This window comes from Papaver somniferum, chromosome 8 (genome assembly GCF_003573695.1).
Source record: "Papaver somniferum cultivar HN1 chromosome 8, ASM357369v1, whole genome shotgun sequence".
Taxonomy (NCBI): Eukaryota; Viridiplantae; Streptophyta; class Magnoliopsida; order Ranunculales; family Papaveraceae; genus Papaver; species Papaver somniferum.
Window position 1 is genome coordinate 70,844,083 of NC_039365.1, and position 72,089 is coordinate 70,916,171.

The following is a 72,089-nucleotide window of genomic DNA, read 5'->3' on the forward strand; positions in this document are numbered from 1 at the left end:
TCCTCTTGCGTGACCAGTATCTAGCTCAACGATTTAACATACTCTCCCATCCGAGCACAAGCGAACCGCCTCTAGTTGTATTCCAACTAACACCGATATTGTTCCCACTTACCACTGCGGTTATCCAGCAGTGTGGGATTTTTAACGGCAATATTGCGGTCATCCAGCAGCAGCTTCCCGAGAGGTCACCCATCATGTGACTGCTCCCGACCGAGCACGCTTAACTGAGAAGTTTTTCCCCATAACTCAGTCAAGTGTACTCATCAGGCCTCATTGTTAGGAAAGGACAAATCACTACTTATATTCCATTCGGTCAACCACTGCAGATTATCGGTGTATTACAATCATGATCTTCTTGTCATTTGATTACCTTAAATAATTAACTTGAATTTGTAACTCTTCCTTCTTTAATGCTATCAGTTTTGTACTTTCATGGGTTTATGATAACTGATGAAATAAAATATAAAAACGAAAAGAAAGAAGAAAGAAATGTGGGACTTCATTCATTAGATCAACTCCTTATATTCCACTGTATAACGGATAACACCCTCCGATAGGTTGGGGGATCGATCCCCACTAGGGAGGGTTGGATCCCATATATTCTCTTGTCTCTGAGTGAGATGAGAATCATGTTATTTGGATGGCAGTTAGATCAGCAGTGAGGTTGGTCTATCTTACTGGGTTTGCTCAGAGGAGTTGACCCAGCTGTGCTGAGTCAAAAGAAGAAGAAAAAGTGTTATGGTGAAAAAAATTACATCTTCCAAGTTCAGTGCTGCCTTATTATTTAGAATTGATCACGGAAGAGCAAGTTTAATGGTGGAAATTAAATATGCAGTATTAAGTATGATGAGAATTGGTGTTGAGCGCTAAGAGAAATCATACTCAATTTTTATCTCACAAGATCAACGATCACAAAAAGACAATCAAGTTTAGAACAAAATCAATCATAAAATTAAGTATAATTCCTCTCGTTTTAGGTTAGATTCCGAGCAGTCTTCCATGAATCCCGTAGCGTGAAAAACTTGATTTGTTGAATTCGAAAGTCGGGAACCATCAATTGGTCTAACAGTTTTCAATCTTCCTCCCTTAGGGGAGGGTGGAGATCGAACCCCTGTAATTAATATAACTTTCTTAGGCTGATGTACCTAGGCGTAGTTTGAGGGACCATTGTTCTATCTTATTATTAGGGAAACTCTTATGGTATGCATGTATAAACATCCACATCTCAAGGATAATTCCTATAAATAGGGAGTATCAGAGACTTGTAGATATTTTTTCTACTATGGAAAATCTAGATAGATATCCACAAATCTAAACCACGTTATTTTATTTTTATTTTTATTCTTAAAAAGGATAAAAAAAGCTTTTCATTCGTTCAGGGAACAACTGGATTTGTTTTCAACTTAAAAAATAAAAAATTAAAATATTTGTTACATCCGGTCATTGAGTTACCGAAAAAATAAAAATAAATCCGAACATTGGATGACCTTATATCTTATCCAACCATTCGATGTCCGGATGGATACTCCACACTGTACTCTTCAACTACAGGACCTTATTGATTTGTGGAGTATTTTTCTTTACATAGTAGCATTGCCCATATCTTATGGACCATCACAAACTTGTGGATGAAATTTTTCTCCATAGGAGTTGCCCTTAAAACGTAAACAAAATTTAAAGCTATTATTTATTTTATTTTTCCGACGGCATGGTACAATGGTCCCTGTAGTACTCCTAAATCCCACTTATTCAGGAATTTCAAGCTATTACAAGGGTTAGAACTCCAACCTCCAGAATAGGAGGGAGCATGAAAACCATCGTACCGCTTGATGATTCTCGCAAGCTATTGATTTTATTTTATTTTTGCAAAAGAGTAATATATATAAATTGAACATATGGTACATCATTAACTATTTTTACAGATAGAACAGCCGGTGGAACTTGCCACCACTCTCCAGTATTACTAGATAGACGGGCAGATTTAGTTAAGCAGTCTGCCGCTTTATTACACACTCTAGGAATATACACACAAGACCAGTGTTATAGTCTCTTGATATCTGATATAACAATAGAGATGATGAAACTATAACAGGTAGTATCAAGTAACTCAATACCACTGTACTGCCTTTCCTTTTTCTATTTTCATATTAAGCTTTGGTACAGGATAATAAAGTAGACGATCACCTAATAGCAAACCCTAACGCGTTACATCCCTACACGTGGTTATAATCCCCACAGTACAAACTAACAGACTTACCAAACGTAAAGCAGAATTAACTGAAACGTAATTACTGCTAATGAACGTCTAGTTACTCTAATAATAAAGATAAATACACCCCAACAGAGGTTATCAGCACCACGGGACCATGAAAATACTCCCCCTTCAGCATACCCTTGTCCTCAAGGATGATATTTTGGAAAATGGGCGCGTAACACGAGTCAGGTCCTCCCATGTTGCATAAGCTGGTGTGGTCTGTGACCACTGGATAAGAAGCTGTTGAACTGCCTGGCCCTGACGAAAAACTTGGCGTGAGTCCAAAGTGGCTAATGGTTTAAGAATAATCTCTCCAACTGAGTCAACCAATAGTAGGGAAGGAGAAGTTTTAGCAGCAACACCTATCTTCTTTTTCAGTTGCGATACATGAAAAACTGGGTGAATCTTGGAGCTAGAAGGAACCTCCAGTTTGTAAGAAACTTGACCAACCCTCTGCAAGATTGGAAAGGGACCATAATATCTTGCATACAACTTGAAATTCTTGCGCAAGGCTATGGAGGAATGTCTGTATGGATAAAGCTTCAAATATACTAAATCACCAACTTCAAATGATCTGTCAGTCCGCTTCTTGTCAGCAAACCATTTCATGCGTTCTTGTGACTTATGCAAGGTGTCTTTCAAAATGTCAAGAACAACATCTATTTTTTGTATATATTCTCTACTGAGGCTACAGAAGTAGTTTTTATAGTAGTAAAAGATAAGTGAGGGGGGACATACCCATAAAGAGCTTGAAATGGTGACATTTTAAGGCTAGTGTGGTAGTTGGTATTGTACCACCATTCATCAAGAGATATTCAATTGAACCAATTCTTGGGCTTGTGACCTGTCATGCATCTGAGATAGCTTTCCAGGCAAGCATTAACTCTCTCTGACTGGCCATCTATTTGAGGGTGGTAAGCAGTGCATATGCGGAGGTGGGTACCCAAAGTTCTGAAGAGTTCTTGCCAAAATTTGCTGGTAAAGACTTTGTCTCAGTCAGAGATAATTGAATATGTTATTTAGGAACTCCTGAGCCACTGTGATTACTGTAAATGGGTGAGTGAGGCCTATAAAGTGACTGTACTTAGTAAATCTGTCAACTACCACAATGATGACATCTTTATTATTTGATTTTGGAAGGCCTTCAATGAAATCCATTGTAATGTGTTTCCAAGCTTGATCAGGCATTGGTAGGGGTTGGAGGAGGCCAGGAGAAGAAGTATGCCCAATTTTGTTCCTTTGACAAGTATCACATTGACTGACCATCAATAAATTATCTTTTTTCAACCCTTTCCAATAAAAATAGGTTTTTTCCCTAATGTAACTAGCACGAATGCCACTATGTCAGAGTGCCCTCCAATAGCAAAAGAGTGAAATGGACTGTGGAATATTTCGCCTCAGATTTGTAGTAGTGCCCACATAAATTCTGCCTTTAAATCTAAGAATTTCTTCTATATAAGTAAAATGGGGAACTGCAGAATCAGTCACCAAGAATGTGGAATGAGTTTAGAAGATACTTCATCACTTGTATAACTTTGAATGATGTCTTGAGACCAAGTAGGAGCAGATACTGCTATGGCATTGCAGGTGATAGTAGAAGGAGGAGCGTGAATTCTAGAAAGAGCATCTGCAATTTATTTTCCTGTCCTCTCTTGTAATTTAAAATGCGGGGGTCAAACAACCACACCCAACAATTCGTTTGGCAATCTGAGAGGACTTACTCCAATACACTTTATAGAGAATCAACTAGACAGTCAGACTCAATCTAGAATAAAGTATATCAAATAGTTTAATATCTCTAACTCTTAATTCAATCCGCAATCAACAAATAGAAATCTGCGAGCCCGATTGAATATAAGAGGAATTACTTGAACGGTACCAAAGACCAATGTTCAAGTGTCAATCAATGTAAATCAACAACCCAAGGTTGGATATTCTAATTGATTGATCTTAACACACAACCTGTGATATTTCAATTATATAACAAAATATAATGTGGAAAAGAAATAACACAAACACCAGAATTTTATTAACGAGGAAACCCTGGACCTAGTCCAGATTGAACACCATGCTGCATTAAGCCGCTGCAGACACTAGCCTACTACCAATTAACTTCGTACTGGACTGTAGTTGAACCCTAATCAATCTCACACTAATTCAAGGTACAGTTGCGCTCCTTACGTCTCTGATCCTAGCAGGATACTACGCACTTGATTCCCTTAGCTGATCTCACCCACAACTAAGAGTTGCTATGACCCAAAGTCGAACACTTGATAAACAAATCTGTGTCACACAGAAAAGTCTATAGGATTGAATAAATATGTCTCCCACAGAAATACCCAATAGTTTTTGTTTCGCCTTTTGATAAATCAAGGTGAACAGGAACCAATTGATAAACCGGACTTATATTACCGAAGAACAACCTAGTATTATCAATCACCTCACAATAAACTTAATCGACTAGCGGAACAAGTTATTTTAGAATCACAAACGATGAGACGAAGGTTTTTGTGATTACTTATCTATCTTTCTTATCGGAGATATAAATCTCAAGACAATTTTATAATTGCACTCAATGACGATATAAACAGCAAGATCAGATCACGCAACTAAAAAGAGAATAGTTGGGTCTGGCTTCAAAATCCCAATGAAGTCTTCAAGTCGTTAGCCTACAGGGTCTCGAGAAGAAACCTAAGGTTAAAGGAGAATCGACTCTAGTTATGCAACTAGTAGCACACATGAGGTGTGGGGATTAGGTTTCCCAGTTGCTAGAGTTCTCCTTTATATAGTTTTCAAATCAGGGTTTGCAATCCAAGTTACCTTGGTAACAAAGCATTCGATATTCACCGTTAGATGAAAAACCTGATTCAACTAAGCTAATATCTTTCAACCGTTAGATCGAACTTAACTTGTTACACACAAATGAAATGTACCCTCATTTAGGGTTATGTAACCATACCCAAACGTGTACACCATGTTGGTTCAAAAATAGTTAACCGAGGTTAGCCATATGATTAATCTCATATCAACCTTATTCATCTTAACCATAACTAACTCAAATGAAACTAGTTAAAGAGTTGTTAAATTGCTATATTCTCATGGACTTATACAAGAACACAATTGAAGCAAAATCGGTTTGATTCACTCGAATCAATACATGAGCATTATAGCCACGGTTTGCAAAGATTGCATCCCTTATTGATAAATGTTTTAGGTTCATGTACAACCGATTTTAGAAAGTAACCTACTTAAGTATGCGTATGGGTATGCTTACTTAAGTAACCGGATTTGATTTTGTTTTATTTTCCAAACTCAGCAGAAATTCACGGACGTAAACTTTCCGCCAGTATGCGTACGGGTACGTGTACTTTAGGTAACCAGATGAGTTTGGTTTTGGTTTTCAAACTCAGCATAAGTTCACGGACGTGAACTTCCGCCAGTATGCGTACGGGTACGCATACTTACCCAGTCTCCGACAACCTTTTTGTATACACACAAGTATGCATACTTTAGGTTCCCGGTTTTGGACTTATATACTAATGTGCGAACACACTATGCTTATATCCAAAGATGGTTAAAGTATTCTAAACTCTTTATTTCAATCATTGAAACATTCTTCTACAATGACAATAGCCGTTTTCACACACTATTAGCATCAAAGAAATTTTCAAGATATTGAAGTAATCATTATCGAAACATTCCAAGTTTTACACCAAATGATTGTATCACAAAAACCATGTAAGATGTTACTCGGAAATTTTCTCATGATATAAGATGAACTTGGTCGAAGTGAAAGCTTACCAACACATATTTCGAGAAATATGTAAGCGAGATATACTCAGCTCGAAATTTCAAATGTGTATAGATAAAACTATATCGTAACACGACTTATGTCTCAATATATGAGATAGAGTAGAAATAGACTTTCCAAGTGATAGATGAGTTTAAGTCTCCATGTACCTTTTGTCGATGGAGTTCCACAAACTCTCCTTAGTAGTTCTTCGTCTTCAAGTGATAAACGTCGTGAAGTCTAAGCTCAACTACACAAACTATGTCCTAGTCCGAGACATCTATAAATAGGATAGAAATCAAGACTTATATTTATGATGACTAACATTGACAAATATGCTTGAGATAGCAACGCATGTGAGTTCGACCGAGCAGTGCTCTGACAATCTCTCTCTTTGTCAGTTTTAGCGACAAAACTATCAATACATATGCATTACAAAATAAATAAAAATTGTAGCTTCTCATCCAAATGCTTGATCTCCTTGGCATCTTCAACGCGACTCGAAATCTTCGTCACTTCCAAGTACTCCATGATCCTAAAGGTTGTAAGTTCAACATCATAGTTGTTGAAGATCCGTAGCGATAACAATGAGAAAACAAATGCTCTCAATCATTGTCTACAATGTCATAATATTATTACACAGCATCAAAGTTCAATTGTATCACAAACTTTGACAACAATACTATGGTGATATGTATCACTCCCTTTTAGTCAATACTTTATCTCGACATGAAAACCACTCCCCCTTACATAATGATCCGTAAACCATATGTATTTGTAGTATCACCGTACACATTAATTCTCCCCCCTTTTTTTTAATATAAATTGGCAAAGGTACCAAAACTAGTGGGATCCTCATGAAATTTTCATAGAGATACTTCATGACCAAAAGAGAATACCATATCAACTTATTTAGATGCCATCAAAGCCGAAGCTAAATGCATTCATCAAGGAGTTTATAAAGATACAAGATAACCCTTATAATATTCCACAGACGCACTCCCCACAAAGATTTGGCAATTAAGCAAAATTTCAAAAATAACTCTCCCCCATAAAATGTCATTCCCAAAAGAACAACAAAGGCGACCTTAGTTTCACAAGAAAAGAAGGATTTCTTTGGACATAACCAAATCACATGAAAACATGAATTTGAATCCAAAGTATTCAATTGAATTATCCACAAAAGAGTTCATGATTAATCCAATTGAAGTGCACAACTAAATTAACCACAAGAAAACCCATGATTAATTCAATTGCAATTACACAACTAAATTAACCACAAGAAAGTGATCAATTCAATTGGACATGCTCGTCATAAGAGAACTTATGGAGCAACAAATAAACTGACCACAAGAGAATGATCAATTCAATTGGTCATTCTCAAACATAAGAAAACTTATGGAGCAACACAGTATATGCACAAAAATGTGGATCGGAGATCGACTAATACTGCGGAATAGACAAGGATTCATTTTATTTTCCATCACTATTTGCAAAATGACATACAATATGTTAGATCATTGCTCGGTTGAACCCACTAGCTTTGGTATGTCAAGTTAGTTGTCAATTTTAGTTGTCAAGATGCATTCTTGATTTAGTATACTAAAGATAGTTTCGGACTAGATTAGGTCTAAGAAAAACTACTCTTAAGGATGAAGACTGAAGATTACAAGAATACATCAACAAGGACTTCATCAACAAATGTATCATTTGGATTCTTGTTCAATTCTACCTTTATAATCTATCCAAACAAATGCTCACTCTATGGAACAATACTTATGACGGTAAATGTACATTTATGTATATATACTCGAGGTTATTTGAGCCACGAATTTTGTGACAATAACCTTTATCCATGTAAAGGTTCTCATGTTATAATGAATGAGCTTACGAATTCAATGAGCCAAGAATCACTCAATTCCGAGTTATAACGATGAAGTTATGAGTGATTTATTAAAGTAACAATTATAAGTGTTGTTGTAATTGTTACAGCTCGTTAGTAGGAAACAGTCTATGGATTGCTTGTAACGGTTCACGGACTTGGGCCCAATTACGTGACTAGAAGTCTTTTTTTAGTCAAATTGGTGATGTTTCCTTATCTAGGAAAGATGGCTATTAATCCAAATATATTTGATTGCCATATTAAAGTGTTTGTGATAACTCTTAATTCTTGCCTAAGTTAAAATGTGATTTATTCACATAAATACAATATTTGCTAATTAATTAATTATTTAATTATTTTGGCAAGAGTTGTAACTTAGGAAAGACTCCCAAATTTATGAGAGACTTGAAAAAGGAAAATAGCTTTGCTTACCTTTCAAGCTATCTTTCGCTGTAAATAAAGGTTTCGTGAGTGCTACACGTTTTTTATCCCCTTTGGAAAATTTGTGTAAGCTCATAAGGTTGTTTTCCATGTCTTTTGTTTTTCGTGAACAAGAGTGAGATAAAAGTATTTGTATTGGGGATCACAAATCCAAGTGGGGTTTAATCTTCGTGATTGATTATACAACTTGTAAACTAGGTTTTTCACTTCTTGTCTATTCTAAGGTTTTCTCTTCTGATATAAAACCATTCAAGAGTTGTTGATCATAAACCCTAGGTTTTTATAGATTTCAGTTTCCGATCGTATACTAAAACTTGTTAGTCGAAATCGGAAGCTAGAAAGAAAACTTCGATTAAGTATCTCGTAAAAAATCTTAAGAAGTTTTAAACAAGATATCTATATATTTATTTTAATTGTTCTTGTTGTATAATCATTAGGTTTCTCTTCCTTTATTGAAGAGTATAATAATCCTTAATCTACAAGTTTGTTTGATATTACTTTTACCTAGTAATTGTTTTTATCAAAATAAACACAAGATTTCCAAAACCTTGATTTACATCTAAAGGGAAATCAAATCGGTGTTTTGTGCAAACAAAAGATCGAATCGTATCAATCGTGTTGTTGTATCTTCTAAAGAGAGCCTTAGGTTCTGCTAGAAGATTTACGAGAAGAATTCCTAAAGACAATCGGTGTTGTGCTAGGAGTTTTATTAGTGCTGAAGCAGGTATTACATCTAGTCCGAATAGGTAATAGGAAATTGGTGTAACAGCTTATAATCAGTGTGTGTTTATTCTAGAGTAGGTCCCGGGGTTTTTATGCATTTGCAGTTTCCTCGTTAATAAAATTTCTGGTGTCTGTGTTATTTCTTTTCCGCATTATATTGTTTATCTTTATAATTGAAATATCACAGGTTGTGTGTAAGTTCAATCAATTGGGAATCCAACCTTGGTTGTTGATTAAATTGATTGACACTTGGATATTGGTTTTTGATACCGCCCAAGTTATTTCTTATATTCAATCGGGCTCCCAAATTCCTATTTTTTTGATTGCAGATTGAATGAGAAATAGAGATATAACTCTTTGATATACTTGTTTCAAGATTGATTCTGACTGTCTAGTTGATTTTCTTGAAAGTATATTAGAGTAAGTCCTCTCAGATTGCCAAACGAATTTGTTGGGTGTGGTTGTTGTACCCCCGCATTTCCAATTGGTATTAGAGCAGGCAAACACGCTAAGACCTCATAAGTCTGTGTTTGTAGCAATCTGATTCTATGGACAGAAGTGCTATCTCTATACACGTACCACCAATCTTCGATGGCACGAACTATTTATGGTGGAAAATTGCTATGTGTGCTATTATAAAAGCGTGAGATTTTCAATCATGGGTTCGTATTGTTAATGGCTATGATCCTCCATTAGTTATAGTAGACGGTGTAACTGTTGCAAAGGATATTGGTGATTATGATAAACTTGAGATTCTTGTTGCAAAGCAAAATTCTGATGGATTAAATTCTATCATTCATGCTATTACGCCAGATCTTCAGCACCATGTTACTATATGTAATAAGTCTAAAGATGCTTGGGATATCTTAGAAACCGTATTCGAAGGGAATGTCGTAGAAAAAGAAGCAAGGCTTCAAAATCTAGCTTCTGACTGGGAAAACCTTCGCATGTCTGATGATGAAACCTTTGATGAGTTTAACCAAAGACTTTCTCAAATAGTTAACTCCTCATATTCATTAGGAAGAACTATTCCAGAGAAAGTTATTGTGTGCAAAATTCTCAGGTCTCTACCATCAAGATACGAGTCTAAGAAACATGCCATTGAAGAAGCAAATGATCTTTCTACACTCTCCAGAAATACTCTTGTTGGAAAGTTAAAGATCTTTGATAATGAACACGCATCTAGAAAAGAAGTGATTTCTCTTAAAGCTGCAAATAATTCTGAATCCTCTAAGGATAAATCTGGTTTTCCAGATACTAAGGATGTTACTCCACGACAATTTAGAAAACTCTTGAGGGACAGGAAAAAGAGTTTTTCTAAAGTTACAACATCTCGTAATGATGATGTACAATGTTATAACTGTCGTGGTTTCGGGCACTTGTCTTCAGTAGGTCCTAGATGGAGCTGTAGACAATCGGCATATGCAGCAGCTTTGCCTACTCTTGATGATAGACCTGATTATAATCACCAAGAGTACGCAGGCGAGGTTGCACTAGCTTCTGGAAAAATTCTTTCGGATACTGATTCTGACGAAGAAGTGTTCCATAAAGATCCAGTTGCTAATAATCTTCTTAAGGAATGTCATCAAAAACTCTTCAGTGAGAAAGTTAAATATGACAGACTTTGTAGTCAGAATAAAGACTTGCAAGACCAACTTGATTCTATTGGTGCAAGAGATTATCTCAACGAAATACGAAATCTTAAAGAAGAAATTGCCGAAGTTCGTTATCGGGAAATTACTCTTCAAGCAAAGCTAGATAACTTGGAGAACATTGAGATGAACTTGTTATTTGACTCAGAACGAGAAGTCTCAAAGTTCAATGTGAATCATCCAAGAATGATCTAGTTATTGCGCTCGAAAAGGTCAAAAGGTTGGAAGACGAAAACTCGATCTTAAAGAGAGTTTGTCTAGAAATAGCATCTCAGAAAAATTAACCTCGATATTGGGAGCATGTAAAATTCATCGTGATACACGGGGATTGGGCTATAAAGGAACAGACGCCCCTGGTATTAGCAAATAGGTAAAAAATTTCAGAGCTAAAGATTCTTCTAAACCAAAACCTTCCAGCGTCTTCTTTATATTCCACAAATCAGCGAGATCCCGGGAAGAAAATGAGTCTCTACTTGCCGTGTATAAAGGCTCCAAATGCTGGATAACAGTCAAGTAGATACTTATATATCTGAAGACAACTGACGTGCGCCGAAAGGTAACGTATCTTACTCAAGAACCGAGCCAGCCTCTATCCTGGTAATGTACGTCGAACTTCTCTTGTGAATTTCTTCGTCTGTTACCATCTAGTGCTTACCCCGCAATAGCATCGCTATTACGTGCTAAGCAGGGGACTTAATGTTGATGGTGGTTTTCGGTTTAGGGATAAAATTGTGAAACCCTGTATTTTAATACGTTATCGTCCTGCAAAGGAACAAAAGTCATTTGGAAGTGATGAGTGCATAAACCTTTTCACTTACATATGTATTGGGCAATTCAACATATCTATTGAAATTTATCTAGAATGGTGCATGAAGCAACAATCCCAGGCATTCTGTAAATTTTAATCTATTGTATTATTTACTAATGCATGACCCACTTAGTATTTTCCTATGCTATGTTCCCCAGCTGAACTTTCAATGTTGGCATGACATGACGACTAATGTTCACTCGCAGCAGAGTAGCACGAATCTCTCGAAGTGTCAATATTGAAATCTGCATGAAAACACTCGCGTAGGCCACCCTCTGACAAAGAGATTAGTGTGTTCACACACCTTTTAATTAAAAGTTAGCGCGATCAAATGCGTTTAAATTCCTTAAGGGAAATCCAGACTATCCATATCAGTCTTAAGAAACGATCACGGCCACATGATTTGGCCACAAAATTTAATAGGTCTAGCCTACTCCTAAAGGGACTAGGCGATCGTCATGATAGACACTGGCGGGCCTACTAGCATCCCTGCCGGTTGAAACTCCTTTAGCACATCCGCTACCTCCTTGAACGTTCACCAGAACATGGAAGATCGCACTGTCTAAAAACAGCTCAAACGAGCTAAGACCAGCAAAAGCGGTCTCAAAACCCATCGCATCCGTCCAACTTAGATAGCCTAGTTGGATGGCTTAGATCTTCCCTCGAAAGATCAAAAGGGTACTAGCATGATCACCAATGACCCAATTATATTCTTGGTCGATCGACCTGCCCGTGACAAACCAGAAACGCGTTGAATCACGTGCCCAAAGAAGGGTGATCGCGCAACCTTTAAAACCCTAAATTGAATAAGCGGTGTTATACAACTGCCGCAAATCAATCGTGTCCATCCATTTTCGCGGGCCTAGTTGGACGGTTTAGATCGCATATTGAACGATCGAAGAAGCGCTGGCGTGTTCACCGGCGACCCAGCTACACCCATGGTTGATCGACTTCCTCACGGCAAGCCAAGAGCATATAGAATTGTTCACCCAAAGTAGGGTGAACACACTGCTTTAGAAACCCTAAGCTGCGTTTAGGTACTGTCACAAATCGATCACGATCGTCCATCTTTGCCAGCCAAAGTAAGTGGCTTAGATTCAATTCCAGACGGACCAAAAGAGGTCAGCGCGCTCACCGGCGCCCCGCTTTTGCATAAGGTCGATCGGCCTGCTTGAACTAGCGCGCAACGCTTCAAATCGTTTAGCCAGAATAGGGTTGGTTGCACGGCCCCTAAATCCTAAAATTACATTAATGGAAATGAACAACTGCCGCAAATCATCTCGTCCATCCAACTTCGCTATCCTAGTTGGATGGTGTAGATTTATTTTCAGAAAACCAACAAGGTAGCATTGTGACCACCGGCCATCACTCCTCCATAGGGAGCGATCGACCAAGTGATAGCTCGCCCATAAGGACCTCAAACGATCACCCAAAGGTAGCCGGTCGTGCTATTGTTTTAAGACGCTCAATTCGTGACTGATCAATCGAGCTCTAAAACTACGATGCGTCTAGCACATCGATTATTTTCAGCTGTTTGTTTAAAAGCGATGCTTCATACACATCGATTATAAGCGATGTTTTATAAATATTGGTTTCACAAATAATTTATTATTTGACCTAAAAGCACTGTGTGCTTTCAGCGACGAGTCTCACGACTCGACCCACTTACTCGAGACATCAAACATGTCACGAATTGGGGGATGCTCACTGGGGTATTGGTCTGGCGGTTTACAGCGTGCGGCGTGCAACGCGCCCATTACGATAACGTGTCAGGGAAGAACGGACGGTTAACAACAATGAGATAGTGGGTGAAGGCGTGACCAGTTTCCCCTCATAGTGGAGGCGTGGTGATCACCACTTTTTACACAACTCCACTTCTCCATTGCCCAATCACCTCCCCTTCCTACGAGTTCAGGGTGTGCTCGTACATGACTTGTATAAATAGGATTTCAACCTATTTCGACTAGGACAGACAAGACAAGTGTTATCAACACAAGTAGCCAGAAACCATTTTCTGACACAAGTCATAAAACAGCCATACCTTCATAATTCAACATTCTGATCTCAAACACCTTCTTCACTTCCTCCTAAGATCAACCATTCTCCTCCACCTTGTAATCGAATTGAATCTGGAACGACAATTTCTTGGTTTAGGCCAGAGTCTTACAGATTGATCTCTCAAACTCAAAAATACTCTCGTGCAGTACATTTGTTTAGGGTTTGAATTCGTTTCTCATCAACACATCCAAATTTACCAAAAATAGCAGAATCAGTTTTTACCCCAAAACACCTATCAGAGATATAAATCTCAAGCCAATTTTACAATTGCACTCAATCACGATAGAAACAGCAAGATCAGATCACGCAACTACAAAGAGAATAGTTGGGTCTGGCTTCGCAATCCCAATGAAGTCTTTAAGTCGTTAACCTACAGGGTCTCGAGAAGAAACCTAAGGTTAAAGGAGAATCGACTCTATGCAACTAGTAGCACACATAAGGTGTGGGGATTAGGTTTCCCAGTTGCTAGAGTTCTCTTTTATATAGTTTTCAAATCAGGGTTTGCAATCCAAGTTACCTTTTTAACAAAGCATTCAATATTAACCGTTAGATGAAAAACCTGATTCAACCAAGATAATATCTTTCAACCGTTAGATCGAACTTAGCTTGTTACACACAAATAAAATGTACCCTCATTTAGGTTTATGTAACCGTACCTAAACATGTACACCATGTTGGTTCAAAAATAGTTAACCGAGGTTAGCCATATGATTACTCTCATATCAACCTTATTCGTCTTAACCATAACTAGTACAAATGACTCAAATGAAACTAGTTAAAGAGTTGTTCAATTGTTATATGTTCATGGACTTATACAAGAACACAATTGAAGCAAAATCGGTTTGATTCACTCGAATCAATACATGAACATTATAGCCACGGTTTGTAAATATTGCATCCCTTATTGATAAATGTTTTAGGTTCATGTACAACCGATTTTAGAAAGTAACTTACTTAAGTATGCGTGCGGGTATGCGTACTTAAGTAACCGAATTTGAGTTTGTTTTAGTTTTCAAACTCAGCAAAAATTCACGGACGTGAACTTTTCTCCAGTATGCGTACGGGTACGGATACTTCAGGTAACCGGATGAGTTTGGTTTTAAAACTCATCAGAAATTCACGGACATGAACTTCCGCCAGTATGCGTACGGGTACGCATACTTACCCAGTCTCCTACAACCTTTTTGTATACACACGAGTATGCATATTTTAGGCTCCCGGTTTTGGACTTATACATCAATGTGTGAACACACTATGCTTATATCCAAAGATGGTTACATGATTCTAAACTCTTTATTTCAATCATTGAAACATTCTTCTATAATGACAATAGCCGTTTTCACACACTATTAGCATCAAAGCAATTTTCAAGGTATTGAAATAATCATTATCGAAACATTCCAAGTCTTACACCAAATTATTGTATCACACAAACCATGTAAGATGTTACTCGACATTTTTATCATGATATAAGATGAACTTGGTCTAAGCGAAAGCTTACCAACACATATTTCGAGAAATATGTAAGCGAGATATACTCAGCTCGAAATCTCAAATGTGTATAGATAAAACTATATCATAATATGACTTATGTCTCAATATAAGAGATAGAGTAGAAATAGACTTTCCAAGTGATAGATGAGTTTAAGTCTCCACATACCTTTTGTCGATGAAGTTCCACAAGCTCTCCTTAGTAGTTCTTCGTCTTCAAGTGATAAGCGCCGTGAAGTCTAAGCTTAGCTACACAAACTATGTCCTAGTCCGAGACATCTATAAATAGGCTAGAAATCAAGACTTATAGTTTTGATCACTAACATTGACAAACATGCTTGAGATATCAACGCATGCGAGTTCGACCGAGCAGTGATCTAACAGTAATTAATGGTATAATCAAATCGCAAGAGCTTAATGAGCCACCTTTTTTGTAGTAAGGTAGTCATCTTTTGTAATATTAAGTACTTTATGCTCCGCTGATCAGTGTCGATGATGAAGTGATGGCCAGTGAGGTAATGTTTCCATTTAGTAACTGCATTGAATACAACTAGGAGCTCCTTCTCATAAGTAGACAATCCCAATGCTTTGGGTCCCAGTGGTTTGCTATAGTAAGCAATGACCCTCCCCCCTTGCATTAAAACTTCTCCAATGCCTCTAGAACAAGCATCAGTTTCAACCACAAATCGTTTTGAAAAATCAGGGAGAGCAAGTACTGGAGTAGTACACATTGCAGTCTTGAGTGTAAAAAAAGATTCCTCAGCTAAAGGTGACCATATGAAAGCATTTTTCTTGAGTAAATCAGTGAGTGGTTTATTGATAGTGTCATACCCCTTAATAAAACTTATGTAGTACCCTGTGAGTCCCAAGAAACCCCTTAGTTTTTTAAGAGTGGTTGGAATAGGCTAAGACTGCATACAAGCAATCTTCTCTAGATCAGCAGCTACCCCCTCAGCTGTGATGATGTGTCCTAAGTATTCAAGAGAAGACTGGGAAAAACAACATTTGGAGTACTTGACATAAAGCTGGTATTCTCTGAGCAATGAAAGAACAACTGAGAGATGATGCTCATGTGTTGTGAGATTGGGGATGTAAACCAGAATATAATCAAAAAACACAAGGACAAACTTTCTTAAGTATGGACCAAAAATAGAGTTTATAAGTGCCTGAAAGGTTACAGGGGCATTGGTAAGACCAAATGACATTACCTGGAACTCATAATGACCTTGATGAGTTCTAAAAGTTGTCTTATGAATATCAGAATGATGTACTCTAATTTTATGGTAGCCATCTCTCAAGTCTAATTTAGTGAATACCTTAGACCCATGAAGTTCATCTAAAAGCTCATCAATGACAGGAATATGAAACTTATCCTTTATAGTAATGGCATTGAGCTTACTGTAGTCAACACAAAAGCGCCAAGTGTTATCTTTCTTCTTCACAAGTAATATTGGAGAAGCAAAAGGACTATGACTATCTTGAATGATTCCATTCTTGAGAATTTCTTGGACAAAAGCCTACACCACTGATTTGTGAATGTATGGACATTTGTAGGGCCTGAGATTGATTGGTTGTGAATCAGGTTTGGGGGTAATTTTATGGTCCAAAACTGTTTGTGGTGGTAGTTGTGTTGGCTCCTCAAAGACATCAACAAATCTATTGAGGAGGTCTTTTACAAGGGTGGGTACTTCAGGTGGAGTAGGTGACAAGTGAATTAAAAAAAACTGACCCACTAAGGCAGGAGTGTTTTTTCTGATGAAATTCTTCATGGAATTACTGTTTATCATCATTAAAGATGGTTTGGTGGTTGTACCTTGTAGGGTAAGCTCCTGGCCATTATGCAAGAAGGAAATGGAGAGTTTTGCTAAATTGAAGGTTATATCACCTAATATTCTCAGCCAATCTTCTCCTAAAACCAAATCACAGCCTCCAAGTGGAAGTAATCTGAAGTCAACATAGAATGGTTGGTGTCGTATTGTCCACTGAAATTGTTGGCAAATCCCCGTACTGGTAGTTTTGGCACCATTAGCTACAGTTACTAACATGTGAGATGTGGGCTAGACATCACAACCCAATTGAGAAGCAAGAGGGGAATCAATGAAGCTATGAGTACTTCATGTATCCACCAATATATTGATAGCTCTCTTTTTAATGAAGTATGGAATGCGAATTGTTTTAGTATTAACATTTCCAGTGAGAGCATGGAGTGAAATCTCCATATCAGTTTCCACTAAGTTGTCTTCTAGAATTTCATGTTTAGGTGTTTGGTCCAACTCATCCGCTTCATTCTCAGTTGCCATCATGAACAATTGTTGAGACTTACACCTATGACCAGGTTGGTATTTTTCATCACAGTTGAAACAAAGTCCTTGAGATCTTCTTATACTCATCTGCTCATAAGTTAATCTTCTGATGGGTGGTATATATGGAGATTTGGGTGGTGGGTTAGAAGACTGAGGAGTGGGTGTAGATGTAGAAACACCTATGTTGGAAGGAATAGTAGGTATTATTGGTGGAACAAATTTAGTGTAAGTGGAAGTAGTTGGTGTTTCTTTAAGTGGATTGGTTTTTGAGGTTTGGGTTTGAGAGGAGAGGGTTATCTCTTGTAATCTAGACAGATAAAAAGATTGATAAAGGGTTGTAGGTTTGTGCATATGCACAGAGCTTTTCAAAACCTCTTTAAACCCACTAATAAAACTCAATACAAAGTATTCCTCAGTTAGATGAAGGTTTTTGGTAAGCATTAAATCCTTTAATTGTTCAAAATGCTCCAAGTAATCTTCAACAGATGTAACTTTAAAGAGCTTGTTAAAACAACCAACATAATTATCATTTGCTAGATATTAAAAACGATTACATATAGCTTCAACAAAAAGAGACCAACAGATAGATGATTTACCAGTAAGAAAATCGAGAAACCAGGAATCTGCTTTACCATCTAAGTGCAAAGAAGCAAATTCTGTCTTTTGTTCTTCAAGAATATAGTGAATCTGAAAGTATCTTTCACACTTTCGAACCCTACTGCGAGGATTTTCACCACTAAATCTTGGAAAATCAATTTTTGGAGCTTTAGAAAAGGTATTGAGATTTCTAGTGTGAGTTTTGTGGGTGTGACTATCGAAAGAAGGCGGTGTGTTAGAACCTTATTGTTCTGTCTGAGATCTAGAAAAAAGTGTAATAAGAGAGTCAAACTTTGCTTGATTTGCTTCAGAAATCTTAACCAAGGAAGCAAGAAAAGTATGTTGGCGCAAAGCAGCAGCAATACGTTCTTTAGCTTTACGTGTGTGTAGATCTGTGAGGTTCTTGATGAGTTGAGAAAGTTCACGGGTGGTGGAATCTACATCTTTGATAGTTGGGCCTGTCATGTTGTAGAGGAGAGAAGGATCTCTGGATGATATCAATTGTTATAGTTCTTGATATCTGAGATAATAATAGAGATGATGAAACTATAACAGGTAGTATTAAGTAACTCAGTACCACTGTACTGCCTTTCCTTTTTCTACTTTCATGTTAAGCTTTGAATGCAGGTACATGATAATAAAGCAGACGATGACCTAACAGCAAACCCTAACGCGTTACAGCCGTACACGTGGTTATAATCCCCACATTACAAACTATCGGACTTACCAAACGTAAAACATAATTACTTCTAATGAATGGCTAGTTACTCTAATAATAAAGATAAATACACCCAAACAAAGGTTATCATCACCACATGACCATGACAACCAGTTACTATGAATTTTCCAAAGTTGAACACACTTATGCAACAAGGGAGAATATTGCCAAGAAGGAAACAGTCCTTCATTGACAGATAACACCACATTTTTACAGTCAGACTCAAATATCACTTTCCTCCAGTTTTGTTGCTCTGCTCAATGCATGGCTTCTAGTAAAGCTCAAATTTCAGCTTGATGAACATTATTTACGCTTTTAAGAACTTATTTTCCTGCAATATATGATCCTATACAATTTCTAGTTAGCATTGCAATTCCAGTCAAATGAAAAGGTTTGCGAAAAGAAGCATCTATATTAATTTTTAAAGTGCTTGGTGGTGGTAGTGGTGGTGTCCAATGATGTTCATCCCCTACAGACTGACTATTATGTGATGTATGAGAAATATGAATGATATTAGCCAAATAATGCAACAGTAGATGCATAGCAGAGTTAGGATTCACTATTTCATGTTGATAGTGAACTTTACACATGTATTTCCAAATATACCGTATAGTTGCGATCATTCCATGTAAAGAAGGGTTCTTTGAACTAAAGTTGATAACAACATTTGTTGTCTAAGAAGTAATCCAGTCTTGAAGTGTGTCAAATTGTTGAAAACGATGAAGATGTTGCGGTAAACAAGCTCTCCATATTGCAACAACAAAAAGGCAAGTAAAAAACAAATGATTTGTATCTTCTGCCTGATGAGTATTACAAAGGAGACAAATATCATTAGTATCAGTTGTATGATGTAAATTAGCCTTAATAGGTAGTGCATTACGTATGACTTTCCACATAAAAAATCTGCAACTTGAATGGAATTTTTAGCTTCCAGAATTTCAACCAAAAACTGGTGGTTAAGGAAAGAGGTGTTATTGGAGACTAAATATTGCAGAAATGGCGATAAGTTGAAGCATTTGAGATATACCCGTTGAAGTTAGAGGCCATACTAACTTATTATGTGATTGCAGATTTAAGGGGATAATTAATATAGAGTGCACCTGAAAAGGAGTGAATAGCTGCCGAAGAAGTGGAACATTCCATTCAGCCATATCTGAAATGATAAGTTGAGATGCCCATTCAATATCATTATTGTTAAGATCATTCCAATAAAATAAAGATAATGTTTCACTTGGGATCCAATTGTGTTTCCATATATTAATGGTTGAGCCATCACCCACTTGCCACTTACTGAACTGCTAAACAATATGAGTACCATGCATAATGCTTTGCCAAATCCAACTAGAGTTTTTGTTATCAGGACGAGGTTCATGTTTGATATCATGATAAGGAATATATTTTGACTTTAACGATTGTACATAAAAATCATTTGGGTTATGAATGATATTCGATGCTAACTTTGCTAACATGGCAGATTTGTAATGATGTAGATGTTTCAGACCTAATCCCCCTAATATTTCAGGCAGGTTCATTTGGACCAAGAAATAAAGTGTCTATTCTGATTGTTCAAAGAAACGTTCCACCAGTAATTCCGCTGAATTTGATCCATTTGATATATAACTGTATCTAGTAATTTCAGGACTTGCATATAATACATACTCATTATACTGAGAACTAAGTTCAGTTGAGTTGTCTTACCATCTTGGTTGATTATTTTGCTACTCCATGCTTGCAGTTTCGCAGACATATGCTCCAAGATAGGCTGGCAGTTCTTTTTCCTTGAACGGTGCAGCAATAAGGGTATGCCTAAATATTTTTCACCAAGGCCCATAATTTTTATATGAAGGATATTAATAAAATGATTCTTGAGATAAGGTGAAACATTTTTACTGAAGAAAATATTTGATTTTTTTAGATTCATTACTTACCCTGAAGACTTACTAAACTGATCAAGAATGTGTTGGAGGTTCCGTAGATGAGTTGGAGAAGCTTCAAGAAATAATAAACAATCGTCGAAAAAAAGAGATGACTCACCTCAGGGCTGTTTTTCGCATCTTTAACACCTTTTAAGTTACCCTGTAGTATTTGTGATTAAATGATTCTTGATAAAGCCTCCATAATGATCAGGAAGAGATAAGGTGATAATGGATCACCTTGTCGAATTCCTCGTGAAGAAGTGAAACAAGTTGATGGCTTGCCATTGATGAGAAGAGAGATGCTTGTTGTAGTAACACATTGTTTGACTAGCTGAATCCAATCCTTATGAAAACCAAGCTGCAAAAGAATATCAAAAAGAAATGACTACTCGAGTCTAACAAAAGCTTTAGACATATCCAACTTGAGGCCAATATAAGAAGATGTTCCTTTTCTTTTTTTCTTCATTGTGTGGATGGGATCATGTGCAATGATAATATTATTTTGAATGTGTCTACCAGGTACACAAGCACATTGAGTTGGTGATATGAGATTAACAAGTAATGATTTTTCAATCTGTTGGAAATGATTTTCGAAATAATCTTATAAGTAATATTACACAAACTAATAGGTTTGTATTCATTTGGTGTTTGAGGATGTAATGTTTTAGGTATAAGAACTTGAAATGTTTGATTAATATCTCGAAGCATGAATTTAGTAGTAAAAAAATGTCGAACCATTGTAGTTACCTCAGCACCAACCATAGACCAACATTGCTGGTAAAAAGCTGCCTGAAATCCACTTGCTCCCGGCGAAGCCTGATAGACGCGTTTATGTGTCTATTTTGATCTCAATTTCATATATTGGTACCCATTTCTGTACTTATTTAGGCATTTTCTGTCTTTGCAGGTGTTTTTGGAGAAATAAGATTTTGCGGCGAAATTGGCTCGAAAAGTGGTTTTTGCGTTCGTAGGAGGACATTTGCTATTCGGACTCTCACTTTGTATAAGGGGTAACCTAATTACTAAGGGGCATCCCATTTCCAGTCAGCCGCTAATCACATCCCTACTCTGGTTATGGGGCATCCATGTTCTTCCCCATTTGAACTGAATTTGGCGGGAAGACCTGGTTATTCCGGGTCAATCGAAATGTATGAACAACTTACATCTGCCTTTTTGAACAAAACATCGTATATTAGGACGCAAATCTGCACGTTTTCTCAACAGGAGGGAGAAACTTTGTATAGGTATTTGGAAAGGTTCAATGATTTATTAGCCCAATGTCCTCATAATGGTTTAGAGAAGGTTAGGTTAGTTCAGATCCTTTATGAGGGTTTAGATTATCCCACCACAACCACAGTAGAGTCTATGTGTACTGGTGGATTTGAGAACCAAACAGTTGATGACGCGATGACATATTTGCATGAAGTCGCCGAAAAGACCCAACAATGGGAAAGTAGTAGGGGACCCCAGAAAACAATTCTTCTCGGCAGAGGAAACGTTAATAGGGTAGAAGGAGGCTATGAATCAGATGCCAAAATTGCTGCTATAGCGAAAAGGTTAGAAGCTTTAGAAGTGGGCAACACTAGTGGTAGAGTGGAGCCTTTTTGGGAAGGCCAGAATAATGAAGAGCAATCCAATGCTCTATATAATAACACTAGGTTTGATAATCGTCAGAAGTTTGACCCATATTCATAAACCTATAATCCTGGTTGGAGAAACCATCCGAACTTTTCATGGTCTAAGGGCCAGAGTCAGGGTCAGTCTAATAATTCTAATGCTCCCCCAGGTTTTGGCTACACTAGGAATACATCAAGCCCAGAAAATAAAACGACTAGCTTAGAGGAATCTATTAAGATGTTAGCAAAAACTCAGGAAATATTAGCACAGAGCCATGTTAGTTTTCAACAGGAAACCAAGCAGAATTTTCAAACTAATGTTCAGAGCCTTGCTAAGTTAGAACTTCAAGTGGGACAAATAGCTAAGACCTTAAGTGAGAGAGATAATGGTAGGTTCCCTAGTCAGACTAATCCCAATCCTAGAGGAGTTCATGAAGTAGGTATAAAACCATCGAATCAATTGAATGCTATTAGAACCCTTAGGAGTGGTAGAATAGTAGACAATCAGGTAACCATGCCCGATAGTGAACATACTGTGGTTCACCCCTCAGGACCACTAGCTAAGGAAACTAATAAAATTTCTGATGATGCCAACTCAATTCCTGAGAGGTCTGATTCTGTGCCTAGAGCCCCATTTCCTCAACTATTAGTACCAACAAAGAAGGAATCGAATTTAATGACATATTGGAGGTTTTTAAGCAAGTTACCATAAACCTTCCTTTATTAGATGCAATTAGGAAAATTCCTGCTTATGCCAAGTTCCTTAAGGATATGTGTACGCGAAAGCGAAAACTTAGCGTCCATAAGAAAGCCTTTTTAGCTAGTCACGTAAGTTCAATTATTCAAAACACTACAACTCCAAAGTACAAAGACCCAGGTTCCCCTACCATTGCTTGTACAATAGGTAAACACCGGGTAGAAAAATCTTTACTTGACTTAGGAGCCAGTGTGAACCTACTTCCGTACCATGTGTACTTACAGCTAGGACTTGGTGAAATGAAGCCTACTCAGATAACACTGCAGTTAGCTGATAGGTCTGTTAAAATTCCTCGAGGTGTTATTGAGGATGTCCTTATTGAGGTCGAAAAGTTTATCTATCCAGTGGATTTTGTGGTCCTAGATACTCAACCTGTCCCTGGCCCATAGAACCAGATACCTGTGATTTTAGGTCGCCCGTTTTTAGCTACGTCGAAGCGATCATTAACTGTCGAAATGGTGTGATGAATTAATCTTTTGGTAATACGACTATAGAGATGAACATTTTTAATGTCAGTAAGCTACCTTATCAGCTAGATGACACATGTGTTGAAGAGGTGAACATGATAGAAGCCTTAGTTCAGAAGTCATTACCAAACATTTTATTTGAAGACCCATTAGAAAGTTGTGTATCCCATTTTGGTTTAGATTTTGATGACAATAGCACTATTGAACAAGGGAATGCTCTATTAGATTCTACCCCTGTATTAGACACTGATAGATGGGAAGATAGGTTCGAACCGCTACCAGTTTCTGAGACTACCCTAATTCCTTCTTTAGAAGAGCCCCCAAAGTTGGACCTTAAACCACTACCCGATACTCTACAGTATGTGTTTTTAGGCCCATCTGAGAATTTACCTGTGATTGTAGCTTCCGATTTGGATAGTGATCGGGAAAGTAGGCTAGTAAAAGTACTTCAAGACAATAAGGAAGCTTTAGGGTGGACTATAGCAGACATTAAGGGTATAAGTCCTACTGTGTGTATGCATCAGATTCATTTAGAGGAAGACTCCAAACCTTCTAGAGAGATGCAACGTCGACTGAACCCTAACATGAAAGTGGTAGTTCGAAAAGAGGTGCTTAAGTTGTTAGATGCAGGTATTATTTACCCAATTTCAGACAGTAAGTGGGTCAGCCCTGTTCAGGTTGTCCCCAAGAAATCAGGTATCAGTGTAGTCCAGAATGATAATAATGAATTAATCCCAACCCGAGTGACCACGGGATGGCGTGTGTGTATTGACTATAGGAAATTGAACAAGGTCACAAGGAAGGATCACTTTCCTCTTCCTTTTATCGACCAAATGCTAGAGCGATTAGCTGGACATAGTCACTATTGCTTCTTAGATGGCTACTCCGGTTATAATCAGATCGTTATTGCCCCAGAAGACCAAGAGAAAACCACTTTTACCTGTCCCTTTGGTACCTTTGCGTATAGACGCATGCCTTTCGGGTTATGTAATGCCCCTGCGACTTTTCAGCGTTGTATGATGAGCATATTTTCTGATATGGTAGAACGGTTTTTAGAGGTCTTTATGGATGATTTTTCAGTATTTGGTTCATCTTTTGATGAGTGCTTGCATCATTTGACATTAGTGTTGACAAGGTGTAAGGAAAAGAATTTAGTGCTTAATTGGAAAAAATGTCATTTCATGGATGAATCAGGAATTGTCTTAGGGAACATCGTTTCTTCAAAGGGTATAGAGGTAGACAAAGCCAAAATTGACCTTATTAAGACTCTACAGGTCCCAAAAACCGTAAAAGATATTAGGTCATTCTTAGGGCATGCAGGTTTTTACCATCGATTCATTAAGGATTTTAGCTTGATTTCTAGACCTGTTTGCAATTTGCTTGCAAAAGATGTTAAGTTTGTCTTTGATGATGCTTGCTTAAAGGATTTTGATAATCTTAAAACTTTACTCACTACTGCCCCGACAGTCCAGGCACCTAACTGGAACCTACCCTTTGAAATTATGTGTGATGCTTCAGATTATGCTATAGGCGTTGTGCTAGGTCAGCGAGAAAACAAATTACTCCATGTGATTTACTATGCTAGCAAAACTCTGAATGATGCCCAGATGAACTATACAACTACCGAGAAGGAATTTCTAGCCATCGTGTTTGCCTTGGATAAGTTTAGATCCTATTTATTAGGTTCTAAGATCGTAATCTATACTGATCATGCTGCTTTGAAATACCTTTTGTCTAAGAAGGATACCAAACTAGATTGATTAGATGGATCCTTTTGTTACAAGAATTTTGTCCAGACATTAGAGACAAAAAGGGTGCAGAGAATGTAGTAGCAGACCACTTGTCTAGGCTAGTTGTTAGTTCCCCTAATAATTCCCTCCCTGTAAGGGATAGTTTTCCTGATGAACAATTGTTCTCTGTTTCTCAATCACCTTGGTATGCAAATATAGTGAATTATCTTGCTACTGGTCGAATGCCTCAACATTGGGGTAAGAAAGACCGTTCTAGGTTTTTAGCCGAGGTTAAGCATTTCTTTTGGGACGATCCTTATCTGTTTAAGTATTGTCCGGACCAGATTATTAGGAGGTGTGTATCTGAGAGTGACCAGTCTAGTATTATCTCCTTTTGTCATGAACATGCATGTGAGGGTCATTTTAGTGCTAAGAAGACTGCTGCTAAGATTTTGCAGTGTGGATTTTACTGGCCTTCGTTGTTTAAAGATTCCCATAATCATTGTGTTTCTTGTGAGCGTTTCCAGAAGTTAGGAACCATTTCCTGTAGAAATATGATGCCTTTGAACCCTATTTTAGTGATTGAGGTCTTTGATGTGTGGGGCATTGATTTTATGGGTCCATTTCTTATTTCATTTGGCTATCTTTACATGCTTGTCGCTGTAGACTACGTGTCTAAGTGGGTTGAGGCGGTTCCTTGTAAAACGAATGACCATAGGGTCGTAGTCCAGTTTTTGAAAGAGAATATACTTACACGTTTTGATACGCCGCGGGCTATAATTAGTGATGGAGGTTCACACTTTTGTAATAAACCGTTTGCTCTTTTAATGAAACAATACGGTATTACCCATAAAGTAGCAACCCCATATCACCCTCAGACTAGTGGTCAGGTAGAGGTTTCCAATATGGAAATTAAACGTATTCTAGAGAAAACAGTTAATCCAGATAGGAAAGACTGGTCGTCGAGGATTACTGATGCCTTATGGGCTTACCGTACTGCGTTTAAGACACCCATTGGAATGTCACCTTATCGTTTAGTGTTTGGCAAGGCATGTCACCTGCCTGTTGAGTTAGAGCATCGAGCCTATTGGGCTATTAAGAACTTAAACTTTTCACTTGACAAGGCAGGAGCTCAAAGAAAGCTCCAGCTCAATGAGTTGGACGAAATTCGTAGAGATGCATACGATAGTGCTAAGGAGTATAAGAACAAAATGAAACTTGTGCATGATAGGAATATTTTATGAAAGTCATTTTCTCCAGGTCAAAAAGTTCTTCTATATGACACTCGGTTGCATCTATTCCCCGGGAAGTTGCGCTCTCGATGGACCGGTCCTTTTGTGGTCCGTACTGTTTTTTCTCATGGCGCTGTTGAGATTGAGACACCAGATGGTAGTAGTTCTTTGAAGGTTAACGGTCAGCGATTGAAGCCCTTTTTAGAGCCTTTTCCTACAGGTGATGTTGAGGAGGTCCCTCTGGAGGACCCTATTTACCTTGATTGACCATCGAGGCGATTTTGTATGTTAATTAGCTTCTGAAATTTTTGATCGAATTCAACTTCAGATCTACTTTTTTTTCTCTGCTACTGCTCCATGACTCAAGTATTCGATTTCAATTTTTTGCTTCTAGGTCAACGATGAAGAACAAGGGGTAGAAAAAGGGGAAGATGAAGAAAAATATTTTGGAAGTGACGAAAGAAAAGAAGAAGATTCAAGAATCAATTTTTTATTTTCTGCTGGAACTTTAGAAACAACTCCAAAATCCACGAAGGCTAAGTCAATTTTAGGTTTTTGTTTGAGTATTAGTGTAGATTCTATTAAAATCACGTTTTTATTTTGAGATTCATCAAAAAAAATCTATGATCCAACGATTTGATTTGGTTTCTTTTGTTTCCTTAAAATCACTATTTTTGTCTTTTTTGGAAACTTTGTGTGATCCTACATTACATATTATTATGTATTGCTGGATTATACACAAAATATTTCTTATACGTACAAAAGCGTAAACTAGTTTTGTACCTAGTACATACTGATATGTTATGTACATTTAATCAATATGTATTTTCTATCAGTACATATTTTTCTTTGATACATATCAATATGTGTTGTGGGATCATAAATTTTTTCCTCCATTACATATTTTCCTTAGTACATGTGAATATGTGTTCTTGAATCAATACATTTTTTCCTTTAATACCTATTTTTCTTCAATATATACCAACATGTATTATGGGATCATACAATTTTTCCTTCAGTACATATCATTATATACTGTGGGATTAAACATCTTTCCTCCAATACATATTCTCCTTTAGTACATACCAATATGTACTGTGGGATCATATAACTTTTCTTTAGTACATATTTTCCTTAATACATATCAATATGTATTTCTTGGATCAATATGTATCGTGGGTATCATCTACTCTATTTTCTTCGGTATGTATTTTCCTTCAGTCCATATCAATATGTATTTGTCGGATCAATATGTATTGTGGGATCATCTTCTCTATTTTCTTCATTACATATTTTCCTTCGGTACATGCCAATATGTATCGTGGGATCATATGCCATATATATAGTTTTGGGTAACAAACATAAATCTTCATCATCATCATCTTCTTCTTATTCTTCTTCATCACTGGATCTATAACGCAATTTTTGATCTATTGTTGTTGATGATTATTGATTAGTATGATTTTCTAGTTTGATTTTCGATTCAGATGATGATTTTTCTTTCTTTCAGATTTCTTTGATGATCTTGATTCCCTTTCTGTTGATGAATTTTTCGGTAATCAGATTTGCTTAATTTGTTACGTTTTCTTTTCTTTTCTTTTGTAGATGATTTTCTTGTTTTGATTTTTGATCGGTTTGCTATTTCAGTTTTTCTGGGTTCGATTTGTAGAGGACGTGGGGGGACGTCGGCTAGATTTCACACGTGTATAATGATAAACAATGAAGTAATTTTGTCTGTTTAAAACTTTGTTTGACCTCCCAATAAATGATATTTCCCGCTGGACTACGGGTTAACCCGGATCGGATTTTGTGGACCAAACAAAAAATTTCTCTGAGAACTTTGTTGTTTAGTCCATTAAACCTGACCCGGGTTAATGGCTAGTCCAGCGGGAGAATTTATGTACTCGCTAGTCCAAAAAAGGTTTGAAAATAGTAAAATTACTCTGCTAACCCTAACAACACATGTTACTACATATCAATATTGCTGTGCATTGATAGTACATATGTAGTATCAATATGTCATGTATTGATACTGTTATGTATTGATACTACATATCAATAATGATACTACATATGTTACTACATATTAATATGTTATGTATTGATACTACATATGTTACTACATATTGATATGTTATGTATTGATACCACATATCATATTGTTATGTTACTACATAGTAACATGTTATGTAATGATACTACATATTAGTTATGTATTGATAATGTTAAGTGTTAAGTATCAATATTGATATGATACTACATATCAGTTGTATTGATACTAATTAGATCTGGAAAGGTGTTTTAGGCATTTAAAAACACACTTTATAATCTCCATAAGGTTTTCGGACCAGCGAGTAAATAATCTGGTCCACAAACATATTTTTGGACCAGCGAGTAATTTTTTCCTTGGATTGGACTACACAGCAACCGGGTCAGAAAATAGTGCATTAACTAGTAATTCCTAGAATTTCTCTTATGGTGGGTTTGGATGCAGAAATTACGTTTTCCAGGGATTTGTAATCCCATGGAATTATGAATTACGGGATTTGTCTAAATTCCATGCGTGTTTGGTAACCAAATAAAAAATCCCGGGAATATGGTAAATCCCCCATTTGAAATTCCCTGTCATGTTTGGCATCACTTTCAAAATCCTAGGATTATCATAATACTCTCATCTGGAATCCTTTGAGTTGTTTGGTTAATTTTTCCATGGAAAGGGAAAAAAAAACCACAAACTGACGAATACAGAAGGTACAATAGTTATGAGTATAGCGTGATTAAGGAAATGTGCAGTAGATTGTAATGGTATCCATAAATCAAGAAATCAAAATATTAATCCATAAATTCAAAATAAATTGTATCGTAAGTAGCTAACGATTAACCAAGTACGACTTATTCTCTATGCAACCTTTTCGTCATACCATTACTAATAAAAACGACAATCACTAGAAATCGCTTGCCTGAACATTCAAATTCATTCGTAGCCATAGTTTCCGGTCCTCAAAACTCAAAGTCAAGAAGACCTTCCTCCTTTCAATGTCCAGTAGCAACCAGTTGATAACATATAATCCGATATGGGTTTCCAAATTAAGTTCTTCCAATGCCTTATGGCATTCTTCCCATCATGAATTATCCATTTCATTTCTCTTGTCTATCCCCCATTAATGGTGAAAAATTCGCACGAGTAGGCTTTACCCATTCTTTACCAAGCTTTAATATTGCAAGCAGTACATTGTGGAAGTGTCTATGTACTGTTTCAGTTGACCTTATAACATCGAACCCACTGTGTCTCATTTTTGTGTCGTGGCCTATGATAAGAAGGAATATAGCCACTTGCTCTGGTATGCCAACCCATCGACTACTTTCCAACCCCGCCCCTTCTAAAATTTGACATATTATATGGAATGTGTATCTACTAACTCTAAGCATATCCCTACATTTGTTGTCGCTCTCTCTGAAAAATCTTTCTATAACAAGTTGTCTCTCAAATTCCCGATTCCTAGATGGTTTCTTCTCTAAATACAACATGGATAGCATGAATAATCCAACTTGGCAAGAAACTATAGCAAAAATACAACACAACCATGCAACTACATCCCAATCAGTAGAAAACGACATCTTCCTAGATTTATCAACAAACATATTGTATCGGATAATCAAGAGTACTTTATCAAAATCAAACAAGACTATTTGTTATAGAAAAAAAACAACAATAATAATCATCATCAAACATGAGCAATAACGATGTGGGCACACACAACATGCCTACTGTGAACAAGTAAATACCATTTAAAACCGTTTAAAAAAAACAATACAACTTGATAAAATGTATAGTTGCAGGATCTCAGTCTAATTAGACTATGTGGATCAAAGAAAACGATATATGCCAGTTGATTAGATATAGCACTAAGCAGCCAGAAAAAGCTAAAGTCCCCGTAACTTAACCACCACCGAATTAACATGCATGGGTTTGGAGACACAGATTTAACTTGTATTAACAAAAGGATAAGAACAGATATCAGTAAATAAAATAGATCAAAATGGTTGTGTGGTGTAGAGAGGAAAAAAATGGAACATCAATAATCGATCAACATAATAAACAAAAAGAAGATAGATGTATATTAGAAATCAAATAAAGACAGATGTATTAAAAATCAAAATAGATTAGGGTTTAAGGATTTTACCTTTGCGGATTCAACGAGGAAAGGATAAACTGGCGGGTGGGTGGCGGGAGGGTAAACAGAAATGTAAAGGGGAAACCAACCGAGCAAGGGATTTTATATGGGATTTTAAAGTTTGATTTATGTGGGCCCATAAATCCCTCGTTAAGTTTTCCAGTAAATCTTAAGGATGGGATCAGACTCAAATCGGAGGATTTGTTGGAAAAGTGTTTTCCATGGAAAACATGAATCCAGAAAATTTTGACAACCAAATATACCGAGGGAAACTAAATTCCACCGATTCTTTTGGCCCCATAAATCCTACCTCTAAAATTCTATATCCAAACACACCATTACTGAATTGCTAGTTGTGAAGGGTATTTTCAATATCACCCGCAGAATCATGCCAAATACCAAATGAATCGAACTGCTATTGATTTAGTTTACGTACTTTTTCTCCATTTGGAATGGCTTGCATTCTAATGCTATTTATGGCCTGGGCAGATCCGCAATGGCAGTTTGGAAATTTAAATAGCAAATGAGTGGCATTATAGTTAACCAAAATAAACTGACGTTTCTTGAGAGAGAGAGAGAGTGTTGACGAAACCGAACGATACAAGTCTCTCGAATTGAAGAAGAGAGAGAAATACAGTTAGGGGAAGAGAGGATTTTTTCATCGAAACACAGAATAAAAACCCTAGTGATTTCATCTTCTTCTTGATTTCTGTTTGTAGAAGAAATCAAGTTCCACTGTAATCTTGATTGATCTTATCTTAACAACAATTCAGTAAAATGGTGGATTATAGTGATAAACTAGCTTGTTTTCAAGCAGTAACAGGTCTTGATGATACAGATTTATGTACAGAAATTCTTGCCGCTCATGGATGGGATCTCGAACTTGCTATCTCAGCATTTACTGGTGGCGCTTCTAATTCATCTGATTCAATTACAAACCCTAACTTGTTATCATCATCTCCTCCGGATAACAACAACGTCGTTCAAAGAGATACTTTAATTTCTGATATATGGCAAGGTATTCCAGAAACTGAAGCAGTTGCGCAACCTCTTACTGGTGGTGTCGGTGGTGGTGCTCCTGGTGTGGCGTGGAAGATTATAACGTTGCCGATTTCAATCATATCTGGTAGTTTAGGATTGATTTCTGGTGCCATTGGGATTGGCTTTTGGGTTGCTGGTGGTGTGATTTCTCACTCTTTGAACATGTTAGGATGGCGTAATAATGGCGAAGCATCTTCTTCAACTCCTTTGGTTTCAGTATCTCCTGCAGCTACAGAGGCATTAGATTTTATTGCTAATTTCGAGAGGGATTTTGGGAATATTCGACCTAATTTTGTTGCAGAAGGGTTTATGGACGCGTTACAGAGATCTCGTCATGAATATAAGTTGTTGTTTGTGTATCTTCATTCACCTGATCATCCTGATACACCATTGTTCTGTGAGAGAAGTTTGTGTTCAGATATGTTATCAGCTTTCATTAATGAGAATTTTGTGTCTTGGGGTGGAAGTATTAGGGCCAGCGAGGGTTTTAAGATGAGTAATAGTTTGAAAGCTTCCAGATTCCCTTTCTGTGCTGTTGTTATGGCTGCTACTAATCAGAGAATCGGGCTGCTTCAGCAGGTAAGAAGGTTATGTTTTGGCTCCGTAATACCATCTGATAATCTGATACATGATCACGTCATTTAGTCTGAAACCTTGATACATGATCACGTCATTTAGTCTGAAACCTTGATACATGATCACGTCATATAGTCTGAAACTTCACATTGACTCGAAACAACTTTAGTTACCTTTTAGTTTGTGGAGCATGTAACAAGTAAGGTTGATACTACTTTAGAGGTAGAGCTTTCTAATTTGGATGTTATTTGTGCTTGAATGGTGGTGTTGTACTCAAGATGTAGTCTGTAAGATGCATTGTAAGAGGGGTACATATTTGGTATTATACTTTTTAGTTGGGAGTTGGTAATTTGATTTTGGCTGATATGGATGTGGGCATTCAGTAGAATTCATTAGGTTGGTTTCTTGCCTCATCTGCTAAGTTGGCTCTTTGGCAGTATGCCGATATTATGCCTTTACCTATTTGAAGTAACAAAACTTAGATTTATAAGGGACAAGTGGACCTTTCAACGGATTATACCTTTTCTCCCATGTGGTGGTAATATTTTTTTATTTACTCAGTGTTTGCATAATTTTATGAACTTCTCACATTTGTTTCTGTTCCTCTTTCAAGAATTTTTGTTATCAAGATATTCTCGTTTTATTTGTTTGTCGATTGAAAATTGTTTTTGTTTTTGGTACTTTATATGTATTTTGTAGTCATCTAACTTACTATCTGCAGGTTGAGGGACCAAGAACTCCTGAAGAAATGCTCACTATTCTTCAGAGAGTCATTGAAGAGAGTGCACCTGTTCTTGTCACAGCCAGGATTGATGCAGAAGAAAGGAGGAACAACATAAGACTGAGGGAGGAGCAAGATGCCGCTTATCGAGCAGCACTAGAGGCCGATCAGGTGAATACCCTAGTAATTAGTTTTACCCTGCTTCTTTGAACTACTGGATTCTGTTCCTTTGCTGTTCAGATTATTTGAATATTGTTGTTTTTGTCTACGAGTTTAGGCTAGAGAACGCCAGAGGCAAGAAGAGCAAGGGAGATTGGAAAATGAAGCTGCTGAAGCTCAGAGGAAACTCAAGGAGGAAGAAAAGGCTCGAGAAAGAGCTGCTCAGGAAGCTGCCGAGAAGGAAGCTGCACTTGCTAGAAGGCGTCAAGAGAAAGCTGTGTCTCTTGGCACAGAGCCTGAAAAAGGGCCGACTGTTACACAGGTGATGACCCAAAACTTTAACCTGTATTAAGTGTTTGATTCATGGATCAGTTTTTCTCAAGGAATTACTGGTAGATATGTGGTTTTTCTGTAGCAGTATCCTTTCATTTTGTTTGGTCGTTCAAATTGTTTATTCTCACGAACATGGATATGAGCATCTCCTCTTCCTTTAGATTCATGTTCTGCAGGTGTTAGTTTTTGAAGCTAGCGATCTTTATAATGGAGTGTGTGTATGCTGTGCATTGTATGTTTGACATTTCTTTTTTCCAAACAAATAAACTTGTATGCTTGCCAAAAACGTATTTAGTTGCATTTAGGAATATGGTTTGGCTCCTCAGAGGATGATTAAATTCACTGCATGCTTGCGCTGATACACTACTCCATGGCTTCTCTGATCTAGTTTGGCATAGCTTTACTGTCTTTTTCCGCCCAGACATCATTAGGGCAAGTGAAGCATAGATGATTATAATTTTTTTTTTATGTTTTTATCTATTTTGACTCTTGTAGCTATGAGTTTTGGATTTGTGTTCCTCGTGATACTCTGAAACGAGTATTTGGCCAATCATTTTGATAGGTGGTCCTGGTGTCATTTTTGGTGTCGGGACGACCTGAGGACATGAGTGATCGTTAGCATTTACATCCCCCCTGTTAATAGCACTAGTTCTGACCTGATAAAATGATTCAGGGTTTTCTCATATGTTAACTTATTTTGTGCCAAACTATTTACTGAACTTTGTTTGCTTCTCTTGGTATTTAAGTATTTCCATAAATTTGTGGGTCGTGGCTATATTCCATGAAATAATCCCTCCTCCAGTCATTTTGGTTGAGTATACCAAGCCATGGTTTTGCGGTGCTTACACTAGCAATTTACAAGGTATAAACAACCGGTTACACAAGTCATTAAAAACAATTCAACTGTCTTCAAATAAATATGCATGTAATGCAAGAGGACTCCATACAATTCACAACAAAAACCATTTGTACATTTAAAACAGTATCCTTTCATTTTGTTTGGCCGTTCAAATTCTTTATTCTCACGAACATGGATATGAGCATCTCCTCTTCCTTTAGATTCATCTTCTGCAGGTGTTAGTTTTTGAAGCTAGCGATCTTTATAATGGAGTGTGTGTATGCTGTGCATTGTATGTTTGACATTTCTTTTTTCCAAACAAATAAACTTGTATGCTTGCCAAAAACGTATTTAGTTGCATTTAGGAATATGGTTTGGCTCCTCATAGGATGATTAAATTCACTGCGTGCTTGCGCTGATACACTGCTCCATGGCTTCTCTGATCTAGTTTGGCGTAGCTTTACTGTCGTTTTCCACCCAGACATCATTAGGGCAAGTGAAGTATAGCTGATTATAATTTTTTTTATGTTTTTATCTATTTTGACTCTTGTAGCTATGAGTTTTGGATTTGTGTTCCTCGTGATACTCTGAAACAAGTATTTGGCCAATCATTTTGATAGGTGGTCCTGGTGTCATTTTTGGTGTCGGGACGACCCGAGGACATGAGTGATCGTTAGCATTTACATCCCCCCTGTTAATAGCACTAGTTCTGACCTGATAAAATGATTCAGGGTTTTCTCATATGTTAACTTATTTTGTGCCAAACTATTTACTACTTTGTTTGCTTCTCTTGGTATTTAAGTATTTCCATAAATTTGTGGGTCGTGGCTATATTCCATGAAATAATCCCTCCTCCAGCCATTTTGATTGAGTATACCAAGCCATGGTTTTGCGGTGCTTACACTAGCAAGAACGTGGCAGGTTTTATTGTAAATTGGGCTGTTTTAAATGTACAAATGGTTTTTGTTGTGAATTGTATGGAGTCCTTTTGCATTACATGCATATTTATTTGAAGACAGTTGAATTGTTTTTAATGACTTGTGTAACTGGTTGTTTATACCTTGTAAATTACAATTATTCTTTTTATATATGCTTATGACTTTCATGAGTTCATTTGCGTCACTTAAGTTCGAATCTAACACATGTATCTCCTTCATCTCCTTGTTTTGTCCATTAGGTACTTGTTCGGTTCCCAACTGGAGAACGTAAGGAGAGGAGATTCCACAGTTCAGCTACAATCCAAACATTGTATGACTATGTGGATTCGTTAGGCTACTTAAATGCTGAGAAATATAGTCTAGTTTCCAACTTTCCTCGTGTTGTCTATGGTCCAGACAAAATCGCTTTATCTTTGAAAGAAGTTGGATTGCATCCTCAGGCGAGCCTTTTTGTGGAGGTAGTAGAATCATGAAAGAAAACGATGCATGTCTCGACTCAGTATGTATTATCTGGGAGCACGGATAATATGCAACATGAAATTGGATCTATTATCTAGGAGCGCGGATAATATGCAACATGAAATTGGACCCTCACGCTCAAAAAGTTAGATCTTGTAGTAGTTTATCATCCGTTTTTGAAATTTATCCTTTATATAAGTCTTTTGTAATAGATTCAGAACAGATTTGAAATCAAGAAATGGAACCTCAATGCCCAATTGTTGATAATTTTAGGAATTCGATATAAAAAAAATGTAGTCCGACATCAATGTCATTGTTGATAACTTCAGGTATCCACATAAAAGCATACACTCAGATGTTAACTTCATCTATACTGAAATTTTGTAGATTATGATGATCAGGTTATGGTTTAACATGGCATCCATTTTTTATTAGTGATTAAGATTGTAGGGTGCATGTCAAGAAGAAAAGAAGACTGTAGGGTGCATGTCAAGAAGAAAAGAAAGAAATGTGGAATCCGTGGAATCCCCGTTTCTCCTGAACTATCCCTGCATTTTTAGGGGCGACTCCAAAAGAATTAGGGACGATACAAAAAGACAAAAAAAGTCACCCAAATGTAAAATGTAGCCATCCCTTGTTTCCCGTTTTTTTTAATGGCCAAATAGCTTTTACTATCGGTAGATAACTTTACAGTCAGGAAGTTAATCCACAATCGGAAGTCAATTTAGTTTATATTAATTTCCGAATATAAAGTGTCCCAAAATAAAATTCTCTATCTTGTGAATTTTGATTATCCTATAATTGGTAGTAAGGTAGTAAATAAAGTTATCTTGACTCCCGACTAAAGTAGACTTTTAGCTAAAATGCTACCGTAATCGGTAGTGAATTTAGGTTATTTAACTCCCGAATATAGAGTAGTCCCAAAATGAGATTTTGCGAAAATTCTCTATCTTTTGAATTTTGATTATCCTATAATCGGTAGTGAATTTAGGTTATTTAACTCCCGAATATAGAGTAGCCCCAAAATGAGATTTTGCGAAAATTATCAATTTTTTGAATTTTGGTTGAGCCTATAATCGGTAGTAAATGAAGTTATCCTGACTTCCGATTATTCAGTGACTCTCTTTGCAAATATCCTACCATAATCGGTAGTCAAGATAGTTCATATAACTATCGAATATAGAGTAGCCCCGAAATGAGATTTTGCCAAAATCATCTATTTTTTGAATTTTGGTTGAGCCTATAATCGGTAGTAAATGAAGTTATCCTGACTTCCGATTATTCAGTGACTCTCTTTGCAAATATCCTACCATAATCGGTAGTCAAGATAGTTCATATAACTATCGAATGCAAAGTAACCTCAAAATGAGATTTTACAAAACCCCTTTTTTTTGAATTTTGGTTGAGCCTATAATTCGTAGTAAACGAATTTATCATTAACTTCCGATTAATAGTACCTGAATACGCATTTAGCACAAATTCATATCAATCGGTAGTCTCTGTGCGTTTCTTAACTATCGATTTACTCTCGACAATCGGTTCAAAAATAACTTCCGATTACGGAAGGGCATTAACGTATTCTACTATTCTTTTGGACATCCCTTAACCTTATTCATGGGTTGGGAATAAAAAAACCGTCCCTAATTTTTTCGGAGTCGCCCTTAAAAATGGCACGTAAATTATTGCCTCTAAAACAAGAGACATGATGGTGTTACCTTTTTGTTTTCTCTCTTTTCGTGTTTTTCTCGGAAAAGTTTATTATCTGTTCTTGCCCGCCAACTAAGCGAAGTCGATGTATTACAGAACTCGAGGAAAATTACTGAATTAATCCCCTCCTGCATTCGGCAATAGAATAGCCCCTTGGCAGTTCGCATCCATGTTATCACTTCTGTAAATGGAATAACACCTACAACTGCGTACTCTTACCGTGTCATTGTGTAGTAATTTAGTATTATGGTTCATCATCATCTGCAGGTAACTTTTCTTTTTTTACAGCTGTGCAAGAACTTCACCTGCAACTGTATACTCCCACCGTGGTATAAATGTAACAATTTTTTCATGTTGTCACTGTAGTAATTTGGCATGATGGCTCTTCAGCATCTGCAGATAACTGTGCAAGAACTTTTTTCTTTTTTCTTTTTTTTTTTTGTTTTGATCAGAACTTACCGAATACTTCGTTTGGGCTTTTTTGTTTTGATAACTGTGCAAGAACTTACCGAATACTTCGTTTGGGCTTTTTTGCCAATTAAAAGTTGCTCCTGCTACTCAGCCAGCCTAGAGCCTTGGGTATGGTACAAGATCGGGCTATACCCATTACCTTGTGGACGAAATTTTGTTCTTCTTGGCAAGAACTACCGCGGTAGAGTATGATGGCTAGGAAGGTTTGAAAAGCATTATGGTGTTGCTACTGATTTTGGCTATCTTTGGAGCCTACACGATGCTGTCTTATTGGCATTGAGAAAGCCAACTGTTGCTGTTTTTCTTAAAATGATATGTAACCCACTGACCTGATATTGCCAGGCTGCGGCTGAAGTATTCTGTATGTCGGAGATACTTGTCCATTACCTTCATCCGGATAGAATAGCTTTGTGATATTGTACCAGCGATGGTCAAGAAGACGGCTCAAAATTTAATACCTTGGACACTGAGAATTGTATAAGTAGGATAATCAAACTCAGTATTTTGGTCCCAACTTGGTTGAATTTTGTAAAAACCTATAGTAATATTCTTAGAACATTTTTAAATCGAGGATATCACTGGTTTTCTGCCGTACAACCTCTCTAGTAACTCCTCGTTGTGGTAATAACTTTGGGTACTCCCAAAAATATCACTGTAGATAAATAGATTCTCACATGTAGGAGGGTTTGGTGGTTTCTGTTCGGCATCTCTAGTTTGAAGCATGGAGCTTCCGTTTTTTCAACTAAATGATATGATGGGTGATAAAATAGAGCTTGTCTAGACAAAGGTGTTACTGGTAAAGCTTACGGACCATATACCATGTATTTGTTACGACGGTAACATAATGGGTGGAAACCAGAAATTATAATGCCAGTTATTACTATGTGTTGTAACCTTTGTTTCTGAACTAAATCAGGATGGAAAAGACGAAGAGATGCAACTGTTGAGTTTCTTGCTAGTGTTACTGAATTCAACCATGATATGCTGCAGACAAAGCTTGTTCGCACAGACTATATGGAAGCTTTTTACCCACTAGTTGACAATCCGATTCCAGTTGGGATAAATGCGAAGATCTAAAGGCCAATTGGGGCATGCTGCAACAAGTTATTTTCCTGCTGACTTAAAATTAGAGACGGACGATCCAAAAATTTCTACTACTTCCTTAGCTAGAGATGGAAACCAAAACTAGTGCTCACTCCTTTCCATTGATGTAGAGTAGACATAAAGTTTATTAGTTTTGAATCGGTCAGGAACAAATGTGTCAGAAACAAATTAATTTGGCACTACAACAACATAGAAGTTGTGGAACCAAGATCAGCCATATTTTGCACCGTTGATGACATTCTCCAAATAAGTCAAGTCATTAACTACACAGTCAAGTCACTAAATACACAGCATAGGTGAATGGTGATTCCCTAGCTTGAGGTAGAGCTCCACACAATTGATTTTATTGCAGCAACAAACCAAACCGACTGTTACTATCTGCTATCCCGAGCCTGTGATTCCTCCTCGGCTACTTTGCCACAAGCCCAACCAAGATTTACAGCCATGTCTTCAACCGCTACCTTGATAACGTCAGTTCGCACACCTATATCAGTTGCCTACCTGCTCATACAATACATTCCAGCTGTTACTGTAGCAACCCCGACAGGGCCTGGAATTAACAATTTCAGTGGAGAAGAAAGAAGAGCAGCCAATGGAGCACCAATAAGAGAAGAAGCTTGGCCGCTCCTTCCAACACCCGATTCATCAAGGATCAGAAGACCCGTTTTGCAATAAAGAGCAAAGTCTTCACAATTGTTTTGAAATATATCGTAGTTCCCAAAACCATTTTGGAGCAGATACATTGCCCTGTGAACTACTGTTGCTTGTGCATCTGATGCTGCAGTAGTGCATGTGCCACCTCGTAGTCTGCTGAGGAATATTGATGGAGCAACTTCGTATCCGAAACAGTATAAATGTCCATTATTGAGGAAGCAATCTAAGCAAGAGAGAACAACACCACTATTGATTTGTTTGAATCCACAATCAGGGAAGGTTGGACAGGTTGATGGGAGTCTTGGACTTGAACCAGAGGAGGTGAGAGAATTATCCATGCTGGAACCTGTTTTCTCTTTTGGTTTAAAGTGAACCACTTTGTTTCCACCAACATAGATTCCTGCATTGTTTAAATATGGAAGCAGTTAGAATTTTGATGGCAAATTAAGTAACCAGAAATTTTAGAGGAGAAGAGAGAAATACAATGCGCGTGATTGGGGAAGAAGCTCACTGTTAAAACTAGAGATATAATGTGCGTGATTGGGGAAGAAGCTCACTATTAGAACTAAAACGAGTTGACTATATGCAACATCATCTTCTTCTTACAGGATGTTTAACATGAATGGTAGTACTCACTGAAGTATGGACAAGATATATCAGGGTATCATGGTTTGGTTGCTTGACACTTCGGCATATCATGTAAGACGTTCTATTTTTCTTGCTACATGGGCTTTTTAACTTCTGCATGCTCACATAAAATGTAGTCACACGAAAGCAATCATGCTCGGAGCAGCTCCTGGAATCTTTTTCGTTGGGCCAAAATTGGTTGATATGAACTACAACTAAAGTTCTTCCTGAAATCTGGTTGAGGTAATAATAATGGCAAACATGCTGAAAGCTATATTCACCAGATTCAGGACTATGTCACCAATATCACTTTCCATGATTAGATCTACAGTACGTTCATATCCTCATAATAGTTTTTTTATCTACCTCTACAATAAAACGAGAAGGTTCTCATGATGGTTCCTGCAAATTATGGTTAAGACCTTAATTATTCTATCATCTTTAGAGGCACCCCATACCTTCCAGCATCAACACAGCCACCAATACTACCCTGAACTACGGCTACCTTCTTAAACTATTGGTACCGTGGTCTATGATGGAACTATAAAATATTCATGAAATAGACTATTCAGAAGGAAGACAAATCAACCTAAGCTCAATATCTCTTCGATATAACGAGTTCCATGTTTAAGAAATAGTATCCGTTCAAGCGTCGAAAAATTTCGTAGAAAGACGATCAAAACCACAACTTCCAGGCAAGGATGGACAGGACACTGCATAAAGCTTTAAGGTACATGAAACTCTAATCTGATTCACTAAGAAAACAAAAAGTTGTTCAAAATCCAGGATACGTTTGAGTGGCCCAAAATTTAGAAGCAACACTAACTTGAAGCAACCCCCTACATTTCCAACCAAAGTGCAACACCGAGAAAGGCGAAAAGCAAGAAATTACCAAAATTCTAAAAAATGCTGACACATATTTTGAGATTGCCAAGTAACTTCTTTTCCCAGAATCTAGATTTTACAAATTCTAAAAACGTAGCAAAAGAATTCCCTAATCTTGAACAAAGTACCCCAGAATTTCAGATACTTGAACGTCTTTTGACTACAAATTTGATTTCTTAGACTACTATGAAACCTTAATCAAGGAATAAACATGCATTGGCTTACATGCAAATCAGGTCAGAATTATTCCATCCTTCCTTCATTTTCCAAACAAAGCAAGCGTTTATGTCACACATCCAAATAAACTTTAATTAACATTATCAAGCATATCTGATTATAACTATCCAATTATGCTATCTAATTACAGTGAAACACAAAACTTCAAGTGTACAATAACGCATTCATAATTTCATATAACAAACCAAATACAGCATAAGTAAGAAAAATTTGTTATCAAGGAAAACCCCACATTGAATGATTATGAATGTACCAAAATTTAAACAAGCAGCATTGATATCGATTAAATGAGAAAGAGTAAATTAAAATAAACAAACTGAGAGGGAGAGAAAGGGTTGAGTGATTAAACCATGATGAGAATAGGTGTAGAGAACTCTCCAACTGTAGATATGATCTCCTGGTTTAATCTGGCTTCTCTCCACTCTATTTGAGAGCAAACCCATTCTCCTCTTTCTCAGAAAAACCCCGCAAAAGCAAAACACTACTAAATGACGACGAATGAGAATCTCACCCCCTTTAATGCCAACAGCGTGAACTGAAAAACGCTTACAATTTTCGTGTACCGCCGAATGTTTCGTACACCACACGAATTTTTGCTTCTACCCGTCTTTTAAGTATTTGTCGTTGGATTGTAACCATTTGTAGCCACAACCGTCCGGTATCAAATCGTTTCTCTTCTCTCTTCCGTCCTCTTCTCCACTCTTTTTTCTTCATCTCTCTTTTCCCAACAGCAACTCAGTATTCGATAATTGATTAATCCGACTAGAATTTTATTTGATTTTACTTCTCCCATAAACCAAGTTTCGAGTGATTTCAATTTCTCCTCCAAACTTATTCTTGGACAACACCAAATCAATTGATGGTTTTCATATCCACGGAAATCCAGTTTCAGTTTCACTTGCTAATTCGTTTAGTGTTAGTTATGGAAAAATTAAACTACTTCACATTTTTTTTGCTGCCTATGACTGCGTTTTGTTCTTTAATGTCGACATAGCTGTTTCATGATAATGTCACAAATTTTTGTGCACAAAATATGTTTGATGAAATTCATATCAAAGTTCTCTTTATTTTCATGCCTATGTTTGTGTGCTTCACTAATAGTTTTGTTAATATGCAGTGATTTAGTGGTTTTCCCTGTATACCGAAGAAATATGACGACGGAATAGGGTTCTTTCGGATATTGACTAAAATGTGTACAGGAAATGTCGTTTTTCAATATGTACGTCCTCAGGTCGTATATATCACTGACATATTACGTCTAAATTATATTCTTTTTAAAGGGAATTTTTGAAGTTTTACTTTCGTTAATTTGTCGAGGTTAATTTTAGGGTCCGGAATGTATGGAAGGTTGTTGTTTTGTCTACGTGCAGCGCACGTGCTCTCAACTTGTATATATAGAGAGTGTGTAGGCAACCCAACGGCACCTATATTTGATTACTGATTAGCCTCTACCGAATAATAGTTTGTTTAATCAAAAGTGAAAATTATAGGGAGATTCATTTTTCAGATTTCTCCCACTGTGAAATCCATGTCCAGAAATCTGAAGGCGCGCACATTTTTTAGGGAAAACTTATTCTCAAACCCATAGTTTAGAAAATTCTGTTTGTCTTATTCATCTTCTATTCCTTTTCTTCTTCCTCTCCACTATACCGAGTAAAATCATACATCGGCAAATCCATCCCCTAGAAATCAAATTAGTCAATATGAATAGTTACGCTGTCTGAAACTAAGAGAAGAGTGGCGGCACCTAAAACTCAGAAAAAGGGAGAGATTCATGGGGTTGTGGGAATTGATTTCGAATTTAAGATTGAGAAGAACAGATGGGTTTGAATCAGATGGAGAAGGTGATTCTTATGTTGTTTTCCGGCGATTAGGGATTAACGATGAGTACCAAGTTGATGAAATTGGGGATGGTGTTGATACTGATGCCCTGTAAATTGTTGAGTTCTCAACAAATCTGGTATGTGGATCTGAAATTGGAATCCGAATTGGGATTCGTTGTTGTTGCTCCGGTGGTGGTTGTTCATCGGCTACCACGGATCTATTAGTAGAAGAACGAAATAAATTTGATAAAATACTGAATCTGTATGTTTTTTGGAGTCTCGGCAGTAATTTGAAGACGCTGAATATATCTCATAATCGTGTTTCTGGTTCTATTCCATCCAACATCGGTAATTTTGGGTCACTGCAAAGTCTTGATCTTTCATTCAATAACTTCTCTGGTGAAATCCCTGAATCTGTTAGCTCATTGTTGAATTTACAATTTCTTAGAATGAATCAGAATGGGTTCTCTGGGAGACTCCTACATGGGATTCTAAAGTGTGAAAATGTAGTTTAAATTGATATCTCAGTGAACGAGATTAGTGGGTCTCTTCGCGATGGTTTTGGGTCTCTTCTCGACTGCTTGTTGTCACTATTTGTAAGGAGCTCAAGGAGCTTGTTGGCATTTAATTAAACAACAAAGAAAGTTTCATAAGGAAGATCTCAGCAGATGTGGTAATGTTGCCGGAGATTGAAGAGTCTGATTTTTTCCGAGGTATAGATGGGGAGTTGTGAAGTTGGTGGCTAGTTATGCACAACATGACTGCATAACATGTACAACATGACTGCATAACATGTCATGCAGTCAAGAAAACGTCTGCATAATCTTTCATGCACCAAGAAATGGCTGCATAATGCATTATGCATAAATTTTTCTGTATCCACTAAAATCAACCAAAACAGTGACTACATAACTTGTCATAGATGCATAACTTGTTATGCAGTCGAGAAAATGGATGCATAACTTGATATGCATCCAAAATATTGCTGCAAATGCATTATGTATCGAGAAAATTGTTGCACAATATTTTATGCATCGAGAAAATAGATGTGTAACCAGATATGCATCCGTAAATATGGGTGAATACTACATTATGCATCATTTTTTTTTATGTACGCACTAAAATCAACCAAAACAATGGTTACCTAACTTGTTATAGATGCATAATTTGTTATGCAGATGGAGAAAATGGTTGCATAATTCGTTATGCATCTGCAGAATGTGTTATGCATCTTTTTTGGTGGTTGCATAATGGTTATGTATCAAGTTTTCCAAAATTTTGCCTAAAATGATGATCATCTCCGATTTTTTCGTGAAAAACAAAAATTTGATATTCTTGTTTGTACTCGTTGCTTAGCTCTCTTAAAAATATTTCCAACGATATAAAATTTGTAAAATTCCAAAGCGCGGATTTTTAGATATGTTATATCCAAGTTGCGTTGCCAATTATACCCTTGATGCATAACCAGTCATGTGGATGCATAATCCGTCATGCAGACGTTTTTAATAATTTCAGATAATTATGGGTGTCACGGTACCCAAAATTAATTATGGACCTGACAATGAGAATATTATTTATTTTGGGTCTCCCCCTAATTTTTCCTAATAAAAAATTCTTCATGCACGGTGGGAAAAAAACACATAGAAACCGTGCACTCACATCATTTTTTACTATGGGCCCAAAAGTGGTCTCCTTCTAATCCTAAAGGGCGGGGATCACCATTTATGTGAGTGAGAGAAGCGAATGGTCCACGAAGAATTACCGTGGTCGTGATCAATCCGTAGCAAGGTTTAAGCGGTTTCTATGTGGTTTTTAATCTATAACAAGGTTTGAAAAACACCCGTTTTTATCGAAAGAACGGCCGTTAAAACGGTCACACCCATATATCGTAGTTGTGAGTGTTCCCGAACTCTGTGCCTTTAAAATGCCGATAAATAGGAAATAACGATAGTTTTTTAGGACTGTTTTTCAGTCCTCATATACGTTATAATTGTTTTTCTAAAATTAATTTGAATGTTTTTTCTCTTCTAAATAACATTTTAACGTGTTTTTTTTGTTGAGTTTTTGTTCTTTTTCTGGATTGAAAGCTTAAAACTTAGAATTAAAATTTTAAAATAATATAGGGAAAGTAAACTACATGATTAAAAACTTCAGATTTAAAAAGCGTAAAATTATTAAACTAGTGTTAATTATTTAAAAAGTTACGCGAACCAACTACGCCCACCACCTTTTTTCGATATACTCATGTATTTTTCATTTTTCGGCGGTTCATTTTCTCATTATAGTCATCGTCGTGGGGATATTGTCTGTCTTCGTTCGCATAAGTATCATCATCATAATAGCCTCCATTATCATCATCATAACCTCCTTCATTTTCATCATTATTGTTACCTACTTCATTGTTGTTATCAATATTAGAATTATATCATTCGTTCATATGTTGAACACCATGGTCAGAGCGATCGGTAGTGTAACGAGAATCATATGTAGGATTCGCATTCTCATAACCTTATGTATTATCTCCAAATGAAAGATTACCAAAATCATCAACAAAGTCACTCACCGGTAACCTTTGGTATGGGATTTCAACTTCGGGATCATGCCAGTTGTATGGTAGAGGGACATGCTCTAAATTATTAACGGCTTCCTCTTCCAGCATATTTTACCGTTGTTCTTCTTAAGGTAAAACCATTGTTTCGTCTTCCCCCGCTATCCGGTCAAGCATATTGTCATCACTCAGTAGATTGTGAACGTTGTGAACATCAATGTCATGTCCCATTGCTTTACGTTTAATTCTTTGTTGCTCCAACGTCAAATTGTACTAAATATACATCAGATCATTTATTCTCGATGAAAGTAACGATTGCATAGTTTGGTGTGGATTCTTTCAAACACACTCCAATTCCTCTCTCATCCAGATGATATATTTGTTTGACTTAATATCTTTACTGGTATCTCCTGGAGGGATGGATACTCAACAACATAAGAAAACCACCAACTTACAGGATCACCATGTTGAGCCACAATACGTGTTGATGGTGATGCAAATTGACCTTGCATCATTCACATGCTTCCCGCATACAAATAAAAGTACAACTGTTACTAGAAATTCAAATTACTTAATCAAACACATTTGGAGATAGTATTAGTAATTTTGTACCTCTATCATGCATTTTGTTTGTTCTTGCGGGGCACTAACCATTTTTTATATAACTTCAGTAAGATAAATTTGGGGATCAGAAATTTCACTGTCGATGAGATTGGTTGTTGGGTTAAAGATGTAGTAAGGATTGAGAAAATACGTTGCAGCATGAAGAGAAGAACTCAACTGACTTTTCCATCGTTTCTTTATTACACTTACGATAGAAGCATTTCGATTTGATCCCAAACCCATTTGTATAGTTTCCATACATGTCGCAAGTGCATGGAACAAATAACCAATGATGGCTTTTTATGAGTCCAAGAAACGAACCATTTTCAATAAAGGACCAACCATTATGCACCCATTTTTTAATGATATAGGTCCTCTATTAGTAGGACAAAATTTAAAAATGGACAGGTCATCTATTTAGGGACGGAGGGAGTACTAAAAAAGGAAAAAAAAACTCAGTAACAACGTTTTTTACAGGGGTTTACTCAATAAATACTTTTACAGATTTGTGGAGATTTTAAAAGAGTCACGAAAATTAATAACTTTCTGAGAGTTGTATAGAATTAGATAAAATCTTGCAGAATTATGGAGAGTTGCATAATTTCTTACAGAGATTTGTAGAGTCCTGAAGAGTTCTAAAAACAAAAGTTTTGTACGATTCTATTGAGTAAATTTCTTAACTAATCAGAGTTATTTTTGTATATATAAAAAAAGTGTTTAATCATATAATTTATTTTTTTATATATGCATTTATGATATGGGTTTTATATAGATTGTATATTTATGAGATAAAATAAAAGAGAATAAGAAGTATTTTTAATCTTTGGAAAGTCTTCCAAAATCTTACATATTTTGCAAGACTTTAATCAAAGCAAATTTATACAAAAAAGTCATTCAAAGTCTTGAAAATTGACAAGTACACAAAGTCTTTGAATTTTTAAGTTTATAACGAGTAACACAAACTTTAGAATACCTTATAAGGATCTATAACCAATAACATAAACTTTGAAAGGGATTTTAAAAGTAGACAACCAGTAACACAATACTTTAGAATTCCGTTAAAGTCTTTAAAAATCACTAAAAGTATTTATTGAGTAAACCCCTATTAGACTCATTATAACGTTTTCATGCATGTTATAACCGTTACATAGGAATTTCATATCATATATATTTTTTTAAAATTTTCTATTTAACCGTTATAACGCCCGTCTTTTTTTTTTTAATTTAAAAACGTACGAAAAAACGCATTCCCCCCCCTAAATAACGCGTTTTTTTGCCCAAAGCGTGCTCACACTCGTCAAAACGCGTTATAACGGTCACGCCTAGCCCCCACGACCTGAGTCGTGACCCGTTTTTCAAACCTTGTGAAAATGCGGGGGTATAACAACCACATCCAATATTTTGTTCGGCAATCTGCATGGACTAAACTCCTATAATTCCGAGAGCACCAACTTAAAAGTGAGACTCAATCAAGAAAGATATCAAAGAGCTTTATCTCTTTCTCAATACAATCAGTAAATCGATAGAAATTCGTGAGACGGATTGATATGAGAATAACTCGGATAGTACCAAAGACCAATGTCCGAGTGTCAATCAAGTTCTATCCAACAAACAAGGTCGGATTTATCAACTGTGATTGAAATACGCACAACATATGATATTTCAATTATATAAACAAATATAATACGGAAAAGAAATAACATAAACACTAGAAATTTCGTTAACGAGGAAACCGCAAATGCAGAAAAACCTCGGGACCTAGTCCAGATTTGAACACCACACTGTATTAAGACGCTGCAGACTCTAGCCTACTACAAGTTAACTTTGGACTGGAATGTATTTGAGCCCTAACCAAGTCTCACACAGATTAAGGTACAGTCGCGTTCCTTACGCCTCTTGAATCGCAGAAGGACTCTGCGCACATGATTCCCTTAGCTGATCTCACCCACAACTAAAAGTTGCTACGACCCAAAGTCGAAGACTTATAAACAAATCTGTCTCCCACAAAAAAGTCTATTCTGGTTGTTGTTTCCGTCTTTAGATAAATCAAGGTGAACAAGAAACTCAACTAATAATACGGTCTTATACTCCCGAAGAGCAGTCTAGAAATATTAGTCACCTCACAATAACCTAACTGATTAACAGAAGAAGTTATTTTGGAATCACAAGTGTCTGAGACGAAGAACTGTTGTGATTACTTTTTACATCTTACCTATCAGAGATAAATGTCGAGTAAATCTTAGAGAAGATAAAAGTCAATATGATAGAAAAAGTAAGATCAAAATATGCAACTACAGAGAAAATATTTGGATCTGGCTTCACGAATCCCAAATGAAGTCTTCAAGTCGTTAACCTAATAATGGTTTTGGAAAACCCTAGGATAATGGAGAATCGACTCTAGATTTCAACTAGGACACACGAGAATGTCGGGATTAGGTTTCCCAAATTCTAGAGTTCTCCTTATATAGTCTTTCAAATTAGGGTTGCTTACAATCAAAGATAATATAGCTTAGTAACAAAGCAATTGATATTCATCGTTAGATGAACTCCTGATTTAAGATTCAAGCTAAGTCTGCTTAGAAATTAAGCAATAAATCTCCATAGTTAGATGGTATTAGCTTAATACACACAAATAAAATATACCTATATTTAGATGTGGATGAACCATACCCAAACGTGAATACCTTGTTGGCTCAATAATAGTTAACCGAAGTTATCCACATGAACACTTATAGTTTAGCCACATTCATCTAACACTTCTAGATCAAATATGATGATCGATCAATCATGATAGATAATCAAATGAATTTAAATGTGTTTTAAGAGAGTTTTTCAAATGTTCATTATCTCATAGAAATATATATAAACCATTTGAAACAAAATCGGTTTGGTTTGTAATTGTATAAAGAACTTATATAAAAATCAATTCATGAACATAATTCCACGGTTTGTAAAACAAGTTCACATACCTTATTTCATTAAATTTCCAAGGACTTTAGTTCGCAAAGTGAGTTAGAAAACGAACCTGAGTTCATGAGTACGTATTTCATACTTACTGATTTTAGAACCTAACAACTGTGGGAGTACGCGAACCACAGTTCCAGACTTTGGCCTTGTTGTGCAGTTCGCAAACAGAGTACGCGAACAATAGCTCCGGACCTTTTCATAGGTAAACCTGTTCGCAAACATAGTTCGCAAACAAGAGTTCCGGACCTGAACTAGAACCTCACTGTGCACATACAAAGTATACATGCTATGTTATATCCAGGCATTGGTAGTCGTTCCAAATTTTCATTTAATCATTGAAACATCCTTAGAAGACGACAACGGTAATCTTACACATACCACTAGCTTCAAGTAATTTTCAAGTGATTAATCGATCAATACGAAAGTTCCCAAGTTAACATCAAATGATTATCTCACACAAATCATGTAAGATGTTCAAGGTAATTTTCACATGATCATCTTGACTTAATATTTATTTTCCAACAAATAAATTGTCTACAACTAAACTCGTCAAGTAGATGATGAAGTTTAAGCTAAAGCTAAAAGCTTCCAAAACGTATTTCGATAAATATATAAACGAGATAAACTCGACTCGAAATTTCAATTTTGCATAATGTAAAAGTCTATATAGCTATACGACTTAGTCTCTTTAGAAGATAGAATATAATAGACTTCTGAGTGATAGATAAGTTTTAGTCTCCACATACCTTTTGTTGATGAAGTTCCTCCAAGCTCTTCAGTAGATCTTCTTCTTCAATTGGTGAACATGTGAAGTCTAAATCTCAACTACACACTTCTATCATAATCCGAGACATAGCTATACGTAGACTAGAAATCAAGTATATAGTTTTGATCAAATAAACTTGACAAACAATCTTGAGATATCAACGCTTGCGAGTTCGACCGAGCAGTGCTCTAACACATTGATCTATAGGTCCATCCAGGGACAGATCGCGTAGCCCGATTTATCAGATACATAAATCGAACATCGATAAATGCATATTTCTGGGACCAATTAAAAAATATTCGTATAGGGAAGTTATTTATTTGCATTTAAAGAGTATTTTACATTTTTTTTTAATTAGCATTTTACATTTAAAAAACAATTATGAAATCAAATATGTTTTCATTTTTATAAGGATGATGTATAGTAGTAGTGTAGTATCAAATGTGTCATCAAAAAAAACATTTCAAGGACCAGTCACTGTAATAAATTACTTGCTATAACACGAGCAAAATATTCTGGCAGTTGTACATGCTAAACAAAAAGAATAAAGATGTGATGCTTTTTGGTTTAAGTAGAATGAAAAGACGATCAATTTTAGATACATTTTTGTTAAACGAAATGAATTCTTATACGAACATTTTTAATCAAATAAAATATTTTGATCTATTTATACATATTTTTTTATATGGAATTTAGTAATTATTTATTTATGTTTTCATTGGGCTTTAAGCTCTTGAAATATAACGAGATTATTTGTTTCGCCCTTTCACCCAAATCGAGAACGGAAAAAAAATGACTTATTTGACAAAGAATTTTGGGCCAAAAAATTCTCCCCATTTCCCAAGTCAGGACATGCGATACGACTAGCAAAATGATTATTTGGGCCAACAAATTCTATATAACTCTTAAAGCTGAAACGTAGTAACAGTTAGTTCTTCAAATTGAACTGTAGTAAGAATTCATCAAATTAGTTACTACAGTTCAACTTGAAGATTGTAGTATCCCTTAGAACCCTTATTTTGGGCCAACAAGTTCGTCAATTTAGTTCTTCACGATGAAACAAATGTAGTAACAATTACTAACCACGGCTTACCGAGGAATCAGGCTTAGAGAAAATTATTTTTATAACCCTTAAACTTATCTGTCTTACTCTAATGACCCCATAATTATAGAAAAATAATTAAATTATTTCCATGACCTTCCATAGTAAAAAAGATCACGAATTATAAAAAGACTAAACTACCTTCCCATAAATTCCGCAAAATAATTCTTAGCCCTCATTCAATATACGATCAATTTCAAGACCCACCTTATCCCCCTTTATCTCCCCCTCTCTCAATCTTGTAAACAACACGGTTCCAACCAACAAATATTCCATTAAAAAAATAGACTTGGAATATATCATAAACATCTACAAAGAAACACACCTACAAAACAAAACCTACAACTATAAAAAACACGATTGCAAAACAAAATTTATGAAAAATGGAAGAGGTAGAAAACAACCTGTTGCAGCACAAACATAATTTTCCAATGGATGGTTCTTATAGCTACATGAGTCCTGTTTTTTATAATGAATGACCAAAGCTAGGAGTTTTAGTTGTAAAACAAAAAAAGTGAGATTAGGAGTATTTATGTAAGTTCGAGAGATCAAAATTATGCAGAAGTCGCATAAATCAAGAACTGGTCGTTTGAGCACCGATTCGATCACAAAGAGAGGAGGTAGGATTGATCTTAGAGAGTACAACATAGAAAAGTTAGAGATCACGGTGGTGATGTGATGGTAGGTGGGGTCTCCGAACTTTTGTTATCAAGTTCTTAGACTTTGTTGTAAACTACTAATATGAGGATTCTTTGATCTTGCTAAGAGATCACTTGGTATTTTTAAGATATTTTTTCCATATGATTTGTGAATATGTTGAGTTGAAAATGCGGGGGTACAACAACCTCATCCAATATTTTGATTAGCGATATGTATAAACTAATTCTAATATACTTTTAAGTGAATCAACTAGACAGTCAGACTCAATCTTAATAAAAAGTATATCAAGGAGTTAATATCTCTATCTCTCGATTTGATCTATACTCAAGCAAATAGAAATCTGCGAGTCTTTATCAAATACTAGAGAGATAACTTGGATGCTACGAAAGACCAATATCCAAGTGTCAATCAATTTAAATCAACAACCAAAGGTTGGATATTCTAATTGATTGATCCTAACGCACAACCTATGATATTTCAATTATATAACACAATATAATGCGGAATGTAAAAAACACAGACACCGGAAATTTTGTTAACGAGGAAACCGCAAATGCATAAAAACCCCTGGACCTAGTCCACATTGAACACCACACAGTATTAAGCCGCTACAGACACTAGCATACTACAAACTAACTTCGGTCTGGACTGTAGTTGAACCCTAATCAATCTCACATTGATTCAAGGTACAGTTGCGCTCCTTACGTCTCTGATCCCAGCAGGATACTACGCACTTGATTCCCTTAGATGATCTCACCCACAACTAAGAGTTACTACGACCCAAAGTCAAAGACTTTAATAAACAAATCTGTATCACACAGAAAAGTCTATGATAATAGATAAATATGACTCCCACAGATAAACTTTTGAGTTTTTGTTCCGTCTTTTGATAAATCAAGGTGAACACAAACTAATTGATAAACCAGACATATTCCCGAAGAACAACCTAGTATTATAAATCACCTCAAAATAATCTAAATCGTATGGTAGCGAAACTAGATATTGCGGAATCACAAATGATGAGACGAAGATGTTTGTGATTTCTTTTTATCTTGCCCTATCAGATATATAATCTCAAGTCAATTATTCAATTGAACTCGTACGATAGAAAATGGCAAGATCAGATCGCTCAACTACAAGAGAAGTAGTTTCGTCTGGCTTCACAATCCCAATGAAGTCTTTCAGTCGTTAACCTACAGAGTCTCGAGAAGAAACCTAAGGTTAAAGGATAATCAACTCTAGCAAACCAACTAGTATCACACATGAGGTGTGGGGATTTTCCAGTTGCTAGATGTCTCCTTTATATAGTTTTCAAATCATGGTTTGCAATCTAAGTTACCTTGGTAACAAAGTATTCAATATTCACCGTTAGATAAAAAACCTGATTCAACCAAGCTAATATCTCTAAACCGTTAGATCGAAATTTAGCTTGTCACACACAAATGAAATGTATTCATTTAGGTTTGAGTAACCGTACCTAAACGTGTACACTTAGTTGGTTCACAAATAGTTAAGCACTGGTTAGCCATATAATCTCTTTCATATTAACCGTGTTCATCTTTCTCGTAACTAGTTCAAATGACTCATAAGAACTAGTTGATAGAGTTGTTCAATTGCTTAGGTCTTTATTCATAGACACAATTGAAACAAAATCGGATTGATCCACTTGAAACAATTCATGAACAATATACCCAAGGTTTGCGAAGATTGCACTCCTTATAATTTATTGTTTTAAGTTCATGAACTACCGATTTGAGAAATAACCAGCTTGGGTATGCGTACCTTAGCTACCTGATTTAAGTTGGCTTTGGTTTCCAAACTCAGCAGAAATTTTCGGGTATGAATACCTAAGGTGACTGGTTTACTAGTTTGCAAACTACAAACTCAGCAGAAATTTTCGGTATGAAAACTTCCGCTGGTACGCGTACTCAACCTGTCTCCTTCACCAATACCGCATGCACACATATGCACGCACTTGGTTTCCGGCACATGGATTTATACACTAATGTGTGAACACACTATATATGCTTATATCCGTAGATGGTAATCTCAACTCTTCATTTCAATCATTGAAACATTCTTCTATAATGTTATAACAATCGTTATTCACGACTATCGTCATCAAAGCTATTTTCAAGATTGAAACGTCATCATGACTTTCGTCACGTGTAAAAATAAAAATGGTTAAAGCAAAAGCTTACCAACACATATTTCGAGAAAAAGATAGGCGAGTAAACTCGGCTCGAAATAGCAAATGTGTAGGTATGAAAACTATCATACTTATACGACTTTGTCTCAAGAGTAGGAGATATAGTAGACTTTTGAGTGACAGATAAGTTCAAGTCTCCACATACCTTTTAGTCGGATGAAGTTCCACCTGTTCCTCGAGTAGTTCTTCGTCTTCGTAAGATGATCGCCATGGAGTCTGGATCTCAACTGCACTTAACTATCCTAGATCGAGACTTAGTCATAAGTAAACTAGAAATCAAGACATATATTTCTGATCACTAATATTGACAAACATGCTTAAGATAGCAACGCATGCGAGTTCGACCGAGCAATGCTCTAACAATCTCCCCCTTTGTCAATTTTATTGGAAAAACTATCAATACATATGGATTACAAAATAGATAAAACTTTGTAGCTTCTCGTCCACATGCTTGATCTCCTTGGTGCTTCAACATTACTCGAAAACTTCGTCTTTTCCAAGTACTCCCATGATTCCATAGATGTTCAATTCAGCATCATAGTTGTTGAAGTTCCGTAACCATAACAATGAGAAAACAAAAGCTCTCAATCATTGTTATACAATGTCATAGTATTATTACACAGTATCAAAGTTCTCATATCACAACTTCGACAACAATACTATGGTGATATGTATCACTCCCCCTTAGTCAATACTTCGTCTCAACAAGAAAATCACTCCCCCTTACATAATAATCCGAAAACCATATGTATTTGTAGTGTGAACTACATATGAATTCTCACCCTTTTTGTCAATAAAATTGGCAAAGGTACGAGAACGGGATCCTAATGAAATTTGCATGGAGACACTTCAAGACCAAAGAAAAGTACATATCAACTTTGTTTAGATGCAATCATAAAGCCGAAGCTAAATGCATTCATCACGGAGTTTATAAAGATACAAGATAACTCCTCAAAAATTCCACAACCGCACTCCCCAAAAAGATATGGAAATTAACCGCAAGTTCAAAAGTACTCTCCCCCATTTGATGTCATTCCCGAAAGAACAACAAGAGCGACCTTACTTTTACGAGAAAAGAAGGATTTCTTTGGACACCAAAAACAACAAAATGATTTTGTTATCCAAAAATCCTCAATTAAACTAACCACAAGAGAACCCAGGATTAATTTAATCGGAATACACAACCAAAATAACCACACACGAATCTATGATTAGTTTAGTTGGAAATGTTCACACTAGAAGACTTATGGATCCACATAGTATATACATAAAATATGGATCAGGGAAGATCAATACTGCAGAATATACAAGGATTCATTCTATTTTCCATCACTATTTTCACAATGACATACAATAGACATAATCCTTGTAAACAAAAGATTTTAACCTATCTTCCATCAATAAATGACATAATAGGCTTAACTTTTGTTTGTCAAAATATGGATCAGGGAAGATTAATACTGTAGAATATACAAGGATTCATTCTATTTTCCATCACTATTTGCACAATGACATACAATAAACATAATCCTTGTAAACAAAAGATTTTAACCTATCTTCCATCAATAAATGACATAATAGGCTTAACTTTTGTTTGTCAAAAGTTCATCGATCTTGTATCAATACTTACATATCGACATATAAACGAGATAACTTTTGACATCATACGGGACAATAATAGTTCACGGACGCAAACATACATATCCCATAACATATTGCAATATATAAAACCATAAAGATTAATACTGCAAAAATCATCTTCCAAACCAACTTTAGAATTTTAAAAAATAAATCTAAAAACATGAAGATGAAAACGTTGGACATAGCTATGTGTACTCACAATAATGGCTATTTCAAACCCTAGTTGTCCTTCTTAAACAAAAACAAGAATAAAAATTCTCAAGAAGTTTTCTAGATAACAAAAAATAACATCTACTAGAAACCGATCACAGGTTAAATCAAGGTTCATGTTCGCCAGCTTCACGGGTTTCGAGGCCTTTGAGTTTGTGATTCATAACTGCGTCTTCGGAGAAGATATCCTAATTGAGAAGTTCTTTAGCATGTGACTTTATGAGACCAAGTTCAGTAGTAACCTTTTTCAACTCAATTCTATCCACATCAAGATCCTTCATTATATCAACAAGTTGCAGTTTTGCTTCCTCGGAGTATTTAAGAAAGTCATGAACCACTTCAGCAGAAACCATATCCTCATTCTCAATATCTTGGTGTGAGTAGGCATAGTAGCATGAGGCATTAGGTTCACCATCTTCAACAAGAGTTCTTTTCTTCCTCCCTTTTGATTCGTAACCAAAACCTTTCTCAAGAAATCCCCTTGCAAAATCACCATAGCGAGATGAAGAAGAAGACATTCTTGATAACCCAGAAAACAACCTAGAGTATGCGTACGTGACTTACGCAACTCAATAGGTCGGGTACTTAAAGTATTTCTTAGGGAAGGAATTTTAGGATTTTCTGAATTGATTCGCACCAATCACACGGGTAAATTGTACGAGATCAATCTCGACCCAAAATAAAAACAAGAGTCCTACGCACACGACTTTGCAGAAAATTCTTTGTAAAATGAATAAATCATAATGACTCCAAAAAAAGTCTCAAAAGAGAAGCACTTTTAGAGTGCATGAGTAGCACCTTGTTTAACCAAACAATCAAAAAGAGCAAAAAAATAATAATTTTACCACGGCAAACACAAATACTTGTGCAAGTATTTTGCAAAGATACTCATGATAAAGACGATAAGAAAATAGCTTGAGGGTCCGAGAATACTATTGACACGAGTATACCTGAGCATATCTCTCAACCAGGATTTTATGTGAGAGATTTCAACCTTGTGATCAATTGGCACAAGTATGAGCTTTTAGCTCATCAAATGAATATTCTTTTTGGTTAAACCCTTTTCTTTTGTACTATGGAAGAGGACTCTTATGATGTGAAAAATTAACATAAAATTTACTATCATCAAAATATGACACATAGTAAGGATTTTTACCTGAAGAGTATTGTCTAGATGGAGTACACAGTTTGTTGATGATTTCCTTATATCCCTCAATAATCAATCTTAGGTTGTCATCCATCTGCTCATATATGCATTCTTCACTTGATAAATGATTCACATCAGGATTAATATTATCTCCATTTTTGATAGGAGAGAGAACATAAGTTCTTCTTGGACGATATTTTTTAACAGGTCTATTATGCTTTTGTGCATTTGAGGAACTCCTGACCTTCCTTGTAGGAAACACAAGATGTAAACTAAAAACAGTTGATTTAGACATGTGAATGTCAGTTACACCTTTAAGAATTAAATCTAAGGTGTGTTGAATTGAATCAACGAAAAGCATCCTTTTTAAGTTTTTCCTCAACTAAGATACGAGTTGATCGAACTTCAGGATTTTCTTTATAAGAAGCCTTTTCACTGGAGCCACAGTTTTTTACTACACCAAGAAGGTTATTGACATGTTTTTTTAACTGTTTGAATCTATCATCTTGAATTATAACAAAATTTAGAATTAATTTACTCTCTCTAGTTGTTTCCTCTTGAACGACAGAGTCAAATTCATTAGAAAACACATGTCAGTGTTAGTCTGTTTCATTTGAACACAAGGTTCGTCTATAACAGAGATTGATGGATCTTTTTCATTGATAGACTTAATATAAACAGAGTCTTTATTTCTGGTGACGCGTTTATCATAGATAGTACTCTTCTCCATAGAGTCAGATCGCTACAAACACAGACTTGTAAGGTCTTTAAACATGTTTGCCTGCTCTGATACCAATTGAAAATGCAGGGGTACAACAACCTCACACAATATTTCGATTAGCAATCTGTATGAACTAACTCTAATATACTTTTAAGAGAATCAACTAGGCAGTCAGACTCAATCTTAATAAAAAGTATATCAAGGATTTAATATCTCTATCTCTCGATTTGATCTATACTCAAGCAAATAGAAATCTGCGAGTCTTTATCAAATACTAGAGAGATAAATTGGATGGTACCAAAGACCAATATCCAAGTGTCAATCAATTTAAATCAACAACCAAAGGTTGGATATTCTAATTGATTGATCCTAACATACAACCTGTGATATTTCAATTATATAACAAAATATGATGCAGAATAGAAATAACACGGACACCAGAAATTTTGTTAATGAGGGAACCGCAAATGCAGAAAAACCCCGGGACCTAGTCCATATTGAACACCACACTGTATTAAGCCGCTACAGACACTAGCCTACTACAAAATAACTTTGGTCTGGACTGTAGTTGAACCCTAATCAATCTCACACTGGTTCAAGGTACAGTTGCGCTCCTTACGTCTCTGATCCCGGCAGGATACTACGCACTTGATTCCCTTAGATGATCTCACCCACAACTAAGAGTTGCTACGACCCAAAGTCGAAGACTTTAATAAACAAATATGTATCACACAGAAAAGTCTATGATAATAGATAAATCTGTCTCCCACAGATAAACTGATGAGTTTTTGTTCCGTCTTTTGATAAATCAAGGTGAACAGGAACTAATTGATAAACCGGACTTATATTCCCGAAGAACAGCCTAGTAATATCAATCACCTCACAATAATCTAAATCGTATGGTAGCGAAACTAGCTATTGCAGAATCACAAACGATGAGACGAAGATGTTTGTGATTTTTTTTTTATCTTGCCCTATCGGAGATATAATCTCAAGTCAATTATTCAATTGAACTCGTACGATAGAAAATGGCAAGATCAGATCACTCAACTACAAGAGAAGTAGTTTCGTCTGGCTTCACAATCCCAATTAAGTCTTTCAGTCTTTAACCTACATGGCTCGAGAAAAAACCTAAGTTTAAAGGAGAATCGACTCTAGCAAACCAACTAGTATCACACATAAGGTATGAGGATTAGTTTTTCCAGTTGCTAGATGTTTCCTTTATATAGTTTTCAAATCAGGGTTTGCAATCTAAGTTACCTTGGTAACAAAGCATTCAATATTCACCGTTAGATGATCAACCAAGCTAATATCTTTCAACCGTTAGATCGAAACTTAGCTTGTCACACACAAATGAAATGTATTCATTTAGGTTTGAGTAACCGTACCTAAACGTGTACACTTAGTTGGTTCACAAATAGTTAACCACTGGTTAGCCATATGAGCTCTTTCATATTAACCGTATTCATCTTTCTCATAACTAGTTCAAATGACTCATAAGAACTAGTTGATAGAGTTGTTCAATTGGTTAGGTCTTTATTCATAGACACAATTGAAACAAAATCGGATTGATCCACTTGAATCAATTCATGAACAATATACCCACGGTTTGCAAAGATTGCATTCCTTATAATTTATTGTTTTAAGTTCATAAACTACCGATTGAGAAATAACCAGCTTGGGTACGCGTACCTTAGCTACCGGATTTGAGTTGGCTTTGGTTTCCAAATTCAGCAGAAATTTTCGGGTATGAAAACTTCCGTGGGTACGCGTACGGGTATGCGTACCTAAGGTGACTGGTTAACTAGTTAACTACAAACTCAGCAGAAATTTTCGGTACGAGAACTTCCGCTGGTACGTGTACTCAACCTGTATCCTTCACCAATACCGCATGCACACACATGCACGCACTTGGTTTCCGACACATGGATTTATACACTAATGTGCGAACACAATATATATGCTTATATCCATAGATGGTAATCTCAACTCTTCATTTCAATCATTGAAACATTCTTCTATAATGTTATAACAATCGTTATTCACGACTATCGTCATCAAAGCTATTTTCAAGATTGAAACGTCATCATGACTTTCGTCACGGGTAAAGATGAAAATGGTTAAAGCAAAAGCTTACCAACACATATTTCGAGAAAAAGATAGGCGAGTATGCTCGGCTCGAAATAGCAAATGTGTATGTATGAAAACTATCATACTTATACGAATTTGTCTCAAGAGTAGGAGATAAAATAGACTTTTGAGTGATAGATAAGTACAAGTATCGACATACCTTTTAGTCGGATGAAGTTCCACCTGTTCCTCGAGTAGTTCTTCGTCTTCATAAGATGATCGTCGTGGAGTCTGGAGCTCAACTACACTTAACTATCCTAGACCGAGACTTAGTCATAAGTAAACTAGAAATCAAGACATATAGTTTTGATCACTAATATTGAAAAACATTCTTGAGATAGAAACGCATGCGAGTTCGACCGAGCAATGCTCTAACATGAGTTACCTGTTTATTATAGTAGTAGCGCACTGGTCTTCCGTAAGAAATGAACAAATGTTGAAAATAGAAGAATTGAAAATTTGAGAAGACTCGAGAAGATATAGAAAACGTGGTGAAATCCTTTCTGCATTGGCGGGAAGACTGATTACTACATGTTCACTTATCCTTTTTTTCTCTCCATATTTATCACGACTTAGTCGCTCTCTATTATAAGTATAAGCTGGCACACCGTATCTGTCGGAGATAATCAGACCAAAACTTTAAAGTATATTCTCCCATGTAACATGTTTGATGTCGCGTAGAAATTAACAAGTAGAGTCAATAGATACTACTGCTAAGTTGACAAAGTCGTAAAACACTACTTGGTCAAGTAATTGACTGATGAATTTCATAGGGACTTAATGATTTACATTAAGTTAAATAGGATAAATTGTTGGTGATAATGAGCAATGAGCTACAAGCAATAATATACGAGCGATGAGATCTAAGCAGTAAGACATGATCGATGAGAATTAAGCAACGACCTTGAGAGATGACCACTTATATGCCAGTCATGGGAAGTTGAGTATGATGGATACTCGGTAGCATAATACTTCATATCGCTGGTGCATGACTATGAATGAGTTGTAAGTGGCGATGCCAAATGTTGACTATACATTCAAAATGCTTAGTTGTTGAATGCCCATAGCCCGGGATATCGAATCAGAGCACCAATTACTTGCGACATCTGATTAAAAGATTTGAGCACCCTAAAATACGCACAATGCATTGAGCAAAGAAGGCATCCAAAGAGGTAAGGTTCGCCGATGGAGTGCCAGTGGCATCAAAGGAATATGTGAAACCAGCACTGGATGGATGGTGCTCGGGAATAAGAAGACCCAATGTTGGCTTTCTATAGATGGATGAAGATGAAATAAAAACAGGAAGGAAGTCAGCGCTGGATGGAGTGAACGTTGAAGCCTAATGTTGGGAAAGAGATGTTGGTGCATAAGAAACAACTCTAGGACAACGATGTGGGTGGGGGAGGAGGGTGATGAGTGCCAAATATTGCATATTTTTATACTTTTTATTGACCTTTAACTCATTTTTTGTGTTTTAAAATCATATATTATCCCAAATTTTCATTGTTTTCAAGAATAGATACATTTACTAATTAATTTTGTGTTTTTAGGTAGTAAATAAAGCTTGGATGAATGGAGAAACTAGAAGAGAAGAGAATTAGTGGCAACGGAAGAAAGATGACAAAACTTCCGCTTGAAGGCAGTGAAGAATATTGTTTGCACCTCATCCGCAAGTAAAGAATGTCGCTTTCATGTCTCAAAACTAGAAGTGGGCTTGAGATACTAGCTTTGAAGAAGGTTTGGGCCTAGAAGAAGATTTTCCAAGTTATAAAACCCAAGATCCAAGACCCAAACCTTTTTTCATCTAAGCCGTTGGATTTGACATAGCTGTTGATCATCCAGAGCATATCCACACGGTACATCCGATCTCGCTACTCCTGCCTAACACCCTAGCGTCTTGCCTCCCCCCTTATTTGAGCAGAACCAAACACACCTTCACTTCGTGTTCTGCTTTCCTACGAGCTCTGCAGAACCACCATTTCTTCTCCATCAATCACCTCCGCTCCCGACCACTTCTGAGCACAACCACCTTCTCAAGAGCCATCAATCAATCTCCTAGTTTCTATCTCTCTCCATCTTATCTTCTCTCTTATCAAATTGATTGTCTGGCTTGTCTCCTAGGCTGCGATAGTGACCAATTATTGGACTAATCCTTAGTTCCTGCAACAAGCCTAGTGTCAGTAATTTATACACTTTGTGAAAGATCCAAGCTAGCCTTCAGAAGCTTCATCTGTTATCTGATTGAATCATGTCAGGATTTTGGTCTGCAACTGGGGATGAAAACAAATCCATTAGAGAACTTTCTTATGGGCATGTTTCACATTATGAGCCTCCCACAGACCATGATGTCAATAGTTATAGGGATTGTTATGGACATTTTCATAGTCCGAGCCTCAATACTTGGGCCCTAATAATTATTCGCACATGTATCATTCGCCACAGGGAGGAAATGAATATTTTTATAATGCCCAGCTCACACACTCATCACTTTTGGATCAGTTAGAAGCTCAAATCACTGCTTTTGAAATGCAAATATATGAGAAATTTGTCGTATCTAATTCACCTAGGCAATCTGAAATTTATGCTTGTACCTTGTGTGGTAGCTTAGACCATCCTGTTGAGAACTGCTATGTTTTGCATGAATTTAGGCAGTATAGAGCGCATCAAGTTGCTGGCTTCTGTCAAATACAAGATAATCATCCCTACCCGCAGACTTGCAACATAAATCCATGTTACAATGATGATAATGACTCAAATTTTGAGAACAGTTTGTCTAGTCCTATTCATGCAACTGATATTGAATATAAACCTAGTGTAGAGGTGAACGAGTGGACTGAGGACACCACAACTGTTAACAGGGAAGAGTATGCATATTACTCTGATGAAGATATGATGTTAGAAGAACTAGTTCTTCTTGAAGAGTCAATTTCGGAGTCATGTGACTCTGAAATTCCAGACCATAGTGTAGAAACTTCCATTGATGATGTTTCTTCTAATATTCATATTCATTGCAATCCAGATAATTTTGGTACTGATTTAGGGTTAGTGCAGTTGTCCTGTGAAGAAGAGCATAACACACAACTTGTGTGTGACTTAGGAAAGGTTGAATTCTCTGTAGACATTAACAATTCTATGCATGAAAATGTTTTCGATATGTCTAATTCCATGCCTAAGTCATAATATGATGTTTCTTCTGACGATCCTATGCTTGAGATAAAATTTTTGGATGCTCATGTTTCTGAATTGAGACCTATCAATTTGTTCAAAGATTGTGAGCATGATACTGCTATTCTTGGTTGTAACTTGGGAAAAACTGAACTGCGTTGTAATACTTTTGAGCCTGAACATGCATACGGCTTAAACACATCTGAGTTTCTGCCTAAGTCACGGTTTGATGTCTTTTCTGCTTTGCCTATGCATGAGATTAAGGTTTTGGATGATGATGAACTGGGGTTGATGATTTGTTCTATGAAAATGAAGATGATGTACATGTTTCTGGCTTTGGGAGAGTGTGTAATGGTACTAATGATTATCTTCCACCCAACCTAGATTAGGTTTGTAACAATATTGTAAAACCAACTTTTCTAAGAGGAACTAATCTACGATTGGAATTGTGTACCTCCCAAGCCCTCTTGGACTATTTTGCATCAAAGTATAACACCTTTAAGGAGCCACAGTTGGAATACGCTCTTGTTTCTCTGCCCGTTCCTAACACGGTTCATTTTGAACTAGACCTTGTGCATGAGGAACCTCCAAAACTGCGAGATTTTGTGTCCAAAAGTATACCTGTTGAAAAATCCAGGTTTGGGGGTAGCTCATTTGTTTTGACAGCCTCGCTTAAATTTCTGTCCTGTTGTAATTGTGTGAGGCTACTAAAATCTTTGCATACTGTTTTTTGGGTTGATCCTCAAATCTTTAGTTTGTCGGTTTATGGTGAAATTTTCGTGTACATAATCCAGTAGGTAATGTTATATTTTCTATCTTGAGTCAGTTGAGTCTTCTTTTATCTTGTATATATTGTGCTAATCCAATATGATCTCTGCTGAAAATGTTGGTTTCTAGCCATGAAAAATGAAGCTCTAATCTTGCTTTCGCCGACATACCGGTAATCTCTGCCCTTTTCTCTGATCAACAAGGTTTTCATGGTATGATGTTGTTTAAATTGTTACCATCTTTTGAAATACTGAGGACAATGTAAGATTTAGGTTTGGGGGAGTATTTTGCATTTAGAGTTTTTAGTCTTTTCTTTTCACTTGTTTTTAGTTTTTTCTTTTCTTTTTAGACAAAATTTCAAATATATATACATATATATATATATACTTGCATAAAACCTCCAACTTTTAGAGATTTTAGAGTCACTGGCATGCTTCTAGCTATGTTTACATAGAGAGTAACACCGAAATAACTGAACTTGGAAGTACTGGAGAACACAATCGGGTTTCTTAGTTGTTAAGAGCGTTAAAGTTGGATTTAACCATGCCGGTGGGAGAATTAGGTGCAGCAAAGATATTTGGTAGTAGAATTGTGATCACCCTTGGTGGAGACTACCTATTTTACATCAAGCGAGGCACCGACCTTCAATTTTTGTGACTATCTAAAAATTCGTTTTAGAGTGTGTGTCACCGTACGTAAATTCCGGGTAGAACTGGTGAGCTACCCAACTTCGCACCACTTTCAGCACTATTTTTGATCTCTTGAGTGCTAATTCCGTCAATCATGAGGATGACGTCTAAAGATGAAAACTCCTTCTTGTAGTTTGATTTACAATTAACATCATTCTCTCTCTCTCGACAACATCAACAGATCCATAGAAACACATCATCATCAACGAGCAGAACAACGTCAGATTCTATGAAGAAAGTTGAAATAGTCCGAGGTTTACATACAACAATTCAAGGAAAAGTAAAATTCTCATTCAAAGTGAATATACAGTATAAAGAGCAGAATTCTATGCACATTTGAAAAGGTATTTTACAAAAGCAAAGAAAACAGAAAAAGATGAGAATTAGTGAAGTTTTTGAAATCAAGACAATATAAGTTGTGAAAAATTGAGTGATAACGTCCTTCATCCATGGCTTTAGTATTTTCATTATTATTTTTGTAATTTTCAGTTTGTTTTAACGTGTGCAGGATTTCTCTCTTTATTCCTGTCTGCATACATGAGAGACTAAAAAAGAGGTCTTTTTGAGTGCAATTATCATAAAACCTTATTGGTGAGCCAGAAGTCGAGGCTTGTGATCACTCTCGAACCCGAATTCTTTCATGTAGTATGGTTACTTCTCGCTCAACTCTTAAGGATGAGAATGCGTTCTTTGGTAGTTCTAACTTCTTATTACTAGCATGCAGAAACTCTATGTCCTCATGGATCCTTGGATGCTTAGGACTCCATTACGCTCTGAAGTTCGAGAAGGTTTGTGGGTACACCTCTGGTAGGCCCTCATGAGACTACAACTCGTCCACCTAGGGGTTCAAAGGCTTAGTGCATACGCTAAATGCATTCGATAGACCAACGAAAGTGGTATAATTAGGATTTCTTAATTTCTGTTTCACTTGAGGACAAGTAAAATTCATGTTTGGGGGTATTTGATGAGTGCCAAATATTGCATATTTCTATACCTTTTTATTGGCCTTTAACTCATTTTTTACGCTTTAAAATCATATATTATCCCAAATTCTGTGTTTTCATTGTTTTCAATAATAATACATTTACTAATTAATTTTGAGTTTTTAGGTAGTATAAAAAATGAATGGAGAAACTAGAAGAGCAGAGAATTAGTGGCAACGAAAGAGAGATGACAAAGCTCCCGCTAGAAGGCAGTGAAGAATATTGTTTGCACCTCATACGCAAGTGAAGAATGTCGCTTTCACGTCTCAAAACTAGAAGTGGGCTTAGGATCCTAGCTTTTAAGAAGGTTTGGGCCTAGAAGAAGATTTTCCAAGTGATAAAACCCAAGATCCAAGACCCAAACCCGTTTCCATCTAAGTCGTCGAATTTGACATAGTTGTTGATCATCCAGAGCATCTCCACACCGTACATCCGATCTCGCTACTCCTGCCTAACTCCCTAGCGTCTTGTCTCCCCCCTTATTCGAGCAGAACCAAACACACCTTCATTTTGTCTTCTTCTTTTCTAAAATCTCTGCAGAACCACCATTTCTCCTCCATCAATCACCTCCGCTTCCGACCCACTTCTGAGCACAACCACCTTCTCAAGAGACATCAATGAATCTCCTAGTTTCTCTCTCTCTCCATCTTATCTTCTCCCTTATCAAAAACAGTAACCCTAGAAGCTATGATTGAGAGATATAAGACTAGAGTTTCTTCACAGCTAAAGAAAACATCAAATCAAGGAGCTGTAAAGTTGAATTGCAGAAGGGGTTTGTCAGAAAACGTGTTATTGGCGAGTGGATGTTCTCTAAATTATCAAATTCTAAGTGATTGAGTGAGAATTGTGTATAAATAGAGAAGGCAATGTAATGAAAAACGCATGCCCGGAGTAGTCGGTGCACCAAGCTGTAGTTTATATTTGTTTTCAGTATTATCATCATGTTCTAATTACTCTGCTAGGGTTTAGATGAAGCCCTAGCTTCCTGCTATGTTATTCATGTTATTTGTATTGCTCTTGAATGCTTAAACTGTTCTAGGATAGATTCAATCTTAGTGCTCAATACTTTACTCTCACAGTGTATGTCAGGCATCCATTGTAGTTAGAATAAAAATTGTGTTGATTGTGCTGCAACTCATGCTTGATAGTCTATTATTAATCCCTTGACTAGTTGTGCTTAATTAGACAGTAAGTGCTCCGGATTGATACTTTAGTTGTGATTGAATTATCCATTTTTGAAACACCTTAGGTAAGTGGTAGACTTGACACTTCTCCCTTATCTGTTACAAGGACAAGAGTAGTATAATTAGTTGAATACACAGTGAGGTTAGTGGTGGATTTGAAGGCCCTAGTATCCTCCTTATCATTGTCTTGCATCCTGTTTTACTATTTCATTCATTACCAACTTCTTTGTCGTATCGACGCAAAACCCCCATTTGATTACTCTCAATCTAAATCACCGTAGTTTCAACTTACACCCACCTTGTCCCTGTGGATCGACCTGTATTTGCACCTTACACAATTCGTCATTGTGCACTTTCAGTTAATTGTAGGTATTGTTTATAATCCTACCAGGGGGTGAAAGTAGAAGGTTTCAGTGCTAAAGAGGTAGAGATGCCAAGGTCTAGGCTATTGTTGCTTGTATGCAGTATTTTTACAAGTAGTTCCTTGATATATATTGGCATTTGGTACCTGGAAATTATTCGCAGAATTATTGTAGCCAGGATAGATTCAAGTTGTTTTGTACCAGCGGTCAACACGTTTAGGATATTGATAGTTATTCTTGAACGAAGGTAATTAAGGAACAAAGTAACAAAAAAGTGTGTTCTGAATATATTATGTATAGCCTCTTGGAAAAATTATAATAAGAACCAGTAATCTTTTGGAATTCAGTAGAAAAAGCAGATATTATCGAGAGCTTAGTTGAGTAAAGCTCTGATATTCATACAAATGTATATATTTTTTAAGAGGCTAAATGACTAGGAGAGAGTATCTATAGCCGTTGTTAGAGTCTATATCTCGAATTTTCTTTACGGAGACATAAATATATATATATATATATATATATATATATATATATTGTATATTTCTGGTACAAAGTCATAAATAATTTTTTATATTTTATGTTTCTTCTACAAGACAGATGTAATTTCACGATTTCCGCTTTCGTAGATAACCCACCATCAACACTAGGTTTCTTGAATTCAAAGTAAGCTCATGAACTAGTTTCCATTTTCATAGATTACTTTGATACCAAGGAATATCAATGTCTCCTAGAGCAATTTATTTTCTCAGATCATATTCAAAGGTAGGTCGAAAAAATCCTATGTGGAAGTCTATATTTTTAGACCTTCATTTGTAAGGATTTTGATATGTGGGCCTAAATGAGACCCTTTGTCTTAAAACTCGCCAACAGTTAAGGATGTACCATGTTAAAGTATAATTTTGTATTAAATATGAGTTTTTCAAAATAAAATTAATAGCATGGAAATAGTTATCAGTCATTCTGAGGATCTAGTTAAGACTTTCTTCAACACGTTTGTATTTAGTATGTCGTTCATCCTACTTTATAGGATCTAACTATTGGACATGAATTTATCATTAATAGAGGTCTAAAATATAGCCAACATGTGCATTGTGGCTAGGTTTAGAGGACGCATGTAGACTAGGTTTACTACTTGGAGGTATCCAAGAACCTCGAGTTCGATGTAGTCTGGCTTTATCATGAAGCCATGAGTTGCAGGCAGCATCAGATAATTTTGGATAGGAGATAGGATACCAACGACTATAAAATAATGATCTTGAGTCATAGCTTGTAGAAGCAAGGTCAAAGACAAGTGGATCTGGAAAGGCTGGTACTGGACCTTGATAGTTTTCTTGATGTAGATTGTAGCAGTATGTGAGACTGGCGTATAACAGTAAGAATGGATAAAAATGACCGATGTGGCTAGTAGCAGGGACAACAGTAGCTAGAAGCGGAAATGATGCCATCGGTGGCAAAGAGTTGAAAGTTTAGGCTAGCAGTAGAAAGACGCGGCAGCAGTTCCTACTCTCAACGCGAGTAGTCAACGACAAACATAGTGAGGGGGGGAAGTAGTGATAGTACAACACCAGTCTTGACTGTATCCAACTTGAAATTCTTATCCCAGTCTCCAGAAGAAGACGGTAATGCTAGAACTTTCTATATTCTTGTAAGCCTTACTTCCTTGAATTACTCTTTCAGTGATTAAAGATATCACCAATTTATCGTCAGAAAACTCAGTAACTCAGTGGCGCTGCATTCTTCAGCTTCGGAGCAGTTCGTATTGTTGTTGTTGAACATGAAGGATGCATGAGGGAGATGAGTTTGACTCTATCTAAGTTGCATATGGCTTGTGATAAACTGGTTGCTCGGATTTTGGTATAGGTGTATGTCAGGTGGGAAGAAAACTTCAAAGCGGAGGCAGTGTAGCATAAATTCCAGCATGAAATCTCTATGAAACAATTCTTTGAGCTCCAAAGTGACTGTGGGGGATACAACATTTATCTATTTAAGGAATTATAAGATATAGGCAGTCCCCTGCCCATAAGTACCTTTTGACACTGAGTATATCTCTACACCGTGGGAAGAATAAAGAACTTTTGGATGTTGCACTGTACTTCTCGTTGGTAGTAGTTGTTGCTTGTAGATGATAAAGGGGGTAAGCACCAAGAATATGACGTGTGGTATGACAAGAGTTTGTTGTTTTGTGGTTTGGTTTTATGGTATTTGAATAAGTAGGTAATTGCTTTGCAAATATTTTGAATTTATCGAGATCTTGCTTTGAAATAGTTTGTAAACATAAAATATTAAAAGGGGTCAGCCTTCCATTCACATCGCCTAATCATAGTTGGATTGATAGACGAATCAAGTCGTCAGGTCCTGATGGGATGAAGAATAGATGATTGTGTATGGAACCTTCGGATGTATGATCTTGCATCATCTCCAGGAAGTTTATTTAGCCAAGTGACGATGTTCGAAAGTAGGTAGTCTTAATTGTATTTGTTGCAGCGATAGGCACGAATAGAAAAATCCTCACATAGTGGTAGAGCTCGTATCATTCCTTAGAGAAAGCAGCGGTAACATGGACAGGCGCATCGAGCAAGAGCAATGTCCTGAGATGATGACTCGACTTGTAGCAAGTAACACCAAGGTAGGGGATAAGACACGCGCGGTGAAGCTGATGATGGAGACGGTAGTTTCCTTGATGTTGACTTATGGAAGGAGTTGAAAAGAGGGAGACAGTCTCTTATCCACGAGTACCCATGGAGCTTTCAACTTGGGAGACGTTTTTGTTGGTGTGTTGCATGAGTGGTAGGTAGCATGGGTGTAGTCTCTACTCTTGACGTAATCAACAAGAATATCCAGAGAAGTTGAACGCATGTAGGTAGTCAGGACCTTCTGGTTGAATTTGATGACTGCATTAGGTAGGCATCAGTCCCAAAATAGCTCACCACCGGACATGAGATGTTTTGATGCAGCCATCATGCATGCTTCTACCCACTTGATCTTTTCATAGAGTTTCCTTGTATTTTTGGTTGATGTTGAAGTGTTGGGTCTCTGAAGAAATAATTTGGATGAGAGTTAGAGTTGGGTCCAATGTTGAGGTGTCAATTATGGAGACTTCTTCGGGTCTGCGTTGTGCTTCATAGACGGTCAACATATCACTGGGCTTTGACAATTTTTATGCTCTCTTGAGTATGTCTACGTCTTTGGACATCTTGGAATAACAATGATAGTGTGCCTGCATCTCTCTAAATTCAGCATCTTTGAGATGAGTAGTGCTGAGCAGTCCCCAACCACATTCTTTTACCGTTATCATCTTCACATCGTTCCTTTGAGGAGTAAGAAAGTTATCTTATGCGAACGACTTAATTAATGGGTTGTGCAAATATGATAAAGCTCCTAACATGGATAGATTCCATGTGTACCCCTTCAGTCCCCAGGTGCAATCTCCTCCAGTAATTCAACTACTTCTTCCATGGGAGAGGAAATTCTGAAAGCGTCTCTCTTGTTGACGTTTTTGTCGTTGAACCAGATATGGTGTAGCTTGGACGTGGTTTTCTTATTGCGGCAGTTGCGCCTATGGTACTGGAGTTAGAGCTTGTAATGGGGATGCACGCGCAGGTTGCATCTCTGAGTTGGTGGTTTTCCTCTTGCTCCTTCAGTGAAACTGCTTACAGAAGGTCGAAGGTTGTATTGCTCGTTGATGGGATGTATGCTTCCACGAGTCTCATGAGGCTCTTTAGTCTTGGTGGATCTGAATCTTTCAGGAAAAGTAGGTGATGTTGCAGCAGAGCGCTTAGCGGCTTCATGGAGTTCAGAGAATGTATGGAAGCGTAGGTTCTCCAGCAAAGCGCGATAGACATGTACCATGCCATTAATGTATAACTCTACCAATTGTTTGTTCAGTCACATTTGGATCATGACAATCTAGTGCCTGGATTCTGAATCTCTTAACATAATTATTTGGATGCTCATTGTTTCGCTGAAAAATCCTTCCTAGGTTCGATAAAGTGATTTGCTCAGACACAAAGAAATATTTCTTGTATAAAGCGTTAATCATATCATACCAATTTGTTATGTTGTTTGGTGCAATATTGTTGTAACAGGTGTATACTCTCCCAGTAAGTGATTTGGAGAATTCTTTCAAGCAGAGGACATGGTTGTATTTATGCTCTCCTAACGATTACAGGAAACGAGAGATGTGCTCACGAGCGTTACCAGTACCGTCATAAAGGGAAAATTAAGGGGAAGTATATCATTTTGGAAGAGGAACTCTTTGCACATAAGGATGATAAGGAGGTTGATGCTGATGTATGGTTGTCGGATTTTATTTTCCTCGATTTTGGAGAAGTCGTTCCAGATCCTCACGTGTGATGAAATTGGATTGTTGATTCCTTTCCGATGGCCGTTCTGGAGCGATACGATCTTCTACATCTACAAAAGCACGCCCTGTTGAAGTGCTTGCACCAGGAGTCATGAAAGTATTCCTTGCCGGCTCTGTTTTAGGTTGACGCGGCTCTGGTGGTAGCCGCTCTGTTAGTGCCTTGAAAAAAGTGAGTACTTCTTTCTGAGTTGTAGCCATGTCTGTCTGAGCTTTAGCAAGAACTTCCTGTCTTTCCATTAAATCGACAATGGTAATATGAGGTTGGTTTCCTCTGGCTCCTCCATCCTCCTTGCTTGACAGAGGAGTTGTAGTATCTCTGGTGGTGATTAGAGGTGTCACGCTCGAAGAAATGTTGAGAAGAGTAGCAGCGGCTCTGGTGATAGGAGGCGTCACGCCAGAGGGGGTGTTAACATCTCCGATTGTGTTTGTGGTAGAAGACGTAACACCATGGGGATGTGTTGATAACACTTGTAGGCGGTACATTGGTGTTAACAGCAGGAAGAGCGGCGCCAGGAGTGATCCCAACCTAAGATCCACCATTTTGAAATTGAGAAAGTTGAAGTGAAAATTGAGAAATTGATTTTGCAACCGAGAGATTAATTTCCTCCTACTGCGGTCGCCAATTTGTAGTAGGGTAAAAACTGATTCCGCTGAAAATAGTAAATTAGGTGTCTTTGAGAAACGAATT

General features: G+C 36.7%; 4 protein-coding genes across 4 annotated transcripts; 2 read left to right on the forward strand and 2 right to left on the reverse strand.

The window, feature by feature from the left end:
- Nucleotides 1–2,383: 2,383 nt before the first annotated feature.
- Nucleotides 2,384–17,144, reverse strand: LOC113305656. Its single transcript, XM_026554674.1, has 4 exons — nucleotides 16,710–17,144; nucleotides 16,019–16,616; nucleotides 15,568–15,955; nucleotides 2,384–2,942 (listed from the first exon to the last, which is right to left on the reverse strand). Exons 1-4 carry the CDS (start codon nucleotides 17,142–17,144, stop codon nucleotides 2,384–2,386), a joined length of 1,980 nt encoding a protein of 659 aa, XP_026410459.1.
- Nucleotides 17,145–31,196: 14,052 nt separating this feature from the next.
- Nucleotides 31,197–36,042, forward strand: LOC113301502 (plant UBX domain-containing protein 10-like). The gene is made up of 4 exons (XM_026550270.1): nucleotides 31,197–32,230; nucleotides 32,949–33,119; nucleotides 33,226–33,429; nucleotides 35,456–36,042. Exons 1-4 carry the CDS (start codon nucleotides 31,388–31,390, stop codon nucleotides 35,687–35,689), a joined length of 1,452 nt encoding a protein of 483 aa, XP_026406055.1. The 5' UTR covers nucleotides 31,197–31,387; the 3' UTR covers nucleotides 35,690–36,042.
- Nucleotides 36,043–39,174: 3,132 nt separating this feature from the next.
- Nucleotides 39,175–42,426, reverse strand: LOC113306027. Its single transcript, XM_026555014.1, has 2 exons — nucleotides 41,710–42,426; nucleotides 39,175–40,011 (listed from the first exon to the last, which is right to left on the reverse strand). The coding sequence occupies exons 1-2, from the start codon at nucleotides 41,801–41,803 to the stop codon at nucleotides 39,455–39,457; spliced, it is 651 nt and encodes a 216-aa protein (XP_026410799.1). The 5' UTR covers nucleotides 41,804–42,426; the 3' UTR covers nucleotides 39,175–39,454.
- Nucleotides 42,427–43,134: 708 nt separating this feature from the next.
- Nucleotides 43,135–43,698, forward strand: LOC113305657 (probable LRR receptor-like serine/threonine-protein kinase At2g24230). Its single transcript, XM_026554675.1, has 2 exons — nucleotides 43,135–43,292; nucleotides 43,470–43,698. Exons 1-2 carry the CDS (start codon nucleotides 43,135–43,137, stop codon nucleotides 43,696–43,698), a joined length of 387 nt encoding a protein of 128 aa, XP_026410460.1.
- The last annotated feature ends 28,391 nt before the right edge of the window (nucleotides 43,699–72,089 follow it).

Excerpts from the sequence above, each read along its gene's own strand:
- LOC113305656 (XM_026554674.1), bottom strand. The coding sequence starts at position 17,144 with ATGTTAGTAACTGTAGCTAATGGTGCCAAAACTACCAGTACGGGGATT. Across the intron at positions 15,956-16,018 it reads TGATCTAGAGAAGATTGCTT|GGTACTACATAAGTTTTATT; the intron begins GTATGCAGTCTT and ends TGGGACTCACAG. Across the intron at positions 2,943-15,567 it reads ACTGATCAGCGGAGCATAAA|CCTCAGTAGAGAATATATAC; the intron begins GTACTTAATATT and ends CTACTTCTGTAG.
- LOC113301502 (XM_026550270.1), top strand. The coding sequence starts at position 31,388 with ATGGTGGATTATAGTGATAAACTAGCTTGTTTTCAAGCAGTAACAGGT. Across the intron at positions 33,120-33,225 it reads CAGCACTAGAGGCCGATCAG|GCTAGAGAACGCCAGAGGCA; the intron begins GTGAATACCCTA and ends CTACGAGTTTAG. Across the intron at positions 33,430-35,455 it reads AAGGGCCGACTGTTACACAG|GTACTTGTTCGGTTCCCAAC; the intron begins GTGATGACCCAA and ends TTTGTCCATTAG.
- LOC113306027 (XM_026555014.1), bottom strand. The coding sequence starts at position 41,803 with ATGGGTTTGCTCTCAAATAGAGTGGAGAGAAGCCAGATTAAACCAGGA. Across the intron at positions 40,012-41,709 it reads CTACACCTATTCTCATCATG|GAATCTATGTTGGTGGAAAC; the intron begins GTTTAATCACTC and ends TAAACAATGCAG.
- LOC113305657 (XM_026554675.1), top strand. The coding sequence starts at position 43,135 with ATGGGGTTGTGGGAATTGATTTCGAATTTAAGATTGAGAAGAACAGAT. Across the intron at positions 43,293-43,469 it reads GGTGTTGATACTGATGCCCT|TAATTTGAAGACGCTGAATA; the intron begins GTAAATTGTTGA and ends GAGTCTCGGCAG.